General features: G+C 53.6%; 5 protein-coding genes across 9 annotated transcripts; 4 read left to right on the top strand and 1 right to left on the bottom strand.

Annotated features, from left to right (window-relative positions):
• The first annotated feature begins 4,756 nt into the window (after positions 1-4,756).
• On the top strand, positions 4,757-10,602 carry CDC34 (cell division cycle 34, ubiquitin conjugating enzyme). Of its 2 annotated transcripts, none has more exons than XM_080935628.1 (5): positions 4,757-5,162; positions 7,634-7,720; positions 7,811-7,908; positions 8,037-8,171; positions 10,099-10,276. In XM_080935628.1, exons 1-5 carry the CDS (start codon positions 4,986-4,988, stop codon positions 10,139-10,141), a joined length of 540 nt encoding a protein of 179 aa, XP_080791754.1. In that variant the 5' UTR covers positions 4,757-4,985; the 3' UTR covers positions 10,142-10,276. The 2 variants fall into 2 exon arrangements, with proteins under 2 accessions (XP_080791754.1, XP_080791753.1); XM_080935627.1 differs by having other exon boundaries at positions 4,759-5,162; positions 10,095-10,602.
• Positions 10,603-10,842: 240 nt separating this feature from the next.
• GZMM (granzyme M) lies at positions 10,843-16,325 on the top strand (the record flags this gene model as incomplete). 2 transcript variants are annotated; one of them, XM_080935158.1, is made up of 5 exons in its annotated part: positions 10,843-10,930; positions 14,383-14,539; positions 15,252-15,390; positions 15,500-15,766; positions 16,164-16,325. In XM_080935158.1, exons 2-5 carry the CDS (start codon positions 14,445-14,447, stop codon positions 16,323-16,325), a joined length of 663 nt encoding a protein of 220 aa, XP_080791284.1. In that variant the 5' UTR covers positions 10,843-10,930; positions 14,383-14,444. The 2 variants fall into 2 exon arrangements, with proteins under 2 accessions (XP_080791284.1, XP_080791283.1); XM_080935157.1 differs by lacking the exon at positions 10,843-10,930 and adding an exon at positions 10,952-11,643 and having other exon boundaries at positions 14,380-14,539.
• An 8,229-nt stretch (positions 16,326-24,554) lies between these two features.
• Positions 24,555-32,250, top strand: BSG (basigin (Ok blood group); the record flags this gene model as incomplete). Of its 2 annotated transcripts, XM_080935025.1 has the most annotated exons (8): positions 24,601-24,667; positions 29,014-29,361; positions 30,008-30,164; positions 30,395-30,477; positions 30,574-30,713; positions 30,965-31,247; positions 31,584-31,608; positions 31,800-32,250. In XM_080935025.1, 8 exons carry the CDS (start codon positions 24,601-24,603, stop codon positions 31,861-31,863), a joined length of 1,167 nt encoding a protein of 388 aa, XP_080791151.1. In that variant the 3' UTR covers positions 31,864-32,250. The 2 variants fall into 2 exon arrangements, with proteins under 2 accessions (XP_080791150.1, XP_080791151.1); XM_080935024.1 differs by lacking the exon at positions 29,014-29,361 and having other exon boundaries at positions 24,555-24,667.
• A 4,103-nt stretch (positions 32,251-36,353) lies between these two features.
• On the top strand, positions 36,354-54,060 carry HCN2 (hyperpolarization activated cyclic nucleotide gated potassium and sodium channel 2; the record flags this gene model as incomplete). Its single annotated transcript, XM_080934949.1, has 8 exons — positions 36,354-36,904; positions 43,936-44,359; positions 45,868-46,029; positions 47,957-48,175; positions 49,652-49,798; positions 51,855-52,095; positions 52,230-52,394; positions 52,935-54,060. 8 exons carry the CDS (start codon positions 36,354-36,356, stop codon positions 53,615-53,617), a joined length of 2,592 nt encoding a protein of 863 aa, XP_080791075.1. The 3' UTR covers positions 53,618-54,060.
• Positions 54,061-54,258: 198 nt separating this feature from the next.
• POLRMT (RNA polymerase mitochondrial) lies at positions 54,259-64,039 on the bottom strand. 2 transcript variants are annotated; one of them, XM_080935098.1, is made up of 21 exons: positions 63,946-64,039; positions 63,169-63,267; positions 60,964-61,514; positions 59,986-60,116; positions 59,693-59,879; positions 59,143-59,295; positions 58,865-59,029; positions 58,612-58,782; positions 58,183-58,404; positions 57,201-57,989; positions 56,757-56,879; positions 56,422-56,544; positions 56,117-56,296; positions 55,863-55,949; positions 55,662-55,775; positions 55,524-55,576; positions 55,328-55,426; positions 54,790-54,862; positions 54,598-54,689; positions 54,440-54,516; positions 54,259-54,360 (listed from the first exon to the last, which is right to left on the bottom strand). In XM_080935098.1, the coding sequence occupies exons 1-21, from the start codon at positions 64,031-64,033 to the stop codon at positions 54,311-54,313; spliced, it is 3,627 nt and encodes a 1,208-aa protein (XP_080791224.1). In that variant the 5' UTR covers positions 64,034-64,039; the 3' UTR covers positions 54,259-54,310. The 2 variants fall into 2 exon arrangements, with proteins under 2 accessions (XP_080791224.1, XP_080791225.1); XM_080935099.1 differs by having other exon boundaries at positions 59,143-59,292.
• Between the last annotated feature and the right edge of the window lie 3,570 nt (positions 64,040-67,609).

Here is a 67,609-nt window from a genome sequence, read left to right as displayed (position 1 = left end):
GAGCTTTCTACCAGCCTAAATGTAAATATTATTATCTGAGACTGCTTCCCTGTCCTAGCCCAATGTCAATTCTTACTGGAGCCTAATTTTCTGTCCTGATCCAATGTCAAATTTCTGCCAAGTTTCTAGAAGCAGAGCTCTAACCGTCCCGTGAGGGTGGGTTTTTAAAGTCAAAAGGCCTCAAACCTAGTATTGTCTCTTGGCTGAGAGATGGAGGTCAGCAGGCCACAGAGTCCACGTGGCCTCTCCCTTAAGGATGGATAAGGGCTGGAAGAGTCTGGGGATAATCATTCTGGGGAAATTGGGTGTGTGCTTCCACAGATAGCAAAAAGGTCACCAGGTCACTAACAAAATCCTCTCTGAGCATTCTGCCTGGAAACCCTTCTGTAGGTGTTTGACTCCCTCTCCTCTGCTGAGGCATCCCTGTGTGATTACCACTGCAGCCTCTCTTAGTGCTTCTCTGAACATCAGGCCCTCATGCCCCACCAGCTATCCAGAGAGTCACAACCCCAAGAAGTGTCTCCCATGGCCACAGTCAGCCCTCTGTGCTGTCCTGATCTCCTGTTCTCTCACCTTTGACATGCCTTTTTCTCACAAGATTAGTTACCACAGATGGTGTATTTATTACTTTATTATTTTTGCTTTTTGTTTGTTTGTTGAGACAGGGTTTCTCTTTGTAGTCCTAGCTATCTTAGAACCAGGCTGACTTAAACTCAGTGATATACCTGCCTCTGTCTCTGGAGTACTGGGCTTAAACACGTGCACCACCAGGCATATTTATTTTATCCATGGAGGCTGTTTCTCTGCTGCACTCCCTTTAGCCCCACATACAGGAATTGCAGGACGTATTTTTTCAAAACCTACTTTAATAAGAGTTCAATTTCTCTTCTAGCCCAACACCACCAGAGGCAATGGAAAAGAAAAGTTATTAGGATACAGAGAAGTAAACCTGTTTAGAAATAGTTCTGGGGGGGGGGGGTGTGGAAGAGATATTTCTCAGTGGATAAGAGCACTGACTGCTCTTCCAGAGGTCCTGAGTTCAATTCCCAGAAACCACATGGTGCCTCACAACCATTTGCAATTCCATTTCCAGGGAACCCAACACCCTCAAACAGCAATGCATTTAAAATAAAAATAAATTAATGTTTTTTAAAAAAGAAATAGTTCTTTGGGGCCATTCCAGTCTTCGTTGTGCCCAGTCCAGTCCACTCGACAGACACCACACATGAATCAACAGGGGCACTTCAATCCATAAGAAACAAGGCCAGTCAGCCCAAGTCCACAGAAACAGCAAGAAGCCACAGGAATCTCACAGAAGTCCTTTGGTGAGTTTCTGTGAAGTCACCACAAATGGAGCTCAGCAACACAATGTAAAGCAAACCAATACATGCATGCTGTCAGCAAAGAACAGGGAGGCAGAGCACACAAACCAGTTTCCACTCCCACTGTATGTGGGATCAGAGAGTTTCTAAACACACAGGTCCTCTCACCTGTGTCTGCTTCAGAAAAGCATCATAGGACAACAGAGTTTCCAAAGAAACCAGAACTTTTCACTTCATTAACCCAACCACAGCTGGTCCATCCCACATGTAAAGGGAGAGAAGTAGCCTTGCCCATGGCTCCTTTCCTCTACAGACACCATCTTCCTGACTCTCTGCCTTTCACCCTCCTGACCCACCTACCAACTTCGTCCAGCATGTCCGTGGAGGTGACAGGTCTACATGTTCTGGGAACCAGAGAGATTTATTAACAGACATTCTCCTTTGGGCAAAGCTGTCCATGCAAAGCAAGTAACCCTACAATGTCCCCTTTCCCTGATCCTCAAAGAGCCATAGCAGCAGGCTTAGCTACTGCCTCCAAACCCATCATGTGCGGTCCTGTGATACCACTGGGTGGCACATTTTCACACATTTGTTTACATCTCATGTAGCTGAGGGATGACTTGAACTCTGACTCTCTTGCTACCAACCCCCAAGGGCCAAGATGTCAAGTGTGAGCCACCATGTCTGATTTATGTGGTGCTGAGAATGAAATCCAGGACTTTATGCTTTCTGGGCCAGTTCTACTGTGTACAAGCTCTCTGCCCAGTCCCAACCCCAGCCTAGCCCAGCCCAGCCCAGCCGCACCACCCCCCCCATTCAGGCTCCGCCCAGCCCAAACTCACCCCAGCCTCAGATCCAACCCCAGCCCAGACCCAGCCTACCATCAGCTCCAGCTTCAAACCGAAGCCCCCGCCCAGCTCCTGCTCCAGCAAGAATTTTCAATAGCATTTCATCCTGTGTTTCTTATAGATGAGAAGCCTGGTTCTGGAGGGCTACATCCAAGGTCACCATGAACCTACACTTGAACATAAAGCTGTCCCTTGGCAGGTGACAAAAGGCCCAATTCAAATGATGCACACCTTTAGTCCCAACACTCGGGAGGCAGAGACAAGTGGAGCTCTAAGTTTGAGGCCAGTCTGATCTGCAGAGCTCTAGGAGTATAGCAAAACTGCTCAGAGAAACCCTGTCACACACACAAAAAAAAAAAAAAACTTCACAGTCTCCTATCTGGGGGAAGTCAGATGTGGATGAACACTAACAGAAATGGGGCCTGGGGCAGAAAGATCATAGGTTCTAAACTAATCTAGATACAGAAAGAGTTCAAGGCCAGCCTTGAGAGACCCTCTCAGAAGTAAATAAGTCTAATGGTGGTGGCACACACCTTTAATCTCAGCACAAACGAGCAGAGGCAGACAACTATAAATCTGACTACACACTCTGGTCTACACGGCAAGTTCCAGGCCATCCAGAGCTACATGATAAAGCCCCGTCTCAACCAGAAGAGCATTTCTCAACAACTTCTAACTCCTGGAAGGTCTCAGCTTTCCAGAATGTCATGGTTGTTCAGAGTCTTATAGGAAGAAACGATCCCATAATCCCTGCCCAGACCTCCTGGTCCTGTTTCTAGGATGTGCCCAGGATTAAAGTTTATCGTGAACCATTCCCTACAGCTTGGCGTGGAGGCAGCCAGAATGTTCTGGTTGGGTGACCCCTTGCTTTGAGGAGGCCTGGATTATACTCATCAGATGACCACCAGTCTCTGTGGCTAGGGACTTGGGTCATGACACCCATGTCCAAACATGCCAAGGTAGGTGACTTCAGTCAGCAGAAGCAAGGCCAACACCTTTTCCAGATGCTCAACACCCAGCATTCAGGATGTCTATGAAGCCCAGGTATAGGTTTACGTTATAGGGAGGAGTATGTTCCAATTGGAAGAAGGGGAAGCAAGCCTGTCCATCTTATACATCAAGGGCTTTCTAGGCTTAGGCTGTGGGAGTGGTCATCTCAGACACAGAAAAGCCTGGGCTATTTGCTATGTGCTGACAACTAGGTTACAGTCTAAGATGGGCAGCCAAGCACGGACAACAGAACCAGATAACCCTTGAAAAAAGGAGCATGGGGATTGCAGAGATGGCTCAGCGGTTAAGAGCACGGACTGCTCTTCCAGAGGTCCTGAGTTCAAATCCCAGCAACCACATGGTAGCTCACAACCATCTGTAATGAGATCTGATGCCCTCTTCTGGTGAGTCTGACGACAGCTACAGTGTACAGTATAATAAATAAATCTTAAAAAAAAAAAAAAAAAAAGGAGCATGACCAGAAAGCTTTCTAGCCCAAGGGCCAGAGCCCCCAGGGGAGGACAGGCAAGTAGTATTGGTCTTCCCTGGTCACATCAACCAACCCCGCCTTTGACACTGTTTCCCTGTCCCCCAAACAGGTCTACCTGCTATCCCCAGCCAGAACAGGATGTTGGAGCACCTGTGATGGGGAGCTGCCCTTTCCCAGCCCCAGTTGTTGATGCAGCTGTAGTCCTCCAGAACGCCCACAGTCAGTGACCAGCACAGCCTAGGGCCAGAACCACCCACCCCTAGAGGTCTTGGGAACACCACACACACCCTTCTACAAGGATTGAATATGCTGCCACCCCCACTACTCATGACCAAATGTCCGAGAAAGCAGTGTGGATTGTCTGTGCTGAACAACCTCAGGGACTTTACGTGTCCGTTCCAGCTCCTGTAAACTTTTCGAGATCCCTCACCACTGCTTTCTGGTCTATTTAAGCAGGACTAGGGAGTGGTCAAAGGTTAGCCAAACATGAGGGTCCTTCCAGGGAGGAGGTTCAGACTCCACCTCCTAAAAGCCAGGTCTGTAAACCCCAAGTCATATTCTGTGGGCCCTCCTTCTACCTGAGCCCAAAGAGACCAAATGGAGACATCCATAGCTACATGCTGGGAAACAAGGGCGGATCCTGCTCTGCTCCCGCGCAAGCCACACCCACAACCACGCCCCCTGGACGTCACAAAAAAGGCCCCCAAAATCGCAGCTGGCAGTCCTCAGCGCGCAGCCCAGCCCTGCCCGCCACTCCGCACACAGGCATCCGCGGAGCTCTTCGGGCCGGAGGCGACGGTGGCCTCCGGGGCTTCGAAAACGCAAGGCGCCTGCGCGGCAGGGCGGGGGAAGAAGACTACACTTCCCGGCGTGCCCCGCGGGCGGGCGCGCAGACACATTCCGGACCCGGCAGAGGCGTCGCACAGGCGCATTCTAGACCTGGCAGTGGCGCGCAGGTGCATTTCCGGCCCGGCAGCAGCGGCGCACAGCCGCATTCGAGACCCGGGTGTGGCACGCAGGCGCATTCGGGGCCCGAAGGAGGCACGCAGGCGCATCCGGGGCCGGGAGCCGGTGCGCAGGCGCATTCGAGGCCCGGCGGCTGCAGCGCGCAGGCGCGTTAGGCGCGGGCCGGGCCGGGCTGAAGCGAGCGCCGGGCGGGCAGCGGCGCCAGAGCGAGTGGAGCCTTCGGGGTCCACGGGTGGTGGCGGCGGCGGCGGCGCAGAGGAGGAAGGCGGCGGCTCTCCCTATTCCGGCGCGCGACCAGGTCCGTCCCGCGAGCTCGCGCCGGTCCCGCGGCCCGCCCCGGGCCCCTCCGCTGCCGCCGCCGCCACCGCCATGGCCCGGCCTCTGGTGCCCAGCTCGCAGAAGGCGCTGCTGCTGGAGCTGAAGGGGCTGCAGGAGGAGCCGGTGGAGGGCTTCCGGGTGACGCTGGTGGACGAGGGCGACCTGTACAACTGGGAGGTAGCCATCTTCGGGCCCCCCAACACCTACTATGAGGGCGGCTACTTCAAGGTGAGTCGAGCCTCAGTTTCCTCTTTGTGCCTGCTCCTTTCCCAGGCTGGCTCTGGCCTCTCGTGCAAGGGGCCCCTCCCTTTTTTGTTGGGCACGTGCTGACCTCACCCCGGGAACTGGGCTCCCTAGACTGTCCTCCAGCAGGCTACAGGACCAGGGACAGCAAATGTATGCCGCATCCGCGGGCAGGGCCCCCACCACAAGACGCAGGGGCCTCTAGAGCCTGCTGCTGGTCAGCTTGTCCCAGGCTGTCGTGCAATGGATTAAGCGTGCACCTGAGGAAGGATCTCTTCGTGTTGTCCCCACCCTTCCAGCATGCTTTTAGTGAAGTGTCTCCCCAGGGACAGTTGCTGGCCTTGTCCCCGGGTAGTTCTCACCACCACAGGACACAAGCCTCTGAAGCCCCCTGCTGGCAAGCGTGTTCCCAGGTTGTCCCTCACCCCACCAGCGTGTCTGAGACCTGAAAAGGTTCTCCTTAGGCTGTCTGTCTTAAAACATAAAGAACCACAGGCAAGCTGCTGGCTGATATTCCCAGGCCTGTATCCCCCACCCTGGAACACAGAACCAGGGCAGCCGCTGGCTGATGTGTCCCCAGGGAAGGGACGTGTAGCCTGGACAGCCACCTGCTCCAGTTCCAGTAGAGGCCCTGACAGGGCCTTGGCAGCCGTGCCTGCTTGGACAACAGCCACCGTTAGCCCTAGGCAGGCTTTATGTAATGCATTCCAGGGGGACCATTGGAGGCCCACCCTGTGTCTTGGAACCATACCCTGGGTTCCTGCCAAGGGCTGTGGACCCTAGAACACCGTTTACCCCACCCTGACAGCCTTTCTAGGGCTCCACACTGAACAGGTGGCTTCTTAGGGGCCTGGTTTTTCCTTCTAGGCAGTGTCGTCTGCCCTCTGGTGGCTTAAGGCTCAGTGCACAGATATTTTTTGTGGTTGGGAGCAAGGAGCCCTGGGCAGCCCCCAACACTGGGTATGTATGGCCAAGTATAGCTACCCACATCAGCACAGTTGAATCATCCTGCCTGCTGTGGGCTAGAACTAGCAGAGTCACAGAATCTCATGCTAGGGCCAAAAGGGACAAGGTGACCACCAGGTGGATGCACAAGTCCCATCCAATCTGAGCCCCAGGTTTAGGGCCTCAGCAGATATTTGTCCTGTGTCTTTGTGCTGATGTCCTCACCCTAACTGGGCAGTGCTGCAAGTCTTATTCGGGGTGATTTTTAAGTTAGGGTTACCAGGTACAACATGTAAAGAATAGGAGGGAGACACGTGTGGACACCCTTGCCTCCCACCTGGAAGTGGTCTGAACTGAGAAGCCTTCAGGATAACCATGTGCTATTAGTACTGTGTCTCCTGTGTTTGCTGGCAGGGGTGGTGGGAGCTGCCAGGTGGATGAGAGTTCTGCTTAGAGCAGGGTCACCTGAGCTGTTCCTTGCCTGTAAAGGATTGTGGATAGAGCCTCCTAGGTGTACATTATTCTTGAGATAGGTTAGGAGGAGGCTCTGCAAGATGTCAGTCAAGGGCTGGAGAGAGGGCTCAGTGGTTAAGAGCACTGACTACTCTTTCAGAGTTCAGTTCCCAGCAACCACATGGTTGCTCACAACCATCTGTAATGGGATCTGATGCTCTCTTCTGGTGTGTCTGAAGTCAGCACTGTAACAGTGTACTCACCTATATGAAATAAATAAATCTTAAAAAGCCAAAAAGATGTCAATCAAATCTGCCAGTGTGGAAGCCTCCTATATGGTGTGGGTGGCTGAGACATGTGGAAGCTCTGTAAGAGGGGAGCTGTGAGGATCTTTCTCTGGACAGCCCAGCCTGTCTCACTTTGGGGCTGTCCAGGAAGGGTTGGGAGCACCCTTCCTGTTACTGAGCCTCAATTTGCTCATTCTTAAAAAGCATCTGGAGCCACAGAAGTGTGGGGTGTTCCAGCAATGCCATTTTCCCCATCTGCTCTCCTGAGAAGATCAGGGGTTGAAACTCCACACTAGGTTTGTGTGTGCCAGGCAGGCGGGAACTACCAGGTAGATCCTGTAGCTTGAATTTCTAGCCAGCTTGAGGCCACAGGCCAGGGTCACTAGAAGCTGCCCTTGGAGAGCCCCAAGACTAGGGTAAACCTCAGGCCTTCTCTGCCTGTCTAAGTTCTGGTGGGTAGTGGGCAGGGTGAGCTTCAGTCACAAGCAACTGCTGTGGTTCCAACTTGTCTGGTGACTATTCTTGGCCTTGGCCCTGAGCTTGGGTGGAGGCCTGTGGCCGCGCAGGAGACCTGCTGACTCACTCCTCTAGCAGCCCATACTAGGTGATACTGCCTCACCTTTCCTAACCTGGATGTCAGGTCACACTGGGGTTGGCTTCAGGGCCGGAACACCAGAGGCAGCTACTGCTCTTTGTCCCCAATGGGCACAGCCCCATGATCCAGTGCTTAGGGGGCTGCCATTGAGCCACCCCATTTTCTGCCATTTGTAGGCTCGCCTCAAGTTCCCCATCGACTATCCATATTCCCCACCAGCCTTCCGGTTCCTCACCAAGATGTGGCACCCAAACATCTATGAGGTAAGTCTAGAGGCCTGCCTCGGGCCCACACATCTCCTGCCTCCTTTGCATATGTCCCACTCCCTCGTCTAACCCTAGTCGCTCTTGTAGACAGGGGACGTGTGCATCTCCATCCTCCACCCCCCAGTTGACGACCCACAGAGTGGGGAGCTGCCCTCAGAGCGGTGGAACCCCACGCAGAATGTCAGGTGAGAACTGCACATGGTGTTGTACTATGGGTACCCGCAGACACCCTGTACCCTTAATTCCCTCCTCCCCTCTCCAGTCTGGGGTCCCCAGAGTCTGGGGAGCTGAGCTTTCATCCACGGCCCTACAGAACCATCCTCCTGAGTGTGATCTCCCTGCTGAATGAGCCCAACACCTTCTCGCCTGCTAACGTGGACGCCTCTGTGATGTACAGAAAATGGAAGGAGAGCAAGGGGAAGGACCGCGAGTACACGGACATCATCCGGTGAGTGCCGCTCTCAACCTGGACAGTGCCCCTGGGTCTCTACTCTAGATGCTGCCTGCCGTGGAGTGATCTGTTTCCTGTATATGGTGGGGTGGGGACTATTGTATGTTTCTGTTCTTGCATCCCTAGCTGGATGTGTGGAGGGCTCTGTGGGCCCCAGAGCACCGAGTTGACTACCTTGTCATTCAGCATATCTCCATGAGTGACTGGGCACTCTAGGCCGCATACTCACTATCCACCTGAGCATCATTTGCATTTGTGCTTCTGAAACTTAAGAGTGTTTTTGCAAAGTGGGGAGGTCACTGAGCCCACTTCGAGCCTGTCCTCATCAGGACCCGGGCTGTGACCTGTTGCCATCTATGAGTGGCAGTGTCTGCGTCCCATTCTTCATCGGTTCTCAGAGGTCCTGGCCTGTGTGGGGTCAGGCAGTCTCCCTACACCCCTCACAGTGGGTGTGAGTTTGCACCTGAGGGATTCTAAGCATGTGACACCCTGCCTCTACGCATGCTGAGTAGCAGTCTTTGCTGCTCACCTGTGCTTTCTGAAACAGGCTTTCATAGAACTATCTCTTCATGTTCCCTCTGATGTCAAGATGGTAGTACACACTCCCTCTTAAGTGTTCCAGTGACCCAAACATGGGGCCTGTAGTGTTCCCAAGCCTGCCTTTGCAAAGTTGATGCAGGCTGCGACTTGATAGTGCTGACCCAGCACGTGCAACATGCTGGGGTTAGTCTCTGACCTTAGAACAAGAAGGATGTAGCCACCATGGTCCTACATGGAGGAATTAGTTAGGGAGGTCTGGGAGCTGTGCTATGGAGGTGTCACCTTCACAGTAGTCAGGTCAGCAAGGGTCCTTGGAAGTCCCTACAATCCTGTCCCCTTTGTTCAGGCTGGCCTGTGACTTTCTGTCCTCTTGCTCATCCCCAGCTGGGAAGAAGGCTGACTGCCCTGGTACTAAAGAGCTCTGGCTATCCTGAACCAGGAGACCTGGGTCTGGCCTTGTCACTGCAGTTCTCCAACTTCCTGGCAACCTTTGGCCCAGTTCTTCTGGCTGCTTCCTTGCTGTATCCCAGAGCAGGAGTCCCAGGCTATTTTTACCATTCTGACTCCAGGAGCCACTTACCGTGACCATGAGGCCTGTCCTACTCCTGGGACTCAACCTGAAAGCCAGTATCTAGCCATGTCCCTGCGTGAGCACAAGGACCTGGAGATGGGTCTAGGCTATTATGATGTGCTGTTGTCACAGGTGCTTCTCCAATATTGTCTTGTACCCCATACCCCCATTCTCTTTGGGAAGCTATGGCGAGTGTCTGCTCTGCTTGACTTTTGATTAGGGGTGTGCACTGAGACTCTGGCACCTGAGGCTTGTCCCAGGCCTGATTTCTTTAGTTAATTGCTGCCTGCCCTGTGTAAGGAAGTTCTTATGTGTTGCTTCACTCTTATCGCTGTCACTTCGCCCATGGCCTGTGGGACTTGGAACCTCAGGTCCTCCGGGACTGCCCTTCATCAGAGTGCCTCTCAGGTCAGGCTACAGTTTGGGGGCAGTGTGGTGTGTGGGTAGAGGTGTGTGCTGTCTGACTGGAATAGGAGAGTGGCCCCCGCAGTGCTGGGACTACAGCATGGGTCCTGTGCCCAGCTGTTCTGTGGTGCCAGGAGCTGACTGCACTGTCTCCACCCCTGTGGTCGCAAGACAGGTCCTGTTACAGCCAGGACCACCTGAAACTCTAAGCAGCCCTCCTGCCGCAGCCTCCAAGTGCTGGGTGACAGACCAGTTTCCACAGCTGGCTGTGATTACCTTGCTGCTAGAGCTGGTCACTGAGCCACCCTTTGTTGCCTGGCCCCCTGCTCCCTGCCCCCAATTGATTGTCTTCTTTTGGAATCCCATTGTCCTGGACTGTGTGCTCACCTACCCTGTCTCCCTAGGAAGCAGGTCCTGGGGACCAAGGTGGATGCAGAACGCGATGGCGTGAAGGTGCCCACTACGCTGGCCGAGTACTGCGTGAAGACCAAGGCGCCGGCGCCCGATGAGGGCTCGGACCTCTTCTATGACGACTACTATGAGGACGGCGAAGTGGAGGAGGCCGACAGCTGCTTTGGGGATGAGGAGGATGACTCTGGCACTGAGGAGTCCTGACCCACGTTCCTGAAATAAACTTACAAATTTTACCTCAGCAGGACCCGTGTGGGCCTCAGGCGACAGACTACCTCACCGAGGTTCCATGTGGGCTCCCATCCCATGATCCTTAGGTCCTCTTACCCCGTTCCCCATGGGTTTTCCTCGGCTTTGGAGAACAGCTGTGGTGCAGGGCAGACACCCCACTCAGCTTTCAGATGATGACAAGCCTGGGAGGCTGGGGACCGACTGCCTGGTGGGGAGCCAGAGACTCCAGCCCAGCCCAAGGAGGGCCAGCCCCACAGTCTCCTCTGCTTTTGGTGTGTGTGGAGTCCAAATAAAATAGCTTTCTGAGAAGCCGAGAGAAGCAGCCAGGATGCTGGTGGCTGTGGGTACTGAGGGCCACCTGGGTAGCCCTGCCAGGGCCGTGGGATGGGCAGGAAGAGGTATGGATGATGGCCTGCTGGGGCTGCATCCACCTCAAGCCTGCAGTCAGGAGGCCTGGGTCCTGAAGCATGCAGAGGATTGATATTCCCAGCAGTCCTTGTGTTCTGGGCACTTTCTCAGCCCTGGAAATGCCAGTGCCTGACTGAGGAGTCCCTCTGGGACGAGCTGCAGCCTGGTGACTCCCCACAAGATGGACAGGGTGAGTGAAGGCGCTGACCACATCATGCTGTGCAGGGTACCTACAGTCACCTGGTGCTGAGATAGCACATCTGCTCTGTCGCCTGCATGTCTACGGCTGCCATCTAAAAGGGAAAGAAAGTGTCACTTCCTGTTATGTGAGCCTGTTAAAAACAGAGTTTCAGTCTTCAGAACAAAGGCCATACTCTGCTGAACAGCACTTAATGGGACCCTTGCCAGTCATAACTGGTCAGAGAACAAGTTGTTGGGAAAGGATTAGTCCGGTCCGTACTCTGCCTGTACAATTTGCAGCCAGCTTGATCTACAGTTGCAAGGCCAGTAATAAGGCTCAGGGGGTGAAGGCCTGCACCAAGCCTAGCAGTTCTCAAGGAGAGAACTGACCTAATCATCTGTGGGAGTTGAAGTCAGTTGAGACAGGACCAGAGTTCACCTCAGTGCTAAAAGAAGCAGTGCACCAGGAAAATGGCGTCACTTGGCTGTAACTGTTGTCCCCAGATACAGAGCAGCTTTGAGGGCAGCACTGCCTTCTAAAACCACACAGCAGGGTGTGGAGGAGGAGCTGACACTTAGACAAGGTGGGTGGTACTTGGAAGGTCACCTGTCCCCACAGGATGAGAAAGTGGGGAGCTCCTTCCCCCAGGGACCTCATCTTTGCCAGGATGGAGGTCCGCTGGTCCCTGCTGCTCCTGCTGGCCGTGAAAACACTGTGGGCAGGTGAGTGTGAGGGAGAAACGGGCCTAGAGCCTGGTCTCCAGAGGGCTGTAGATGGAAAGGCTTTGTGTACAGGGAAATTGACCAGTTTCGGACCCCTGAGGAACAGCATCTACAAAGGGAGAATATGCCCTGAGTAAAAGAAAACAGCACAGTCTGGTGAAAGGCCTGTGAGCTCGGGATCTGAGGCAGGAGGATTGCCATGAGTTCAGTTCGAGTGAGACCCTATCTAAAGGAAAGTGGAGTTAAGTTGGTGGGGCATGTGCCTGGCATATACAAAGCCTGGGCACCATCCTGCATTAAACCAGGCATGGTGGAGCACACCTGTCATCCTAGCACTGAAGTAGAGACCAGAGGACCAGGAATCCAAAGCCTTCCTCAACAATACGGTGACTGAGGCCATCTGGGCTGCAGAGCCTCCTGAGTACTGACATTAAAGATGTGTGGGTACCACAGATCACTTTCCTTTTGTAAAGGTCTCACTGTAGCCCTGACTGGCCTAGAATTTATAAGTAACTACCTTCAGGCAATTAAAGGCATGTGCTACCATGCTGGGGGCACACTTGTTTTTTCCCCAAAGGAGAGTCTCCTGAGGCTCAGATGGCCTTAAACTCACTGAAGAGGTGTGTCTCATACCTTTAACCCCAGCTCTAGGGAAGGAGCCACAGGATCCAATCGATGGAGTTCCAGAAATTTGCTCCAGGTTCAGTGAGATGCCTTGTCTCAATTGGTCTCTGACCTCCGTATAGATACATCTGTATGCAGAAACGATTCTCTTTTTGAGGCGAGATCTCACTATTGTCCTGACTAACCTGGGACTCAGAATCTGCCTCTGCCTCCCGAGTCCTGGGGTTAGGTTATACACCACTTCCCGATTTTTGGTGCTCATATTAGCTTGTAATCTAGGACCTCTCCAAAGACCAAGGCTAGAGAGGGTAGGTTGGCTTTTGCAAGTATAACGTCCTATGAGCTATCTACTGGTCTCTCAAGATAACAGAAACTTTGTCTTGAGAGTCTGTGGAGACCCTGGCACAGTGTCAAACTCCTAGCAAGCCCATCTCAGCCTTCTCTACAGTGGGATTTAAAGAGCTGGGCCTGCACCTCTGTAGACAGAGCAAGCTCTTGTCTAACATCCGAGAGGTCCTGGGTTCCACCAGGCATAGTAGCACATACCTTTCTGGGGAGGTAGAAACAGAAGGATTGGGAGTCATCCTTGGCTACATTAGTTCCTGGGTAACCTGGGCTACATGAGACATTGTCTCAGAAGTTGTTTTGTCTTTTGAAGGAGAAAGAGAAAAGCACTTATGGGTGGGAGACTTCCTTGGGTTGGGTGGTGGAAAGCTATTCAGTTGTGGGTGGGTAGCTGCAGACAGGTTAGCCTGCCGGTGTGAACAGAGGACACTGACCCAGAGAAAACTCGGTTTCTCTTTAGACTCCATTTGAATTTCTTTTTTCTTCCTTTGCCTGCTCTCTTCTTTTAGCTTCAAAAATTGCTGGGCAGTGGTGGCCCACACCTTTAATCCCAGCACTCAGAAGGCAGAGACAGGTGGATCTCTGAGTTCTTGACCAGCCTGGTCTACAGAGGGAGTTCCAAGACAGCCAGAGAACTACATAGAGAAACCCTGTCTCTGAAGTAAAGCTTCAAGAATCATATAAAACAGAGAACTCTGCTCTGTTCTCTGGTAAAGAACCTGGGATGGGAACCAGACCCAACGAAATATTGTTGGGACCTTAAAAGCTGCCTCTCAATGTGGTTCAGAGCAAGGCAGGGTCTTAGTCTAAGGCATGATGGGAAATCAAGATTTTTTAGTTAGGTCACAAATTCTTACGAATATTTATTTTTTAAATGTTGTTTGGTTTTTATTTGATATGGTTTTCTCTGTGTAGCTCTGGCTGTTCTGGAACTCACTCTGTAGCCCAGGCTGGCCTCAGAACTCAGAGATCTGCCTGCCTCTGCCTCTGGACTGAGATTAAAGCCTGGCTTATTTAAAATTTTTAATTTGATCCTATATCTACCTGAGATGACGAGTGTGCACCACTAGACCTGGATTGTGTGGTTTGGGGGGACTTGGGACTCGAACCCAGGGCTTTGCGTATGACAGGCACAACCCTTACAGAAGTTTGCAGAAGAACAATTCACACAGTGCACAGCTCAGAAATCCAGAAGCCACACAAGAATGGAGGCACTGCTGCATCCCCCCCATGAACACTCACCCCCACACCCTAGTACCCACAAATCCACATCCTGTTACTTTCACACTGTGACTTTTTGTGACTGATTCTCCCACGATTACCATATTTTGTAGGCTCTGTCAAGATTCAGAACCCTACTCTTGTCTGTAGCTATTCCAGTGTGTGAGCAGAACATGAATCAGTTCCTCATACATACATGTATGTGTGTGTGTGTGTGTGTGTGTGTGTGTGTGTGTGTGTGTATGTGAGTGCAAAGCTCAAAGAGACATCCAATCCCTGGAATTTCTGGAGCTGGAGTCCAGGTAGCTGAGTTGCCTGGTGTAGGTGGTGGGAATTGAACTCAGATCCTCTGCGAGAGCAGCCAGTACTCTTATCCACTGAGCCATCTCTCCAGCTCCTCACAATCTGGCCTCTAACAGCTGGGTAGTGTCTGAGCAGCGGGGCTTACTGGACCTGGGACAGGGGTCAGTGGACAGCAGACCTGCCAGATTCAAGGCTCAGTGGAGGGTTGGGGTGCAGCACCTCCAAACAGCCCTCTCTTCTCAGCAGGCAGCAGATTTGAGACCCAGATCATTGGGGGTCGAGAGGCAGTCCCGCACTCCCGCCCATACATGGCATCTCTACAGAAAGCCAAGTCCCACGTGTGTGGGGGAGTCCTTGTGCATCGGAAGTGGGCACTGACTGCTGCTCACTGCCTGTCTGAGCCGTGAGTACCCCTCCATGTCCCACCGTGGTTTCAGGCTGTATAAGCTGTGGGTTCAGATTGGATGGGTCACATGGTACAGGAAAGGACACCCTCCAAGCCTTCCTGTGACATCTGGTAGTGTGTGAAAGCCAGCCTGCCAGTAAGACAGAGAACTGCCATCAAGAAACCACTAAATAGATCCTTCATGGTAGGGATGGTCGAGTGACTGCTCATGCCCGGTCTCATCCTCAACAATAAAGAGAACATGAGCCCAGAACAAAAGAATGCAGCTCTTGGGTGTGGCAGCTTTTGCCTTTAGTTCCAGCTCTTAGGGAGAGTGAGGCACAAGATCTCTGCCTGACATGCATAGCTCCAGGCTATACAGAAAGATCTTCTCTTAAAACCAAAAGGGTGACAATCCCATGGGTTTCAGAAGTCTAGGCTTCAGGTATGGCTCCATCCAGGTATTTGCCTAAGGCTCTCTCACACAGCTTGCAAGTGTGACATAGTCCTGTGGAGAGAGGTTATCTCTCTGTAGTCTGTCTGGATGAATGCGGGATATCAACACAGCCAGGTGGGAGCCAGAGCAGGAAGTCACCTTGGGAGAGGACTGAGAAGATGGGAGATGACCTGCCAAGAGTGGGCTGGGGAGGCTGCTATGGATGTGTGTAAAAGGGAGAATGGCAGCTCTCAGGCTGTGGGTAGCTGTGGTCAAGCAAGATTTGCTTTGCAGGTTACAGCAGCTGAAGCTGGTGCTCGGACTGCACAACCTCCATGATCCCCAAGATCCTGGCCTTACCTTCTACATCAGGGAAGCCATTAAACACCCTGGCTACAACCACAAATACGAGAACGACCTGGCACTGCTTAAGGTGCGGGACAGGGTGGGGTGACTGAGAGGGTGGGCATCTCAGGTGGATGGGATCCTGACATAGTAGCCTGGCTTCCATCAACCAGTCACTGGCCCTCCTGTCCCCACAGCTGGATGGGCGGGTGCAGCCCAGCAAGAAAATCAAACCACTGGCTCTGCCAAGAAAGCCCCAAGCCAAGCCGGCAGAAGGCACCCGGTGCAGCACAGCTGGTTGGGGTGTGACCCGCCAGGGTGGAAATCGGGCCAGGGCCCTGCAGGAGCTGGATCTGCGTGTGCTAGACACCCGAATGTGTAACAACAGCCGCTTTTGGAACGGTACCCTCGTGGGCAGCATGCTGTGCTTAAAGGCTGGGACCAAGAGCCAAGCCCCCTGCAAGGTGAAAGGGATGGCCTATAGTTCTCTGGCCTGGGCAGTAGCCAGAACCAGCCTCTAACACTCTGGGGAGTGGAAGGAGGGTGGGACTAACATACATTCACCTTATTTCTCAGGCATGGAAACCTAGGTCCTGGGAGGGTAGTGGGAAAAAAAAATCTAGGTTGGAAGTCAGGAAGCCAGAGAATTCTGGTTTGAACTCCAGTGCCACAGATTAGTCATCTGGGCCCAGAGCAAAGGCCCTGAGGTACAAAGGAGAGGAGAGAGAGGGGAAAGGAAGAGAGAAAGAGACAGGAAGGCAAGAATGCACATAAAAATTTCAAGAGGCCCCAGCACCTCCCAGGCCCGTGCTTCCTAGCTGCAGGCATGAAACTAACCTGTGTGTTCCTCACCTCTTGCAGGGTGACTCTGGAGGGCCCTTGATATGTGGCAAAGGCCAGGTCGATGGGATCCTGTCTTTCAGCTCTAAAAACTGCACAGACATCTTCAAGCCCCCTGTGGCCACCGCTGTGGCCCCCTACAGCACCTGGATCAGGAAGGTTATCAGTCGCTGGTCACCCTAGCCTCTGGCCTGCTGTCCCAGATGATCTGGGACACATTCTCGCAGGGAAGGCTGGGGCTGGGAAGGGACTAGGTGTGCCTCTGAGAACTAATAAATCCTGATGTATCTGTTGAGTCCACCCCTGTTTGCCTCTGGCCTCTGCAAACCTCCATTCCTATAATGCTGAGGGTGACCTTCCCCAATGGCTGTCAGGAGAGGCCTGGGACACATGCGTTGTCCTGCTGGGAGGCAAAGCAAGAGCAATTGCTACAGCTTGGCCAACAGGGGGTGCAAGCTATCCTGTGTCTGTCACATGAGGTGGGAGGAATTGGAAGGCTCCACAGGGAGCCTCCCCAACTTCTGTTTTACTGACACCTCAACGGAGGGCAGCTGAAGTGTCAGTGCAGTGGGTGTCAGTACATCCCCCGTCAGTTCCAACATTCCATCACTGTGTTTCTACCTCAGTCGAAGCCCACACCCCCCCGGACTCTTCCGCCTGTGTGCACTTTCACACTGCCTGGCCTTTGTGCCAAGGTCTACATTGATCTCCATGTCCCTGAGGTCCCTTCATACTGTGGTGGGTGTAGGACCCTCCCTCCTTTACCTAAATTAACTCAACCGAAAATGCACTGGCAGGAAAGAAACCATCACATTCTATTAGAGAAGTCAGTGCCAAGGGTGCCTGGAAAACATGGCACTTGGCCAGTCCTGTCAGCTCTGCAGCTGCAGGGCTGAGGTAGGAAGACTGCCTCCATTTCAAAACCAACCTGGGCTGGGAGACACCCTGTCTCAAGGTGGGGAGTACCTATCTCTACAGCCTCTTCCCAGAATATTCTTTTCTTCCTTTGAGAGAGTCCCATGCAGCCCAGGCTGGCCTCCAACACCATGTGTAATATAGCTGAGGATGACCTTAAAACCCCAGTGTACCTGCTTCTGCCTCTTAGATGGCACGTGTTCCACAAGCCCTCTTGAGCCCAGTGCCAGGGGAGCATGCTCCTTTGAGCTACCCCTCCCTTCTTTCACAAAAACAGCTTTGTGAGAACAGGAAGTCTGTAAAAGGCCAGCCAGAAGTCAGAGGGCGGAATTTACAGCAATGAAGCTTAAATGCCTTGGACGGCTTCTTTTCCAAGCTGTACTTTGCCCCAGAATTCTAAATTGGCTCAGCCTCCAGTTCTACCATGCCCCAGGGAGGATCCCACCCGCCTCACCCAGCTCTGGACTCTGGGTGGCCCTGGCTCAGTACAATAGTCTTCAAAAGTATCAGCGGATTAACTTTTATAGACAGAGAAGGGCAAGAAACAAACCTGGGAGTGGTGGGTCCATCTGGGGTCCTGGCACTCAGGAGGCCGGGGTGGGCAGGGCAAGAATTCCAGGCGAGCCTGGGCTACAGAACTGGACAGACTGCTCATCAGTTAGAAAACTGGCCGCTCCAATAAAGGACTCTGGTCTGATTCACACACGGCAGCTCAGGACCACTTCAAGGAGATCAGATACCTTCTTCTGGCCTCCAAGGCTACCTCCCACCCAATAGAAATAAGTCTTAAAGATGGAGTAAAAGCGTAAGACTCAGAAGTTCAAGGCCATCCTCTACTACTTAGGGATGTGAAGCTAGCCTGGGCTACATGAACCCATCATCCTGCCTCTGCTTTCCCGGTGACAGGCACATATCACATGCTTCTGCACTATGGAAGCCCACGTTAGGCTAGCACTCCTACCAATTAAGTACTAGGCTAGCCCTATCTTTTTCTTTTTGTTTTCTTATTCTTTGTTTTTTTTTTTTTTTTTTTTTTTTTTTTTTGAGACAGTGTCTCCGATTCCCAGGCTGTCCTGTAACTCCCCTATATAGACCAGGCTGGCCTCAAACTCACAGAAATCCTCCTGCCCCTGCCTCCCCAGTGCTGAGACTAAAGGCGTGTACCACCACACCTCCTTATTTTTCATTTTTGAAGTGAGGTCTTTCTCTAGGCCAGGCTGGTCTGGAAAATTCTTGGTTATCCTGTGCCCCCACCTTCAGAGGCAGGGGATTGGAAGTGTGAGTCACTTCATCCTTCATGACATCAGAGCTCTTTCCCTCTGGCCCCTCACAAACAGTCCCCAAAACCGAGGCTGTGTGTACAAGTTAACCTTGGGCATCAAGGAAAGGTGTTTTAATTTTCTTGTTTTGTTTTGTTTAATTGTTCCAAGACAGGGTTTTTCTGTGTAGCCCTGGCTGTCCTGGAACTTACTCTGTAGACCAGGCTGTCCTAGAATTTAGAGATCCATCTGCCTCTGCCTCCAGAGTGCTGGGATTAAAGACCTGTGCCATCCGATCCTGCTGGGTCTTTTTGGGACAGGGTCTCTTGCCAACTTCTCCCTTACTGATTTTTCAAACATTCCCCACCGCCCCAGGCTTTCTCTGCAGAACTGAACTTAGACCCTCAAGTCTGTGCAGCAGACGCTAACAATTCCGGTCTCCTCAACAGTTAACATCCTTGAGGCTGAGCGAGGAGTTAGTGGCATACTCTGTGAGTTTGAGGCCACCCTGGTCTACAGAGCAAGCTCCAGGACAACAGGGCTACAAATAGAAACCCTGTCTGAAATAATTAATTGATTAATAGTTGAGGTTTATCCATAAACCCTCAAACACTCATCCATGGTCCCTTCTCAGCTTATACAGAGGTGTGGTGGCCTCTGTCTCTGACTAGTTCTCTAGCAAGATTGGTTAAAGCCTAAGGTGAAGAAGGGAGTGGCCAGTTGGGCCTCAGCCACTAAGCCTGGGTCCACACGGCCACTGGACTTCCTCTCAGCTCAGTTCCCCATGGTTCTGGGGCCGTTCCAACTGGACACAGATCAGAGGTGCTGGGTCTGTGAGGCAGGCAAGTTGTTTTGCTGCTGCTATCCAAGCCTCCTCAGCTGTCACTTCCGTCTAGAAGCCATCCCACCCATCCGATGAGGAGTAGGAGTCCAAAGTCAGGAGCCAAACAGGAGCTAAGGAACTACCTTAGCAAATAAGCAGCAATATGGAGTCTGGAGCTCCTGCCCCACCTGCAATGTCTGCCCTTGAGCTCGCAGTGATCCCCCTGCTTCAGCTTCCTGAGTGTCAGGATAGCAGACATGTATCAGCATACCTGTTTCTCCCCACGACAGCACCGATTAGCCCCTCAAGCTAATCCCATACCCCAGGATAGTAACAACCAGGTTGAGTGCCTTAGGAGGCTGAGGCCAGGGCCTGGGAGGTAGGACAGGGCTCCAGAAACATCTCACTGTGAGACCACCATGGAGCCATGGTCAGTGAACAGTGAACACCACACACAGGACACAGGAAGCCTGGACCTCAGGATTCAGAGTTCATAAGCAGCTGATGGTGTACATGTGGGCTGTGTTGCTACTTTTCTGTTGCTGGGATAAAACACCAAGACCAAGGCAACTTATAGAAGAAAAGGTTTATTTGGGCTTATAGTGTCAGAGGGTTAGAGTCCATCATGGTGGGTCAACATGGTGATAGGTGCCAAGTATGGCCAACAGGTACAAATCTGAGAGCTCACAAAGCTGAGAGAGCAACTGAACCTCCACACCCGCCCATGGTCACGTACCTCCACCAGTAAGGTCATATCCCCTAAACCTCCCAACCATGCCCACCAACCAAGGACCAAGCTCTCAGCTGCAGGAGACTACAGTTGACAGCTCATTCAAAGCACTGCTTGCTCACCCTGCATTTGAGAGGGTGAGACAGGAGGAGTCCAGGTTTTAGGCCAGCATGAAGACAGAAACCCGGAGCCAAAGGAAAAGAAGAGAAAAGAGAAGAGAAGAGAAGAGAAGAGAAGAGAAGAAAAGAAAGGGAGCTAGAGAAGTAGCTCGTGGTCAAGAGCACTTGCTCTCACAGAGGAACCAAATTCCATTTCCAGCACAAGGTGGCTCACAACCTTCTGTAACTCTAGTTCCAGCGCCCTCTTCTGGCCTTCCTGGGAATTCACTCACATGGGGCACACACACACACACACATACACACACACACACACACACATACACACACGCATGTAGGCAAACACATAGACACATAAAATAAAATTAAATAAAACTCATTTATACATGAATATACACACTAGTAGAATTTTTAAATTTAAAATAAAGTTAAACATTTTTATAAAAGTTAAGAATACAAAACTGGGCAGTGACTGCGTACACTTTTAATGCCAGCACTCGGAGAGGCAGGTGGAGAGCTGAGTTCGAGGCCAGCCTGATCTACAGAGTGAGTTCCACGACAGCCAGGATGACACAAAGAACCTAGTCTTGAAAAAAAATAAATAAATAAAGATGAAAATAAACAAAAAGTAAAATAAAATAAAAACAGCACAAACAATACATGTATTTTTTACAGCTATATCTCAGTAGAGCAAGGGAAGGCTGGTCTTGGGAGAGCCAGAGAGAGAGCTGCCACCCCACCCGGAGCACATGCAGGTGGAAAGCCTTCCTCTGGGCTTTCCTTCCGTAGGATCCTTCCCATCCGCTCCTCAAAAGAGCCCTCACCAGGTGGGCAAGTTAAAAGTCCACACAAAGCTTCACACAAAAAGATGTGCTCTCTCATCTGCAGCCAGAGGTCCAGACCCTGATCTGCATAGGTGGAGCCCGGCAGGGCCTGCCCTCCCCCTCCTAGAGCCAGGGATTCTGGCTCTCCAGGGCTTGAGGCCTGGCCGCTCTAGCCTGTCTTTACTTGGATTCTGTCTGTCTCTTTGTCACTTGTAGAAACCTAATCAGGGGCTGGGAAACAAGTGGCTGGGGGTGGGTGGGCAGAGCTTCCTAGAATTTCCCCAGAGAAGGGTCTGGAGCATGGCTCAGTGGCAGGGCTCTTTATAGGCACATGAATCTACGGAGTCCATGTCCAACACAGCAAAAACACGAACAAAAATTAAATTAAAAATCCCAAATTTTAATCTGGTAGTGGTGGTACACCTATTTAATCTCAGCACTGGGGAGCCAGAGGCAGATGGATCTCAGAGTTCCAGGCCAGCCTTGTCTACAGAGTGAGTTCCAGGACAGCCAGGGCTATGAGGAGAAACAAACCCTGTGTTGGGAAAAAAACAAAAGAAAACAAATCAAAAACAAAGCAATAACCACAAACAATCCTGAATTTCAAGATACAGCAGCTGATTCTCAATATATCTGTATCTATGTTGCAAACACTGGTGGAAAAGCCCTAAAAATTGAATCTTAAGTTTTAAAACTATGACACTCAAATTTTATGGGTTGATTTGTGTATTTAGTTTTCTTCTCTTCTTTCTTCTTTTATTTCTTTCTTTTTGTTGTTGTTGGATTATGTTTGTTTGTTCTGGTTTTTTTTTTTTTTTCTTTCTTTTCTTTTTTTGAGACAGGGTTTTTCTGTGAGTTCCTGGCTGGCCTGGAACTCACGCTGTATAGTAGGAGGCTGGCCTCAGAGATCCACCTGCCTCTGCCTCCCAAGTGCTGGAATTAAAGGTGTGCACTGCCACCTGGCTAGTTGTTTTCTTTTAAAATTTAATTTCACTTTATATGTGTTGGGTTTCAGACCCTGGGAGAAGGTGCATATTTTACATACCAAAGTGGACCTGGCCTCCAGGTTCTCCCAGCATCCCTCAGTCCCTGCCTGGTACAGGGCATGGTTAGCATACCTCACCCCCCACCCCCCCACCCCGTTCTCCCTGGTGATATTCTGCAAGATCTTTCCCTCTCTTCCTCTTTCTCCCCCCCTCGCTCCCCCTCCCCCTCTCCTTCCCTCTCTCATTCTCTCCCTCTCTCTTCCCCTCTCCCCCCTTTCTTCCCCCCTCTTGCTTGCTGTGCCTGGTGTCCTCTGAGGAGACCAGAAACAAGCATCAGATTCCCCTGGAACTGTAGTTACAGATGTCTGTAGGCTGCCTTGTGGGTGCTGGAGATAAACTTGGCTGTCCTGGAAGAGCAGTCAGTGCTCTTCAACAGCTGAACCATCTCTCCAGCCTCCTTTCTCTTTTCTTCAGTATGTGTTTTTGGTTTAGTTTGGTTTTGACAGGGTCTCCTGTAGCTCAGGGTGGCCTCAAACTGACTTTTGGCCAAAGGACAGCTGCCGAGTTCTGGAATGCCTGGCATGCACCACCATTCCAGACTTTCCACATCTTCATCTGCTACTCCCGCTAGTCACAGGACGTCAGGTGGCTGAGATGAAGTAGGAGGAAAGGGCTTCAGAAGGCTGCGGGCCATATAGGGTCAGGGTCTAGAAAGCCAGGCCTGGCAGGGGGTGGGCCTTCACTGTGTAAATACAGGGCAGGGCTTCCTGGCCAACCTGAAATTTCCCAGAGGCCCAAACATGCAGGGGGTTAGGAATTCTAATCAGCACAGCATTGTTTGTTTTGACCCTTCGGGCCTTTGATGCCAGCTGGCAGCTCCTCTTCCCTAACCCTCCTTCTGCACGTAGCTTGGAAAGGCCTCTCCCTTGGAGGCTTTAGGACTCTGGGTACTTAGATCTGAGGCCCGTAGCCTGAGAGGCAGCTGCTGCTGTGTAAGTGGGTCATCAGGCTCACAGTAACTTACTACCAAGTCCTGGCCCCTCTGACACCAGGCTTTGTCCGGCTCCTGGATTTACCTCACTCCTGCCCATGGCTGTGTTTTGTGAGACATTCCTGAAGTCCCTGGTACAGCATGCGCCCCTTCAAAGGAGCTGCTGACCCCTGAAGCTGCTGCCAAACCCCTGCTTGCTCCCACCTCCCACTTTTATTTTTATTTATTTGGATATTCGAGATTAAGGTTTTTCCGTGTACCCCTGGCTGTCCTGGAACTCGATAGGCTGGCCTCGAACTAAGAGATCTGCCTGCCTCTGCCTCCCAAACATTGAGATTAAGGTCTTTAATTTCAGCAAAGGAGCCAGAGGCTAGCCCGGTCTACAAAATAAACTCCAAGCCAGCCAAGTCTACACAATGAGCACCTTTCTCAAGCAAACAAAACCCCAAAATTGTGATAAAATGTCCATGCCACAAAATAAGGTTAAAGCAACAACAAAAAGGAAAAAATAAAAATTTAAATTTAAAAAAGGCAAACTGCGTATGGGGAGATGGTTCAGTTCTTAAGAGTGCTTGCTGCTTCGCCAGAGGACATTTCCATTCTCAGCACCCACATCACACCCATAATACCAACTCCAGGGGATCATGATGTGCCCACCTCTGGTGTCCGTGGCACCTGCATTCATGCAGTACACACACGGAGAGACATACTTACACATATACAAATGAAAAAAGTACTTTTTTGAGATAGGGCCTTACTACTTAGTCCAGGCTAGCCTAGCACTAACTACTGGCTATGTAGACCAAGCTGGCCTCAAAACTCAGATATCTATCTGCCTGCCTTTCCCTCCTGAGTGCTGGGGTTAGAAGCCTGAGCTACCACAAGACTCTCAAATATAATTTGGTTTTGTTTGGCTTGATTTGTTTTTCTTTTAAACATTTATTATATATATATATGAGTACACTGTAGCTTCAGACACACCAGAAGAGGGCATTGGATCCCATTGCAGATGGTTGTGAGCCACCATGTGGTTGCTGGGAATTGAACTCAGGGGCAGTCAGTGCTCTTAACCACTGGGGCCCTAGTTTTGGCTTTTGGAGACAGGGTTTCTCTGTGTAACTGACTTTCCTGGTACACACTCTATAGAACAGGCTGGCCTGGAACAAAGTCCACCTGCCTGTCTCCCGAGTGTGGGATATAAAAGGCATGTGCCACCACCAACCGGCTCAAGTAAAAGTTTTGTTTTGCTTTTTAAGGCAAAGGAGAGCTGAGCATTGTAGGGAGCATTTATCCCAGCACTCTGGAGGCAGAAGCAAGTGAATCTTTGAGTTCGAGACCAGCCTGGTCTACAGAGTTTAAGTTTCAAGACAGCCAGGGCTACACAAAGAAACCCTGTCTCAAAAAGAGACAGGCGTGTGGGGGGACGGGAAAGTGGAGAGAAAGAGAGAGGAGTGGGGGAGAGAGAGGAGGGAGAGAGAGAGGAGGGAGAGGGGGAGGGAAGGAGGGGAAGGAGTGGAGAGAAGGAGAGAGGGAGGGAGAGGGAGAAAGGGCAAATGAAGCAAGAGCGCGCGCGAGCACAGGGCAGCCCAGGCCCCACCCCTTTGAGGGTGTGGTCTGTACGGGTCACGTGCCAACGCTCCTCCACCCGCTCCGCTTCTGTAGCGTGAGCCTGAGCTGCAGACACTGGGTACGTGCCTACGCGGGGTGCTCCTGGAGCCCCGCCCCGCGACGCTGCGTGCGTACGTGCGTGTCTGCGTGCGCGCGCCCCGCCCTTCTTATAGAGCCGCAGTAGGGCAGCTCTTGGACGAGGCGACATGGCGGCGGCGCTGCTCCTGGCCCTGAGCTTCACGCTCTTGAGCGGCCAAGGCGCCTGCGCGGCGGGTAAGAGCGGGGTTCTGGGACCGGGCTGGGGACACAGGCCTAAGGTGAGCCGCAGATTTCGGGGACTTGGTGGTGTAGGAAACCACAGGTTTGGTTCTCTACTCGGGCTGGGGGCTGGAGATTTGTGGAGGAGTAACAGTGCCTGTGGGTGACCCTCGAGTTGACCCCAGATCTCGACTGAGCGACGAGGTGGAGGGGGGTGATCTTAGAGATGAGGCCCTGGAGAGACAAATCAAAGTCTAGGACTCGGGGGGAGATATCCTAAGGTTGTGTGAACCGGGGGTGAAAGGAGCCGCCACCTTGCGTTAGTCCCCTCCTGGATTTGGGCTGGAAGGTAATCTAGAGGATTTGGAGTACAGAAGTGAGTGGAAATAACTCCAGATTTTGGGCACCTGGAGATGAAGGGAGCCGCTGCCTTAACTGTCTCAAATCCCGGAATAAGGCTGGGAGGTGACCCGGGAGGTTTGGGGGTACAACAATGACTATAATTGGCCTAGGTTTGGGGTAGTTAGGGAAGGTGTGGGAGGCGGTGACCCTGAGGCTGGAAGACAGGAACGCTCTGGGGCAACATCTGCAAGGGTGAGTGGGGCCGCCCAGGGTTGTAGAGCTCTTGACTTGACCATCCCGGTGTCTCCACCTGAGTAACAGGGCTGGGACTTAACCCTGGAGAGTGACCTCCTCCAGGTGTTGGGGCCTGGGAGCGTGAGGATAAAAGGAGCCACCATGTTGATAGTTCCCCACCTGAGAGGCAGGGCCGGAAAAGAATCATGAGCAGGAGGGAATTGCAGGACATCGAGGAGAGGTTTGTGGGACCTGGGGTGGGGGATATAGCAGTGTTGCAGGTGGCTTCCTCCAAGTTTGGAGAGATCTGGGGGCTGAGGAAACTGCCACCTTGGGGAGATCCCAAATTTGGAAGACCTGGGCGTATGCAGTCTTGGTGTCCCCACTCAGGGAACAGGGTGGGAGTCACAGTCCCTAATTTAGGAGGGCATGGAGTTAGAGAGATCTGCCACTTTAGTATTGCCACCTGTGCTCCTGAAGGGGCTTTCTCCAAGGTGTGGGGCAACTGGGGCAGTAGAGTGGGAGGAGCTACCATTTCAGTGTGTCCATACTTGGGGCACTGTGCAGGAAAGTGATTTAAAAGTGGGATACAGAAGTGTTTGGGGAAGATCCTTGACATTTGGTGATGTGAAGGGTGATGGAGAAAGGATTGGGAGACAACCTTGCGAGGTCTTGGGGTGGAGGAAGCTTTGCTGTTTGTACTTAGTGGAGGAACACAGCACTATTTGGGGAATCTAAAAGATTGGGTTGGTAGGGATAGCATTACCTGTAAGTAATGTCTTCAGATCTTGGAGGATGTGGGTTGGAAAGGGCATGAGAGGTGACTTTATGGCTTCTTAGGGTACAGAGCTGCCTGGGGATGATGTATCCTAGACTTGGAGGACTGCGGGTGAGGAGAATTGCCCTGGAGTCACATGTGGAGGTTGGATGAGTTCCTGAGTGGCAGTTCCCATCCCTAGGTTTGGAGGAATCCCAATCAGATGTCCTCAGCTATCCCTGCCCTCCTTGGGGTGAGCTTGCAGGCTCTCCATAGTCCACAAGACCTGTACCAGTCAGCCCTGGCAATGGACATGTGTGCTTGCCCCTAGGAAAGGAAGGAGATGGAGGTCCCCTCTGGCCTGGAGCCAGAGCTTCAGGCTGGTACTGTGCTCATCTGACTAGGAAGTCAGGGACTTCCAGGGAGTGAGTGCCTGTGGCCCTGGACCACAGGCCCAGGGATTTAGTGGATTATCATTCTTGATGGGATTTCCGGTGGCCAGGGCCTGTCACACTGGGCTTGCTGCCACCCTGGAGTTTGGCCCATTCTGGCCTTCGGTCCTTACCAGATTGAGGCTCAAAAGAGCAGCAGGCCCAGGTGGGGAAGGTAGGTATTGAAGGTCATGGCAAGGTTGAATATGGAAAGGCAGTATGGTAGGTCTGGAGCACGTGGGCTGCTCTCCTCCTTACTCCAGACAACTAAGCATAACCAGAGCTCCACTGGAGCAGTGGGCACGACTGCTGTCCCCATCAGCAGGAGGTACAGAGAGGTTGTGCCTGCCAGCAGTGCCCAGGGTTAATCCTGACCCACTTTTTCCAGGCCCTCTTCCTCACCATCAAAACATTTTGAGGTGCTCCCGTGAGGCTGGCTCTTGGGTGCAGATGGCTGTCCCCTGACAAGATGGTTGCAGCTGGTTTATTCTGTCCTGGGTGGGGAGCCTGGCTGGGCATAGGCCCAGTGGCATTCTGCCTGGGGTTAAGCAGACCTTTGCAATGCCCGGGAGCCAAGCACAGAGAGTAGCTTACAAGCAGGTCCTAGACCTTCCTGGGCAGACTCACAGCCTACAGCCTGGGCAGGGTCCAGGTCAACTTGTAGTGTGTCATTTTTGCACTGTGCAGTGGGGGGAAAGGGCTCTCTGTGCTCAGAGGGCAGCCCTGTGGCATGGGCACTTAAGGGTTCCTGCTTTCACGAGGCTGGAATTTGATACTAGGGTCTCTTACACACTGGTCTAAGCACTCCACACCCCAGTTTCACATGCTTTCTCTGAGTGACCAGGTTGGACTCCCTGGCCATGCCCACTTCAGGGTGTCACCCCGGTGGTTACCCAGATCTGATTTAATCCTAATTCCTCAGGTGTCTGAATGACATGGTGGGAGAGGTAACCAGCCAACAGCCTGGTCTACACTAGATAACAGAAGACTGGGTGTTGGCTGCCCTCCAGAACAACGCCCCCTCCCTGCAGCACCCTGTGGTGCTGGCTTGTTTACCCAGTGCCTCAGGCTGGTCCTGCTCTCACCCTGCTTCAAGTAGTCAGGAAAGAGGATGCTGTTTTTAGAGGCTGGAGGCTGTGGGCTACCAGTCACGTGGCCAGACTCTCAGCTTGACTCTCTCTTTTTCTTTCTTTCTTTCTTTCTTTCTTTTTTTTTTTAGATTTATTTTATGTATGTTAATGCACTGTAGCTGTCTTCAGACACACCAGAAGAGGGCATCAGATCCCATTACAGATGGTTGTGAGCCACCATGTGGTTGCTGGGAATTGAATTCAAGACCTCTGGAAGAGCAGTAGTGCCCTTAACCACTGAGCCATCTCTCCAGTCCCCAGCTTGACTTCTTGAAGACCCTGTTGGAGGTTCTTGAGGTTGGGATCACAGTTAATGGTCACCCCTAAACAGTGCTAGCTAGGCAGTGTGTGGGAAGGTCGGCAACAGATGCCAGGGAGTGCCACAAGGCACCCTGCATTTCTGAGACTAGATCATGGGTCACCAAGTTGGTCCTGACATCCTGGCATGTGGCCATTAGGCTGTGGTCCTTGGAACATAGCAGCCATGTCCCAGACAGATGACAGTCATAGTACAGTGTCTCTTCAGAAACCCAGCTAAAGCTGGGGTCTTTGGGGCACCTGTTTTTCCTGACAGACAGCCCTAGATGAAGTGGTGTTGGTACAGACATCTGGAGCAGTAGACAAGGAAAGGGTGCGGCTGTGGCCTCCTGACTCAGCATACCCACTTGCTGGGAGCTGCAGGTTGGGCAGTCTGGAAGACCTCAGCTCTGGAATGTAGGTTACCAGGAAACCATCCTCTGCCAAAGCTGCTGTGTCTTTCTTACCTCAGGGGTCTTGGGGCCACCTCGGTGGTAGGTGTCACTCTTGGTCCTAGAGCTTTGGGGCAGGTGCTTATCTTGGCCCCCAGCCCCAGTACAGGGCCCGGGGCCCTAAACTTTTATGCTTGTACCTTCAGACAACAACCACACCTGTGTAAGCATTCAAAGACCTACCTTCCCCTGGGACATGTGTTTGGGGCTAGCATACAGGTCTGAGTGTCCCAGGTCTCTATGTGATGCTGTAAAGACTTATTTAATTTATGTGTGTGAGTACACTGTAGCTGTCTTCAGACACACCAGAAGAGGGCATCAGATCCCACTACAGATGGTTGTAAGCCACCATGTTGCTGTTGGGAATTGAACTCAGGACCTCTGGAAGAGCAGTCAGTGCTCTTAACCACTGAAACCGTTTCTCCAGCCCTCGTGTGTGTGCGTGTGCGTGCGTGTGTGTGTGTGTGTGTGTGTGTGTGTGTGTGTGTGCTAATGTGTGCGTGCGTACATGTACACATTAGTTGCGCATGGGTCTTTCACCACCTGGGTCTTGGGGTTGAACTGACTTGGTAGTCAACACTCTTACCCAGCCCTTTGTTTTGTTTTCTACCTAATTTCATACTTCTCCCTGCAAGCAGAAAAGAAATGGGGTTTGTTGTGTTGGCTCCTGTGGCAGGCCCTGGTGGCTGTAATAACGGGTGCTAACCCTTTCCCATAGCTGGCTTCCTGGAGGCGCCACTGTCCCAGGAGCGGTGGGCGGGGGGCATCGTGGTCCTGCACTGTGAGGCTGTGGGCAGCCCCATGCCTGAGATCCAGTGGTGGTTTGAAGGGAATGATCCAAACAGCAGCTGCTCCCAGCTCTGGGATGGCGCCCGTCTGGACCGCGTTCACATCCATACCACCTACCACCAGCATGCAGCCAGCACGCTGTCTGTTGATGGGCTCACCGCAGAGGACACAGGCACCTATGAGTGCCGGGCCAGCAGTGACCCTGACCGCAACCACCTGACCCGGCCACCCAGGGTCAAGTGGGTCCGTGCCCAGGCGAGCGTGGTGGTTCTTGAACGTGAGTGGCCAGGGCACCTGTCTGTTTACCTCTTGTGCCACCCAACCCTGGCTCCCATTTTGTAGAACCAGATGCTGCTGTGCCCTACTATCGATTGAGGCTTACCTGGGGACATGGGTGGGCTGGACACTCATTGTCATCTTGTTGGGTGCAGGCTGGCCCTGCCCTCTTCCAGGTGGTTCCTCAGCTTGAACCCCGGCCTTTGGTCTGCTGTTTTGTTCTTTTTTCCTGACCTTCCATCTTGTTCTGCTCTGTGCACCCGCTCTCCTAGCTCACAGCCTCTCCTGTGTGTTTGTCTGGTAGGGGTGGGGTCTGCTGCCCAAGTGTCGCTCTGACTGTCTACTGCAAATCTGAAAATTTCAGCCAGCCTCCCCAAAGCCTTCTGAGGGTTTCAGTTCCAGTTCTGAGTGATGGTCAGATATCAGTGAAGTTCTGTGAGACATTCATGTAATTTTGCTATGTGGGGAATGGTGCCCCTGAATCACATAGCTATGGGAGCAGCAGACGGGGCTTGGGCAGCTGCGTCTCTTGCCTTAGAAGACTGGGACTGTAGACTGTCAGCCACTGTGATTCCAAAAGCAGACCTCATCTTGGGTGTGGGCCAGACTGTTGGGCTAAGCTGACTCTTTTCTCCCTGTGGCCTCAGCGGGCACCATCCTAACCTCTGTCCAGGAAGTCAACTCCAAGACACAGCTTACCTGCTCTTTGAACAGCAGTGGCATTGACATCGTTGGCCACCGCTGGATGAGAGGTGGCAAGGTACTGCAGGAGGACACACTGCCCGACCTGCAGACGCACTACATGTGAGTCTGGTGCTTGGAGGACCTTGTCATGATGCTGTCTCACAAAGTACAGCCTATGGGGAACTTGGGACTCTTGTCTGGAGCGCCTCTATCCTGACATGTAGCTGCTACGATCCTCCCATTTCTGGATTGGCTGCTTGGCCTCCCTGTATAGGGGGAGAGCCTGGGTGGGGAGGTGGCCGCCACCCATGCCTTGTGAATTCCTCATCTCTCCACTCTGTCCCCTGCAGCGTGGACGCAGATGACCGCTCTGGGGAATATTCCTGCATCTTCCTTCCCGAGCCTTTGGGCAGAGCCGACATCAATGTCGAGGGTAATCTGGGGTGGGGGCAGGAGGTGGCTTTGGTGAAGGCTGGTGTTGGGGCTGAGAGTGGCCTATGTGCTTGGGCATCCGGTTTCTCGTCCTCAGGGCCTCCCAGAATCAAGGTTGGAAAGAAATCAGAGCATTCCAGTGAGGGAGAGTTTGTGAAACTGGTCTGCAAGTCTGAGGCGTCTCATCCCCCCATTGATGAGTGGCTCTGGTTTAAGGCCTCTGACACTGGGGACCAGGTAAGGCCTAAGGACATGGAGCTTGGGTGGTACCAAGGGCCAGGGCAATGGAACAGTGGGGGCTGCAGTGGAAACATGGGACTCGGGACACAGGGAGGGCAGCAGAAAGGGCACAGGGTTCCAGGAATAGTGAGGGAGTGGGGCTTGAGTGTAGAGGACTGTGAGGGGATATGAGGTGGCAGGGAATGTTTGGGGCTTCTGGGACAGTGAAGGAGAGGCTCTGGCAGGACATGACAAACCCCTCTCCCCAGCGTATCACCAATGGCACTGAAGCCAATAGCAAGTATGTCGTGGTATCTACACCTGAGAGGACAGAGCTGACCATCAGCAACCTGGACATAAATATTGACCCTGGAACCTACATGTGCAACGCCACCAACTCCCAAGGCAGTGTTCAGGAGACCATCTCACTGCGTGTACGCAGCCGCCTGGCAGCCCTCTGGCCTTTCCTGGGCATTGTGGCTGAGGTCCTGGTATTGGTTACCATCATCTTTATCTATGAGAAGAGGCGGAAGCCAGACCAGACCCTGGACGGTGAGCAGCCCTGGGTCTGAGTGGGTGGGTGGTTTCAACCTGGAGGAGGGAGGAAAGAAGGTAAGCCTCGAGAAGATGGCTTTCCTCCCTCACTTGCCACAAGCTGCTGTCCTCTGTAGTGCTTCCCCTTGTAGCTCAGGCAGCCACGAGGGCTTGGGGCTGTGGGTGCGCAGCTGTAGACTGCAGCTGGAGGGTTTGGGGTGTGTTGGCCTCACTGTGTTGGTCACCCAGTGCATGACACCTATGAAGCACCACGGGGGTGGCATTGTGCGGCAAGGTTCACACAAGGCTCTGACACATGTCCTTTCTCCTTCATGTTGCTGCTCCTGGTTGCAGACGATGATCCTGGTGCTGCTCCACTGTAAGTCCAGCTGCCTTGAGCTCTGGGGAAATGGGGGGAGGCTCCAAGACTCTGTGTGTGTCCATCTTTCATGGGCCTCAGTGGGTTCAGGGAAGTTGGGTATCTACTGTTGAAGAAGATGGCCAGATTTCGAGTGGTCAAGACCAGCCCTGTACCTGTCAGGAGTGATAAGCCCTTTTCTGTATCCCCAGGAAGGGCAGTGGAACTCACATGAACGACAAGGACAAGAATGTACGACAGAGGAACGCCACCTGAGTGCTGGGAAGGCGGGGGAGGGGAGGTGCCGGGGCGCCTGACCCCAACCCAGCGTCTACCTTTACTCCTGTGTCCCATCCTGTCCCAACCTGAGCCTGCCCAGCCTGACATCCCATCCCAAGCCGAGTGAATTCAGCCTTACGTTACAGAAAGCCCACCTGGAAGAAGGAAGCCACTGCAGCTCCCGTTTCTAGTTTAAACTAAATGAGGTTTCTATGCAGACAATCCACTCCTTAGGGTTATGTTTTTATTTTTCCTTCCCTTCTGAAGTGTGTCACTATAGCCCTGTGGAGTAGGGTCATGAGGAAAGGGCCAGGGCACGCTCTGACTTACTGTTGGAGGGGACTGGGCCTGCTGGGACCCCACAAATAAAGACCTACCCCACCATGTGTGTGTCAGTGCTTGAGACTCCAAGACCCCATCTGAAATAGAGAATGGATTAGATCACATAGGGGTGGGGGTGGTTTGCAGGGCCTAGGGTGCAGACAGAGAAGTGTGTGGTCTCTAACTCAGTGGTTCTCAACTTTCCTAATGCTGTGATCCTTTGATACCTGATGTGATCCCTTTGAAAAGCTGCGTTCATGAGGACATTGTTGACCAGCAGTGATGTCCTGTGCTGGCCTAATGCTGATCCAGCTGTTGGACACCCACCTAGGAAATGTGAGTGATTGTGGGAAATGGACAGGGCCTAGGAACTTGCTGGCTGGTTTTATCAGAACAGGTGTATTTGGCAGGTGTTACTGCATAGTCTGGCTCTAGAGAGATGGGACCCCGAAGAGCCAGGTTTGATCCCAGCAAAGTTTGATCCCAGAGTGGTGGTGGGGCCTCTGGGGGACTGCCAAGCCTTTCTGAACCACTGCTTCAGGCCAAGGAAAAGCTGGTGGTTCCTCAGACACCTCCCTGTCCTTCCAGCCACTAGGGGGTGCTGTACTTTGGTCCACTGAGGAAACCTATGCCCTGGACCCAGCCAAATAAATGGCTGGCTTCTCTTTCGTACACACATGCAACTGCATATACCTGTACCTCAACCATATTGTGGAGCTCTTAGAACACTAGAACCTGCTTAAGGCTCAGAGTCAGCCCTGACTACACAAATGTCCAGATGGGCCTGTGTAGAGAGAAGCCTGGGACATTCACTCCCAACACTGGCTACCTCTGGTGTATCTGGAGTTCTATTAGAGACACCCCACAACTGCAGGTGCAACCCCAGTCCTCATGCTCTTACCCTGGGGTCTCAAGGGAGGCACTGTGGGTCTTACCTCCAGAAGACAGCACAGTGGAGTTGAGGGAGTGGTTCTATGTAGGCCTTTCCTCCAGAGCAGTACTCCCCACCTTAAGAAATCTACATCATTCATGTGGTTGTCCATACAACCAAAGCATAATGAGTATTGGCCGCATGCCCCTCAGAACCCAGAATGGCACAGAAGCAAGTGTTCACCCCTATCCCTAAAGGCTTTTCGGTTCCTTAGACGAGATGGGTACAAGATCAGCTTTACCATAAACAGAACAGGCTGGAAACAGCCTCTGGGAAGCATGAGGTCTTTTGAGACAAAGCCCAGGCAGGACCTTTGTAAAACAAAGACTCATTGATGAGGCAGGACCTCACATGAGCTCAGCAACTTGCTGGTCACTTCTGCTCCAAACCCTCTCCAGCCCTTTTTCTCCCTCTTCTGTGCAATCCTAGTCCATAAGGCAGAAAGCAGGAGGGCCAGAAAGAATTGCACACGGGCTTGTAAAGACCACTGAGGTCTATCAGATGGGGGCTCACTATGAGGTAGCTTTGCACCCCAGATGGGGTCTGGGGTAGAAGCACATTGGCAAACCTTAAGTAACGACTGCCTGGTGAGGTGATACCCCACAAAGAGTCAGAAGGATCAGTTCAAGGTCACCCTCAGCACATACTATTACAGCCTGTCACATGAGCCGTTGTCTCCAAAAGACAAAAGAAAAAAATACAGCCACCCTCCCTGGATGTGCATATGTCAGGGAAATTGAGACCCCAGGGAGATGTTCAGTAGACACCCAGGCTGTGTGTGTGGATCAGAGCATGAGAAACCCCTTTTCCACCGGCCAGGAAATACATAGCCAAGGAGTTTAACTTTGGCTTGCTGAATGGTGCTAGGGCAGCTTCCCTAACTGGTCTATCCCTTCTCTGACCTGGTTCTGACTCCATTCAAAATACTCCAGAATCTTTAATAGAAAATGACTGTTTAGCGTTGGGAGGGCAGGGAGTCTAAAGGAGCCCCTTGAAGCAAATGATTTGATCCCTAGGGTTATTGGGTTGTTGGTTTGTTGGCTTGTTTTTCCAAAGGTCATGATGAGGTTGTGAATCTGTGCATTTTGAGGCAGCTAGAGGAAAGCTGTAGGGTGTGAATGGCCATTATTTGGTTGGCAGGGTCTCATCAAGTAGCACTAGTTAGTCTGCAATTCACTATGAAGATCAGGCTGGCCTCAAACTTAGATCTACCTGCCTCTTAAGGCTGGGATTGAAACTAGATAGTGGAGAAGCCTCAGCGTTTAAGAACATTTATGGCTCTTGCAGGGGACCTGGGTTTCCTTCCCAGAATCTGCACGGTGGCAAACAATCATAAATAGCTCCAAATAGCTTCAGCTCCAGGAGATCGAACACCATCTCTGGCTTTGTTAAGGACCGTGCTTGCACATGGTGTACATACATACAAATAAAAGGAGACAAATACATCTAAAAGACAAAAAAGAGTAGCCCAAATGGGTAAATAAGAAAAGCTCCTGAGGAATGACACCTAAGGTTGACCTCTGACTTCTGTGCATGCGCACACTCACTCACTCGAGACAGCAGCCCTGAGCCAGTCACTTATTGAATATGGCGGGACCCCTCTGGGGCAGGTGTCAGCATGGGTATGGTCAGTTCCAACTCATTGAAAACGCCTGGCTCACAGTAGTAAATCAACAAGATCCACAAGTGCAGACATAGGCCAAGACCCCTGAGTCCTAGCATCCTCTGTGACCTCTGGGCTAGCACAGCGGTCTCTTCTGGCATGACAGATCCTCTGACAGCCAGTAGCCATGCTACCTCCTCCCCTGCACTCAATCACAAGTCCTGGGGCTCTGGCGACCTGCCCGGCTGACATCTTCCCAGGGTGAACATAAAAGATCCCCCTTCATCTGGAACAGGCATGTGCCCTGGGGCGGAACACAGTCTGGCACTGTCAACTGTGATGTTCAAAAGTGGAGACCAGAGGGGTGCCAGGGGCAGCTCCGGAGTCCCCGGGGTCAGGGCAGCCCATCTGTGTCAGATGAGGACATGCAGCTGGCATTGCATATCTGACACCACAGAGCACCTACTGTGAGCAGGCAGAAGTCATAGCCCCAGTCGTGCAACCCTTAATCAATTTGGTATAGTTCATTCAACATAAGGTCAGGCCAGAAACAGAGAAGAAGGCTGTAGGGACCTTGACAACCCATAAAGGGCCGGAAGTGTCCAAGAGAAGCTAAGAGGGACTAGGAAGATCTAAAGGGGTCTAGAGGCGATCCAGAAGCATCCAGGAGAGTATGTAAGAGGTCAGAAGGATTTAAGGGTGAACTTGGGTGGGAATCTAGAGGCAGATATAGTGCCACCGGGCTCTGGTCTTACCACATAGCCTCAGACCACAGTCTTAGAACCTCCAAGAAGAGCCAATGCCTCCCCGGAACTGGGGTGAAGTGTGGAATGGAGATGATTCCTGAGTCGGGGGGCAGGGAGTGTGGGGAGCAGGTATGTATACAGAGGAAGAAGTTGAGTCAGGGTCCCCTGGACACCTCTAAGGACTACCAAACCTGGTATCCTCACTATGCTGAAGGGCACCTTTTGGGGGGAAAGTCGCCAGAAGCCACAGGAGGTTTATTTACTGGTTTTTGTTGTTGTTGTTGTTGTTGTTGTTGCCTGGGCCTCAGTTTCCCCACAAGTGGCACTTAGAGATGGGCTGAGCTTAGAACCCAGAATGATCTCAGCCCTTCCCACAAATATTTGTAGGTTTCTGCCTTGAAGGATCTGATGGCCTCCAGGAACACACTTTTATTATAGAATCTGCCACCTTGAACCGAGAAAGGTGTTGGCACCCGCGGGGTGAGCGTCAGCAGCTGCCCCGCCCGCGGAGTCCTCGAGACCGCGGAGGAACCCCAGAGCAGACCAGGATCTGGTCCGCATAGTGCGCCAAGGCAGGGGACCGCCGGCTGGGCTCTGTGACCTTGGGTTCGTCCTTGGCCTCAGTTTCCCCTGGGGAACCAAGCCTGAGCGTCACTCGAAGTTATCAAGGGGCTGCCTGACCTTGAGCTTGCCTACTAGCCAGAGCCTCAGTTTCCCTCATCCATCCCTGTGTGGGGTGGGGGTGGCTCAGGTGGAGGCGGGGCTCCCGCCCCCGCCCCTCCCCCGCGAGCAGAGGCTCCACCCCCGGCTCCGCCCTCCCTCGGGTTCGGCCGGCGGCGGCGGCGGCCGCTCCGCTCCGCTCCGCACTGCCCGGCGCCGCCTCGCCATGGATACGCGCGGGGGCGGCGGGCGGCCGGGCGATAGTCCGGGCGCGACCCCTGCGCCTGGGCCGCCGCCACCGCCGCCACCGCCCGCGCCCCCTCAGCCTCAGCCACCACCCGCGCCACCCCCGAACCCCACGACCCCCTCGCACCCGGAGTCGGCGGACGAGCCCGGCCCGCGCGCCCGGCTCTGCAGCCGCGACAGCTCCTGCACCCCTGGCGCGGCCAAGGGCGGCGCGAATGGCGAGTGCGGGCGCGGGGAGCCGCAGTGCAGCCCCGAGGGCCCTGCGCGCGGCCCCAAGGTTTCGTTCTCATGTCGCGGGGCGGCCTCGGGGCCCGCGGCGGCCGAGGAGGCGGGCAGCGAGGAGGCGGGCCCGGCGGGTGAGCCGCGCGGCAGCCAGGCCAGCTTCCTGCAGCGCCAATTCGGGGCGCTTCTGCAGCCCGGCGTCAACAAGTTCTCCCTGCGGATGTTCGGCAGCCAGAAGGCCGTGGAGCGCGAGCAGGAACGCGTGAAGTCGGCGGGGGCCTGGATCATCCATCCCTACAGCGACTTCAGGTGCCGCCTCCGGGAGGGGCCCGTCCTTGGCGCGCCCGGGAGAGGGCGGGGCGCCACGTCCCGGATGGTGACCTCGGGGTGGTGGCAGTTCGAGGGACCCGGCCGAGGATGGGGGTAGTCCCCTCACAGTGACCTCGGGCGCGTCCCGGACCCGCCCCTGAGGGACCCTGGTGTGCAGAGGCTCCGCCCTTTTGGAGGCCTGGAGTGAGGGGGGGGTCCCTGGCGCTCCCCCCTCCTGCGCGCCCTGGTTGCAGTGGGCGAGAGCCGCGGCCTCAGGGACAGGGTCTGGGCGCATAGGGGTGGAGAGGACGAATAGAGGGGAACGTGGGCGCCCATAGGCCGCGGAGTAGAAATGAGCGTGGAAGGATAGATAGAAGGGATAAAGGAAGTAAAAGGAGGAGGAAGGAAAAGAAGAAGAGAAGGAAGAAGGAAGGGCGCATGGGAAAGGACGCGCCCGGGAGGCCTCAGAGAGGGGGTTATTAAGCTGGCGTCGCGCGTTCCCACGGTCTCCGCTTGCGCCCGGGGCAGGCGCGTTCCGAGTATCCACATATCCCGGGTGTGTGGATACGGACGTAGCCTGAGTTGGCTGTTGCGTGCAACGATAGGCGCTGGCGTAGGGCCATGACCCGAGTGTTTGCGTCTGTTTCTCCTTTCCGGGCGAGTTTCTGGGCGAGAGGGTCCTGGGGAGGCGTGTCCCTAGGGTTGTGGCTGGTGGGTCTCTAGAAGTACTTTTTGGGATGCTGGTTGTGCGCGCGCGCGCGTATGTCCCGGGTGGGTGTACAGCGGCGGGCCGTAGGGAGAGCTGAGTGCAGGAGATGCGTGCTAATGTCCCTATCTGCGGTGACAGGGTGCAGATTTGAAGTCAGGATGCTTCCCTATCCCGGAAAACTGTAGCTTGAAGTTTCAGGACCACGGACAGCTCCGGGACCTGTGGCAACCTGCTCCTCCCTTCTCCAGTGCTTGATAACTGAGCAATAGGGTCTCACGAACAACCTCTCTGAGACCAGAATGCTATTTTTTACCAGGAACCTAGGTGTGGGGAAGATGTCCATAAGTTCAGGCCAATAGGAGTTGTTCTCCCATACCCTAGCCTGAGTGCCAGGCCCAGCGCTACTCCACAGACTTCCAGGCTTGGAACTGGACCCTGGGGGTTTCCTCTGCTCCCACCTGTGAAATGACATAAGAAGAGAGGCGTACTTGCCAAGACCTCCTAGACAACCAGCGTGAAGGGAGCCAGGTGCCAGCCGACCAGAGAAAGGCATCTGGGATAGGGGCACACTGTGGGAGCTACTCACTACCCTCCTACCCAGGTGGGGGACTTAGGCTTGGGTTTTTGCCTGCAGTGGTGATGTGCAGCTGGTTTGGGGGTACATGGGAATGGAAGGCTTTGAGTAGAAATTGAGCCTTGGGGCCTTGTGCATGCAGATGCCTGGGGGACCTCATGCATGCTGTGGCTGCCATAAGCTCTGAACTATAGAGAGTTCACAAGCCAAGAGTCTTGCCTGGGAAACCAGAGCAAACAGAGGGGGAGCGAGTGTGTAACTGGGCTGGAGCGGTGTGGTCATCAAATTTCAAAGCTAGCACATAGGCCATGCACCTTTCACATCTGGGGACTTTCTGGTGAAATGATGACCAAGATGGGCTCCAGAGCTTCTGGAGGCTGTTGGAAACACCAAGTGTGTTAAGTGTTGACTGAGACATTGATTGATTGGCTTTGGCTATCCTGGATGAAGCCCAGGCCAGCGCTCCACTGATGAACCCCAAGCACCCTCAGCTCTCTTTCTACTTTTTGTCCTGAGACAGGATTTCACTAAGTTGCTCAGTGGCCTTGAACTGAACATCCTCCTGCCTCAGTTTCCTGAGTAGCTGGGATAACAGGTGTGCACCACTAAGCCCAGCAGTATTAATTGAATGTTTAAAAAGAAAAGAGAAAAAGATCCTACTCTGGGGATAGGAAAAGGCATTTAGACATTATTATGCCTCAGGTGGGCAGTATACACATATAATATGTCTATCTTTAAATTCTTTATGCAGAGTAGTGAGCAAGGACCTCCTGTCCCTATTCGGGGGCTGAGTAGCTCCCTCTGTTGGCTTTGACTTGGTTCCCCAGTGGCTCAGTCCTGTGACTTGGCTGGCATGCTTGACATCTGTATGGGACTTTGCTGGCTCTCCCTGCCTAGGCAGGAGGGAGAGGAGGAGTCATTGAAGGCACCAAAGGAGGCAAGGCTGTGGGATGTCAGGGCCCTTAGGTATCGGTTGCCTGCAGCGTGCAGTCCACAGGGACCTAGAGGAGCCAGGCTCTTAGCAGAATTCTGTTCTGGAGTCCCCTAGGACTCAGGGTGTCTGGGGAATCACTTTAAGCCTCTCTGCCTCAACTTCTCTGGATTTGAGGAGGTTGTGGTGTGGGGGAAGGAGACAGGTGTCTGGTGTGTCTAGAAGGTTCCTCTACCCTCTTACTTGATTGCCATTAGTATTCCAGTCTTCATTCTGTTTGCACATTGTGTGTGGGGGCAGAGGACAGGATGTAGAGTCTGTTCTCTCTTACTTCGTGGGTCCTGGATTCAATTAGTTTGTCAGGTTTGGTGGTAGGCACAGTGCTCCCAGGCTTTTCCTTAAAAAGGGGGGTGATACTGTAGCAGGCTCTCCCGCAGCTCAGACTTATCTTAAACTCACTGTAATGGAGGCTGGCCTTGAACTCATCATCCTCCTGAGTCCTGGGCACAGGATTGGTCCACCAAGCTCAGTTTCTGTGTTGCTGGAATTGTGACCCGGGCTTTGCACGTGTTAGGAGAGTGTGCTTCCCACTGACTTCCCAATTTGACATCTCATTCTGTGGCCCAGGCTGACAGCCCACTTATGGGAATCCCCCTGCTTCATCCTCCCAAGTGCTAGATCACAGACAATCACCACCTCACTCAGTTGCCCATTTCTTCTGAGCATCATCAGCCCTGGCCCTGACGAAGTTCTATAAGCTTTCATGGAGAAGCAAGTTTGAGGGTTCTTGGGGGAAAATGTTCCAGACCTGGATGACCACGCTCAGGCTGGAAACCAGACCAGTGGTGATACCTGGGTAGGAAAGAGGAGAGAGACAAACAGCCTCGGAAGCCTGTGACCCAACCCAGACCTGTGGATGCTGGTTCTGAGCCTGCCACATCCTCCTCCACCCCCACTAGATGGCCAGGGGTCAGTGTGAGGTCAGGATATTGGGTTCTGCATGTAAATCCCTGGAAATGAGCCCACTATCAAGGCTCTAGAATAAATCGCATTATCAGGGAGGATGTGGGGTTTGGGCATGCACCTGCCTCCCAGATGGGAGTATGGGGACCTGAAACTCTCAGTGCTATGAAAGAAGTCTTTGGGAAGGGGTTGAGACCAGAATGGGCAAGGCCCCTCTTCCTAGGATTGTGCCCTAAGGCTATCACTTCAGGGTTTCCTGCGGGACCCCTTTCCTTACCCTGGCCTCCAACATACACTCAAGTACAGTATCAGATGCCCGCATCCCCCCTTAGACACTCTGACGTCAATCATGTCACGGGTCACAGTCTACTTACCCAGGCCTGTATCTCCCATCCCTCCACCTCCACCTGGGAAGCCCCACCCACGGGGAGCAGCCTCAGGGCCTGTGTACCAGATATTCTAACTGCCTGAGCATCATCAGCCCTTGAATGGTGCCTCCTCCAAGCAGCCTCCTTGAACATTGTCCCCAGGCCCATCTCCCACACCCTGGCATCCAGCACAAGTCCCATTTGATGGACATCTTCTCCTCAACCAACCCCTATAGGAGCCAGGCATTGGGGAGCAATATGTGTGTGGCACCTACATTTCCTGGTCACTTCATGTCCCCGGGGCTTAGTGCTCAGGGAACCTTTAACCACGTCTGCCCCGGGACTGCAGCTGTGTTCGCACCACGTTTACCAGCCGGAGTGAGCGCTGACATCTGCACTGGGGACTCAGTGGGCTCAGCCCCGACTCTCTGTCCGAGCCTGGCCTGAAATCCATCCAGGTTTGCTTGGATCTGTGATCCCAGAGGGCTTCTGGCCACATCTCGCATCTGCCTGGAGAGGTGTGGCTGTCATTGTTGGTCTGTCGAGGCCTTACCATGGCTTTAAGGGTTCAACTACCGGCTCCTTGGATCTCAGCTGTTCCAAGTAGGGGTTGCGACCCAACCCAGAAGAGTCCAGCAAAGAATGGCAGGGTCTTTCCTATGTCATCTGTGGGTCTCAGAGCTGAGAACATCTGCACAGCTGAGGGGGAGTGAGGTTTGGTGAGAGCTATCCAGAATTCACCTATGGGTGGGAGAGGGCTCAGGCTGAGAGCCAGCAAGGGAGACTTCTCTTGTCTCCCCATGAGTCTACCCTCTGCCCTCTGAGCTGGGTCCACAGCATGGCACTAAGAGCCCTCACAGAATTAGACAGTCATTAGGACTCACCGTTGTTTATTGGGGAATTTATTTTATCTTGTTTGAGATGATCTCATGTGCCCTATGCTGGCCTCAAACTCACTATGTAGCTAAGGATGGCTTTGAACTCTTGATTCTCTTGCCTCAACTTCCAGAGGGTTGAGATGATTGGCATACACATTTCAGAGGACTGATCTGTGCCCAGATGTCCCTGAAGTCTCTGCTTGGGGCAGGGCAGATAAGGCCTGGAGTCTCAGAGAAGGTGGCACTCTACACAAGGATGCACAGCTGTGTAGAGTGTAGACAGGATCCACCATCCCAGGCCCTGTCTCCCCAAGTTTGATGTCTGTCTCAGGGCTTGGGGCTGGGGAGGTGAGGGTAGGGACCCCTGCAGAATCCTGGGGCTCCAGATGTGCCGGGCTTGTTTTCCCTTGCTGTGGGACTTCTGACCCCTCCCTTTCTATATCTTAGTGACCAGGCCAGAGACACTTGTGTTCAAGCAGGCAGGCCCCACCCCACTACCCGTCCCGTCCCGTCCCCTCTCCTCAGGCCCTGGGGGAAAGCAGGGCATTTCACGTGAGCTGGAGATGCAGTTGTGGAGAGAGGTTTCTGAACAGAAGGGCTGGAGGTAGAGAACAGGCCAGTCTGAGTCCTGAGACCCACTTCCCTCTGGGCAAGCCCTGGGCCTCAGTGGAAAGTTTGCCTGGCCCTGACTACCCCAGAAAGGGAAGAAAAACTTGGGGGCAGCTGCAGCCTAGAAACAGAGACCTGCTGTAGATCTTCAGATCGATTCTAGGTTTCTCTGATCGTTTCTAAGCCTCCTTCTCATCACCATTGAAAGCCCCCACCCCAGTGGTTTCTAGGTCCCCTTGGTGGTTTCTAGGTCCACCCTTAGATGTTCCCAGCTTCCCACCACCACAGGTGGTTGATCTGTCCACCAATGGTGGTTTCTAGTCTCTGTTGACCTTTGGTTGCTCTTTCTCCAAAGAGAAGGCATCCTCGGTCCAGAGAAGAGGTTGGCCCAGACTATATGGTGGATTCTGGGGACACCAGGACCTCTCGTCATAGTCTGAGCCACCCATGCTGTCTAGATCTATGCCCAGATTGGAAGTGTTTATGTATGGCTGAGAGATACCTGGGACGCTCTTGGGGTTTGCTTCCTCTTCAGTGTGTGGGCTCACAACCTCCTGTAACTCCAGCTCCTGGGGAGTCAGACATCCTCTTCTGGCTCCTTGCACATGCGCAGGACCTCCCAACCCAGACATATAACACACACATATAATTTAAAAAGAAAAACCTCTAACTCTGGTATTTGACTTTGCTCCTGAGGTTTGATGAACACCTCCCCACCACCAGGTGACGTTATCCTGAGCTCTGGAGGCCTTGTCTTCATCAAGAGTGGTTGTGAGGGGCATTACACATCGACAGAATCCCAAAATCCTCCCCCAAAAGGGCTTCACCCTATATGGGCTGAAGGTGGAAGAGCTTGTCCAAGGTCACTCGTGCATGGCAGGTGCCAGCACAAAGCTGTGCTGAGGGACGTTGGATGTTGCCAGCCGTTGGCTCTCACAGTCCAAGCTGCTGTGGATGCCCCAGTACAAATCACTTTTTAAGTTTTTTTCTCTCTTTTTTGGACTGTTTCCTTGAGCTCAGTTCTCTGAAGTGCTGGTCGCCCGCTGGGCATGATGTTTATAACTGTGCCATGAAGTGCAGGCCAGCAGAAGGAGCCAGCTCCCAGGAAAGCTCTGAGACATCGGCTCCAGATACTACACCCCTGCCGCTCCTTTGAGCTGATTCTGGCCACTGCCCTAGCATTCATGCTCTAGAAACAGTGGGCTCTGTGCCTCCGGGAAGCCCCAAATTCCAGGAGGTGGTGACAGACCTCAGGGGACATAAGGGGCTGATACCGTCTAGGTATGCAGAGACACCACTCCATGTTTGTTTGGTTTGAGACGGGGTCTCACCATGTCTCCCTGGCTGTCCTGGAACTTGCTCTGAACTCACAGAGATCCTCCTGCCTCCTCCTCTCCAGTGCTGGAATGACATCTGTCTCCACTGTACTTAGTTCTCCAAAGTGTTTCTTGAGGTGACCAGCTGTGCTCTACAAGAGCTGTGGCCTCACCATGATATGAGCCCGGTAGCTCTTGGTGGAACAGACCGTGGCCAGCGGAAGCCCCGACCCTGTACCCGCACCTGGCTCTCAGCCTCCCACATGCCTGGCACTGTGCTGTCTACCAGCTCCCAGACACTCCTATTCTTTCTGAGAGCCAGACTTGTGCCAGGCACACCGTCCCTCTTTGGTCATGTGAAGTGTTTGGTCTATTTTGAGCCTTCTCTGCGGTCTGGTCTGGAGGTACCTTCAAGGCAAGGTCAGAGTGGGTCAGAGAGACCGACCCTGGCTGCCCGGGGTCAGGAGACTTCCTTGAGGAAGTCCAGTCCTTGTCATGCAGCAGGATCTGGATTCCTGGAAGCTGCTTTATGATCTGGGGTACCAGAGATAGACCCCTTAGGATTGGGGCCCCAGAAAGAGATCCCCGTAGGTTGGAGTCCCAGAGGGAGAGTGCCCTGGGGTGAGGAAAAGGGCGCTGCTGATGCCAAGGCCAAGAAGTGTGAGCATCCTGCCTCTCCGCAGGTTCTACTGGGACTTCACCATGCTGTTGTTCATGGTGGGAAATCTCATCATTATCCCCGTGGGCATCACTTTCTTCAAGGACGAGACCACCGCACCCTGGATCGTCTTCAACGTGGTCTCGGACACTTTCTTCCTCATGGACTTGGTGCTGAACTTCCGCACCGGTATTGTTATTGAGGACAACACGGAGATCATCCTGGACCCCGAAAAGATAAAGAAAAAGTACCTCCGTACGTGGTTCGTGGTAGACTTCGTGTCATCGATCCCAGTGGACTACATCTTCCTCATCGTGGAGAAGGGAATTGACTCCGAGGTCTACAAGACGGCGCGTGCACTGCGTATCGTGCGCTTCACCAAGATCCTCAGCCTGCTGCGGTTGCTGCGGCTGTCACGGCTCATCCGATATATCCACCAATGGGAGGAGGTGAGGGGCGGGGAGATGACCAAGCGTGGGCAGAACCCCAGCAACGTGCTCTTGGGTTCCTCACATCTGGGCAGAATCAGAACTATAATTGAAGACAGGGCCACCAGAGGATGCTGGGCCTGGGGTGTTGGTGGGGCCTTGACTGTGGACAAGGCAAAGACCAGAGCATGGTCACGAGATGTCGAAGACTAAGTCTAGACTTTGGAGATGAGGCCTTAAATGTCGGGTCTTGGGAAGTGTTAGGCCTTGGGAGTGGGGATGAAACCTCATGGTTGGGTGGGACCAAAGTGTATTCTGTGGGGGGAGCCAATGAACTGAGGGTGGGACCTTGGTGTGGGTGTGGCCGTGGCCATGGATTTAGGATCAGAGTTTTGACTTGGAGTGCGGATGAAAGACATGTACACCGTGCTGTGGGTGTGGGCTCTGGTCACAAGACACAGAGCGGAGCTGTAGGAATAGGGCTTTGGGGTGTAGCTGGGTCAGAACTACAGGGGGAGCCTCACCCTGGGGCCTACACGGATGCCAATCCTGTCAAGGCGGGGCTTTGGGCTGTGGGTGTGGCCAATGCGATGAACCATGAGAGGGACCATGGCTAAGGCCTCTATCAGGAACCAAGATGAGTTTCTTTTTTAAGATTTATTTATTTTATTTATATGAGCACACCATTGCTGTCTTAAGACGTGCCAGAAGAGAGCATCAGATCCCATTAGAGATGGTTGAGAACCACCACGTGGTTGCTGGGAATTGAACTCAGGACCTTTGAGCCCGAGCCATCTCTCCAGCCTCCCCACAAGTGGTTTCTTAGGGTAGAGTCAAACCTGTAGAGTGGAGCTTTGAGAGTCACTGGTGGGGGAGGGAGGCTGTAAGAGAAGCTGGCGAGGGATTTACTATTAGAACCTTAAGGGAAGTGGGGGAGGGGTGCCCAGGTATGTCTGGGATAGAGGCCCAAAATGAGATCCCAAGGAAATGGGCAAGGTCTGTAACAGGGGCTGGGGGGTAGATGGGGGAATGCTCATTATTAGATAGGGGATGAGGGACAGGGTGGGGGGGACATCTCACATGTGGTTATAGGCAGAAGCAAGGCTGGAAGACAGAATCATGGGGTCCCCATGGAACCCCTCCTACCCTATGGATTCATAGAGCTAGGACCTTCAGGATACTCAGATTTGGGGAGACAACCTCACCAAGTGTTACCATGCTCTTTGCTATGCCCTAAAAAATGTGGGGGGAAGACTCAGACTTCCTTAGTTACCTACTCCCGAATTCAAGACCTCAGTCCTGCATCTGTCCCATTCCTGCGCTGGCCGGTGGGGACAGGACTTGGGCAGGATGAGGAAGGTCATTTGGATGAGGCAGGCTGGGTGGAGTTCAGAACAGAGGTATCTGGGAAAGGGTACAGAGACTTTCACTAACCTTGGACAGAGGGGTACAGGATTCAGCAGGCAGCGGGCGGGACCTGGGATGGAAGTTGGGGACCCAGGGACACTCATGGCCACACCCCCTCTCAGATTTTCCACATGACCTACGACCTGGCCAGTGCGGTGATGCGCATCTGTAACCTGATCAGTATGATGCTCCTGCTCTGCCACTGGGACGGCTGCCTGCAGTTCCTGGTTCCCATGCTGCAGGACTTCCCCAGCGACTGCTGGGTGTCCATCAACAACATGGTGGTGAGTGCTCCCTGGCAGAGCCCAGGCTCGCAGGCGCCCCCTGGCGCTGCAGGGACAGCTGGTGCCCACTAGCGCCCCCTAGTGACCCGCAGAGGCAGTAGGCCCTGTGAGCACTTGCCCCTTGGGATTCTTCAGCCTTGGTATCTGATACCTACCAGCATACCGGGGCCTCCTGAGGTAGCTCAGCCGGCATACCCGGGAGGCAGCTCCGCAGCTGTTTTTCCATGTCACACAGATAAAATACTCAGCAATCATCTTACTATAAAAAATGTTTTACTTTATAATTTTTTTTATTTATTTCAAAGCTGGGCATGGTAGTATAAGCCTTTAATCCCAGGACTCGGCAGGCAAAGGCAGGCGGATCTGTGCGTTTTAGACCAGCCTGGTCTACAGAGCGAGTTCCAGGGCAGCCAGGGCTCCACAGAGAAATCCTGTTTTGAAAAACCAAACCAAAAGAAGGAGGGGGAGGAGGAAGAAGTAAGAAAAAAGTTTTATTTTAGACTTATGTTGTTTTTTTGCATGTGTTTATATGTGCACCTGTGGTGGTCAGAAGAGGGTATCCAATCCCCTGGAATTAGAGTTATGGTTGTGGGTGCTGAGAGCTAAATTGGGGTCTTCTTCAAGAGCAACAACTACTCTTAACAGCTGAGCTTTCTCTCCATCTCACCTTGCTTAAAATACTTCATATTAGGTTTATTTATTGTTATTTTTAAATTGTGTGTGTGTGTGTGTGTGTGTGTGCACGTGAGTGCATTGCCCTCAGAGACCAGCAGAGGGCATCAGATCCCCCGGTAGCTGGAGTTCCAGGCGGCTGTGAACTACCTAGTGAGTTCTAGGAACCCGACTCACATCCTCTGAAAGAACAGCCAGTGTCCTACCTGCCAGTCACTTTTCCGTTTGTCGTCACCTCACATGCCCGGGCGGCTGAGGATGATCTTGACCTCCAGAGTGCTGGGATGACAGAGTGCACCTTCACACCTGCGTCCCTGTGTGTCTTTATGCAAATGCATTTAAGATAAAAACAACCTTCGAACCTCAGAGTTGTTTCCACGTGCCTGAAGCAGCAACAACTCCAAGTACCTGTTGTCCCCATGTCTGTACCACAGGCGTATAAAGAGGCCACAGAGCTCAGGTAGGAGCTTCCGCCAGCTCCTGAGAGACACGGATGCAGGATGACAGCAAGTTCAAGGATAGCGCGGACAAAGTAGCAAGCCCGTCTCAAAACAGGAAGTAAAGAGAGGGCTGAGGGCCAGTGCAGGCCCTCGAGGGTCTGGGGGCGTGGTCAGGAGGTGGAGCCCCGCCTAGAATCCCCCAATAGGGGTAGAAGACATGGCTCAGAAACCAGCACCTGCTTAGCATCCCTGAGGCCAGAACTCTGAAAGCATGGGGGGGGGGGGCAGTCTTCGGGGAGGGTTACAGCCTAGGCAGGGACAAACTGAAGCTTGGTGTGTGTCAGTCAGGACAGCAGGCAGGCATCAATGGAGTCAGAAGCAGGGTAGGGAGAACCCGCAAACGCCCTTCCCAGGAGCCTGGCACAGCTGCCTCGGCTGAGGAACCCATTGTCCAGCCACGGCCTGCACAAGCGGTTCCACTTCCTGCATGGGTCCAGTTCCCCCCCTTCTGACTGGGTCAACTGAGGACGTTCAGGGATGGGCCTCTCCCCTCTCTGCCCTTGGGTATTATTCCAGTGTCTCAGGACCCTGGGACTGAATCTGCTTTGGCCAGAATGCTGCCCCTTTGGGGCTTAGTTTCCCCAAAAGCGAAGTGGTCCGTTGTGTCAGGCTTGTCCCTGATGTAGCCTCACTGAGACATCTGAGTGCGCGTGTTCTTCGCCTGAGACTGCATTGGGTACTTCTGACCCTCCCCAGTGCTCAGGAGGGCGGGGCAGGTTCGAGGGACTCCCCAAGCATCTCTGCTGGCTTTGCAGAACCACTCATGGAGCGAGCTCTACTCCTTCGCGCTCTTCAAGGCCATGAGCCACATGCTGTGCATCGGTTACGGGCGGCAGGCGCCGGAGAGCATGACGGACATCTGGCTCACCATGCTCAGCATGATCGTGGGCGCCACCTGCTACGCCATGTTCATCGGCCACGCCACTGCGCTCATCCAGTCCCTGGACTCATCACGGCGCCAGTACCAGGAGAAGGTCAGAAGAGAGACAATGTCTTTGGTCTGAGTGGGAGGTGGCTGAGTCTGGGGTGGGGGGAGCGAGCCCTAGTGCTAAGGGCTCCTGTGAAGTGAGGGGTCAGGAGCCCGTGGGGTTCAGAACCAACTAGACCAGTCCCTGGGATCCAGTTCTGTGTGTCCTCGGGTGTCAGTGACATGGGGGTGGTTGGGAAGCAAGTGACCCTCTGGAGATAGTAGAGCTGCCAACCACCTCCGCCTGTCTTCTGCACAAGGAGTGCGTCCCCAGGACTGGGGACAGGCAGCTGCTTTGTGCCACATGGCAGCCGAAAGGACAGGAACTTTGGCTTCAGCCACCTGCACCCTTGCTCTCTGCAATGGGTCTCAGTTCCCCACCCCCATCAGTGCCAGCCCGGTCAGCCGGGCTCTGTGCCAGGTACCCGAGTCCGGAAGCCTCCGTCTCACACCCAAACATGAGCTGGTGCTGCCACCCACCCGCCGTCACGGGGTCCGCTGAGATAAGGGCAGCTGTGGCTTGGGCAGAAATGGGGCTGGGGCAGCCCTGGGGTACTGTGCTGGGGACAGCCTGGCACCCACACCCCAGCCCTGGTAGGGAGGGGCTGGCTCTGTGTTGGTCCCCAGGACCCAGGGACAGGACTGCAGATGAAAGTGAACACGGACACTGATCCTGGCACTATATATAGCCAAGCCTCAGAAAGATGAGCTGGACTCCTAAGGCGCTCACAGAATACACTCTTTTTTTTGCCAAGACAGGGTTTCTCTGTGTATCCCTGACCATCCTGGAACTCACTTTATACACCAGGCTGTCTTTGAACTTAGAAAGATCCACCTGCCTCTGCCTCCTGAGTGCTGGGATTAAGGGCGTGGCCACCGCAGCCTGACTCATAATACACATTTTGATAGACGTGGTATCACATAGCTTAGAATGGCCTTAAACTCATTACACAACAGAGGGTGGCCTTCAATTCTTGACCCTCCTGCTTAGTGATGCACCTGAACCTCATCTCGACTCAGGTTTAAACATAAATCTGTTAGCCAGGCTTGGTGTGTCAGACTCACCAGTGCCTAGAAAGCTGAGTTCAAATTCCAGGCCAGCCTGGGTCACAGAGTGAGACCCCATCACACACAATAAAACAACTAAAGCAACGCATGAGGCCCGGGGAGGGGACTGAGTGACTGCTGTTCTGGCCTAGCATCCATGAAGACCTGGGTTCCACTCCTGCACGATAAATCTTCTGTGGTGGTATATGCCAGTCATCCCAGCGCCTGAGGTAAAGGCAAGATCAGAAATGTAAGGTTATCCTTGGCTAGTTTGGAGCCAGCCTGGGCTACGTGAAACCCTGTCTCAAAACAAAGCATATCATTTGTCTTTGGTGTTGTTGGGTTTGGCATCTCCTTGGGCCAGGCTGCGTAAAGAGGTGTGTCCCCAGGCTGGGTGGCATTGGGCTGGACGCTGATCCGTCTCTTCTCTCTTCAGTACAAGCAAGTAGAGCAATACATGTCCTTCCACAAACTGCCCGCCGACTTCCGCCAGAAGATCCATGATTACTACGAACACCGGTACCAGGGGAAGATGTTTGACGAGGACAGCATCCTCGGGGAACTCAATGGGCCACTGCGTGAGGTGAGGTGCCCACAGACGGCCACAGGACTGGGGAGTCTCAGCCACACCCCAGCATGTCACACATGCAACTGTGCCCAGGGTCCTTCCTGCCTCTTCTATTATCTGGGGCCCTGGCTTACTTCATGTGTGTGGGTGCACCGTGTATGAATGTGGCACTTGTAGAAGCCAGAAGAGAATATTGGATCCCTGAAGCTGGAGTTACTGTCAGTTGTGAACCCGTGTGGGTGCTGGGAACCAAACCTAGGTCCTCTGAAAAGAACAGCCAAAGCTCTACTGAACAGTCCAGGCCCCTGTCTCTTAAGATTTTACTTGATGCGCATGGCAGCCTCCTCCTGTAATTCTGTCCTGGGGGCTTCTGCCCTGGCCCTGCCCTCCCCCTGGGACCTGGACATCATGCCCTTGCTTCAGCCCCTCCCCCATGTCTCACACTCAGCCCTGAGCACTACACCATTGTCCCCCAACCACTGGCCACACCTCCCTGGCCAACAGCAAGACTGAGGCTAAGCTCTTGAGCCCCAGAACCTGTGAATGGAACTGTGTTTGGAAATGAGGAGTTATACAGATGAAGTCAAGGTTTCGGGGCACTTTGTGAGCCATGTAAGCATCCTCAAGACATGTTAAAAGGCCGAGGATACCAGTGCATCCTGGTCTTGAAAGGCAGAGACAGGATCCCTGGGGTGTGGTGACTAACCTGCCGAGGTGAATGTCTGAGCTGCAGACAGCAGACACTGTCTTAACAAAGGTGGACAGTGCAAACCTCAAGGTTGTCCTCTGGTTCAATGCTCATGTGCACCTGGACACATGCATGTGTGCATTTCAACACAGGGCTGGATTGGCTGCTTAGTGGCTAACGGTGTTTGCTGTTCAATCATGAGGACCAGGGTTTGGATTCAGCAGCCATGTCTGATAGCTCATAGCGTATATGACTCCAGCTCTAGTGGAGCAGACGCCCTCTTCTAGCCTCCAATTCTATAACTTTATCACCAGCCCCAAAGAAACATTTCTTTTTAAAACATTTTTTTTCCATTTTGCATATATCGACTGTTTTGCCTGTTTTGTCAGTGTCCCATGTGCATGCAGTACCAGAAGTAGCCAGAAGAGGGCATCAGGTTCCCTGGGATTGGAGTTACGGACTCCAGTAGTAATAAACCAACCATGTGGCTGCTGCGAATTGAGAAACTGTGTCCTCTGGAAAAGTGACCATCTTCCCAGCCATTCCTTTCCAGTTTTGAGACCTTTCACTCTACAGCACAGGGTGACCTCAGATTCATGGCAATTCTCCTGCCTCAGCCTCCCAGTGCGGTGGCTACCTGGCCGTCTTGGGTGGTCACTTTTTAGTGTGTCCCTCTGACTCCCTCCTCCTTGGTAGGGCCCTAGCTCACAGCCCTGTAGTGAGCCAAGGAGGCTGGTCTCATTGTCTATGGGTTTCTTGTTGGGTTATCATACACTCTTGACAGCGACCTTGACCAGATTCAGCTGTTTAAAACCAGGAGAATGATGTGTCCTGGCTGAGAATGACATTGGGTAAATGTAGCAAAAAGAGAAAGGATACCCTGACTAAGAGGCCTGAGGAAGCATGCACAGTGGCCTTCTTTCTCTGTACAGGTGTTTTGTTATGACAGGAGCTCATGGAGCTCAGGATGTCCTACAATGTCACTGTATATAGGTGGTGAGGGTGACCTTGAACTCCTGATCCTCCTGCCTCCACCTCCAGAGCACTGTGATGACAGGCTTGCATGACCTGGTTTATGCCATGCTGGGGATGGAACTCAGGGCATGCCAGCAAAGAGCTCTACCCACTTAAAAAGCCTTCTGGGTGTTTTTTGTAGTCCTGCCACTTTCTCTTTAGCTATAATGCTTTCCCAGTCCAGTGTCTTGGACTGGTGGTATATGGTGGTATAGGGACTCGGGACTTTTTCCTGGATGCCTTAAGCTCAGCTCCTGGCCCTGCCTCCAGTGTCTGCCTCGGAAGTCAGATAGGGGCTGAGGGGCCACCAAGTAGCCCAAAGGAAAGTGAGGGTCTGAGTTACCAAGCCACCCTCCCTCCCACCCACAGGAGATCGTGAACTTCAACTGCCGGAAGCTGGTGGCTTCCATGCCGCTGTTTGCCAACGCAGACCCCAACTTTGTCACGGCCATGCTAACAAAGCTCAAATTCGAGGTCTTCCAGCCTGGAGATTACATCATCCGAGAGGGGACCATCGGGAAGAAGATGTACTTCATCCAGCATGGGGTGGTGAGCGTGCTTACCAAGGGCAACAAGGAGATGAAGCTGTCAGATGGCTCCTATTTTGGCGGTGAGCATCCTGCGGCAAGGCTGAGATCTTGATGGGGCGGGACTGTGCAAAGCTCAGACCCAGGGAGGTCCCTGGTGGGGTGACCCTCAGTCGGTGAGCTGAGCAGGCTGCTGAGGCACTGCCCTTGTTTTCAGAGATCTGCCTGCTCACGAGGGGCCGGCGCACAGCCAGCGTGCGGGCTGACACCTACTGCCGCCTCTACTCACTGAGTGTGGACAATTTCAATGAGGTGCTGGAGGAGTACCCCATGATGCGGCGTGCCTTTGAGACGGTGGCCATTGACCGCCTGGACCGCATAGGTGAGCTGCCGCCAGGCTAAGAGGGGGTGGGGAAGAAGGGGCGTGGCATAGAGTGTGCTCAGGAGTGTCTAGAGGACACGGGAAAGGTGTCTTCCTGGAGTGAGCATAGCAGGCAAAGAAAGCCTGGGGTGAAAATGACGGTTGGGGGGCAGAGGCAAGAAGGGCCAGAATCACAGGGCTGGGAGCAACAGCTAAGGCTAATGAACCGGGCACATTAGGGGTGTGGAATATTCTAGGTTTGTGGGGTAACATCTGTAGGATGGGTCAGAGGGCATGTGCCTGCACAGGACAGGCACTACAGAATGTGCTAGATCCACTTACATATGCTGGGTATACAGCCGACATTTAAGATGCACTTGCCCCAGAACAAGCACTCAGTACTTGGAATTTATAGGTCCCACACAACTGCATACATTTAGTGCTGGGAACATGCCTGCTGTGTGCAGTGTGAGCTGTACACAGTAGATGCTGCCCCCAGGCTTACTGGGCATACAGTAGCTCAGGTCAGCACTGACAGTCTCCCTAACCCCCTAACCACAGGCAAGAAGAACTCCATCTTGCTGCACAAGGTTCAGCATGATCTCAGCTCCGGTGTGTTCAACAACCAGGAGAATGCCATCATCCAGGAGATTGTCAAATATGACCGGGAGATGGTGCAGCAGGCAGAGCTGGGCCAACGTGTGGGGCTCTTCCCACCACCGCCACCGCCGCAGGTCACATCGGCCATCGCCACGCTGCAGCAGGCTGTGGCCATGAGCTTCTGCCCACAGGTGGCCCGCCCGCTCGTGGGGCCCCTGGCGCTAGGCTCCCCACGCCTTGTGCGCCGGGCGCCCCCAGGGCCTCTGCCTCCTGCAGCCTCGCCAGGGCCACCGGCAGCGAGCCCTCCAGCTGCACCCTCAAGCCCTCGGGCACAGCGGACCTCACCCTACGGTGTGCCTGGCTCTCCGGCAACGCGTGTGGGGCCCGCGTTGCCCGCACGCCGCCTGAGCCGCGCCTCGCGCCCATTGTCCGCCTCGCAGCCCTCGCTGCCCCATGGTGCGCCCGCGCCCAGCCCCGCGGCCTCTGCGCGCCCGGCCAGCAGTTCCACCCCGCGCCTGGGACCTGCACCCACCACCCGGACCGCCGCACCCAGTCCGGACCGCAGGGACTCAGCCTCGCCGGGCGCTGCCAGTGGCCTCGACCCACTGGACTCTGCGCGCTCGCGCCTTTCTTCCAACTTGTGACCCTTGCGCGCCGCCCCGCGGGCCGGGCGGGGCCGTCATCCACACCAAAGCCATGCCTCGCGCCGCCCGCCCGTGCCCGTGCAGAAGCCATAGAGGGACGTAGGTAGCTTAGGAGGCGGGCGGCCCTGCGCCCGGCTGTCCCCCCATCGCCCTGCGCCCACCCCCATCGCCCCTGCCCCAGCGGCGGCCGCACGGGAGAGAGAGGGGTGCGATCACCTCGGTGCCTCAGCCCCAACCTGGGACGGGAACGGGGCGGCCCTGGCCGAGGACCTGGCTGTGCCCCGCATGTGCGGTGGCCTCCGAGGAAGAATATGGATCAAGTGCAATACTCGGCCCGCCGGCTTCCCGCTGCCCCCCGGCAAGCTCACGCAATAACCAGCCCGCCCCTGCCCACGCGTCCGTGGTGACCTCCCTCGGGCATCCAGGGGCGGGCTTCACGGCCAAGCCGGCGTGGGGGTGAGGCTGGGTCCCCGCCGTCGCCATGAATGTACTGACGAGCCGAGGCAGCAGTGGCCCCCACGCCCCATTAACCCACAACCCCATTCCGCGCAATAAACGACAGCATTGGCGCCCAGCGCAGCGTCTCCTTGCTTTGGTGGTTTTGCGTGTTGCCAGAAAGTGGCGGCTGGCAAAGGTAGATACAGACTTCCATTTATTTACATTATGCACAGGTTTAGAGACAGCACGCGTGGGTCAGCTGAAGAAGTAGGTGGATCTTCTCACCTGCCCGAGATCGAAGGTACCTGTAAAGCCAAGGGTGCAGAGCTAATCTTAGGCCACTGACTAGTGCTCAAGGGCCAATGTCCCCTTTAAAACCCTTACCTGTCTCTGGCAAGGACTGTAGCGTCTCCTGTAGCTTGGTGACCAGGGCGAGCTCTGAGGGCTTTAGGGACTTGGTGCTGCAAACAGGTTAGGATAGACATCAGTGGGGCAGCAGGTGGCAGGCAGGGCACCAGGTCACAAGAAGAGGGGCTGCTCACCTGGAGACGGAGCAGAAACGCTTCTCCAGAAACTTAGCCAGGTCTTCTAGGATGGGCTGGCTGTGCAGGCGCACAAACTGTTCGCGGCATACCTGAGGGGTTGCAGGCTCTGAGTCAGCCATGGTACAAATTCCTGGAATCTAGGCCCCATCTTCTACTTGTGGGGCCACTGGGGGCGGGGACTGGACACACCTCGTTCATCATGGGGATGTCAGCGGCATGCGTCCAGAAGCAGTCGTGCACAGAGACGAAAGTCAGGCCCTTCCTGGGCAGGGAGATCCCAAGTGAGGTGACTGCTTGCCCACCTACTGCCCCGAACCTTGTTCTGATAGACACCCTGTCTGCCCCACCACTGGGCACTCTGCTAGGGTTCCCTGGACACCTTTGCTCAGGAAGATCGCTGACATTCCCTCAAACAGCTGCCGGGCCCTGGAGCAGTAGAGTGAAGACCCTGTCCGAATCACAGCTCAGACCATTGGCAAGTCTGAGCCGAGGACCTCCGCACCTTCACAGAGGCACCTCCATCCTGCCCTTGTGGAAAGTGTCCACCAGATAAATTTAACCTACCATGTCCATGTGCCCAGAAAGCAAAACAAGGCTGGCATGCCCAAGGCAGCTAAATACCACATACTGGGTGCCCACAAAGCCTAGACCCTTCATGTACCCCATGGTTCACCTGTAGCAAGTACCTGCCTGCCCCTCTGGGTCCCCACCACATTCTGGGACCCACCTGTAGCAGTGTAGGGCAGTCAGCATCATGTGGGAGGAGTCCAGGGAATGAATAAAGTTGGGCGGGAAGCCATTTTTCTGCTTCAGAGTATTGGGCTTCCTGTGGACCCAGAAGTTCTATGCTGGCACCCTCTTAGCCCAGAGCCCTTCCTGCCCACCCTGCCATTCTCTTCCCCTCCCCGCAGTACAGGACTCACTGGCTGTCATCCACCGAGCTGGTTAAGGTGATGCTCTGGATACCACCTTTTACCTGCAGACCGGGGTTAGGGATAGGTGAGTCCAGCCCTGAGCAGGGAGGAGGGGAGATGAGGGAGAGAAGGGCAAGTCCCAAGTACCTGGACCTTGGAGTCGCGGTGATAGGGCTGGATGATGGGGATGCCCAGGGGTGTGACCCACTCCACAGGCCAGCCGGCGTGAGAGATGAGGTTGGCACTCTCAGTCAGCCAGTGCTGTGGGTGTGACAGGGCATCTGGTTGGATGGGTGAACCGTGGGGTGGAGGCCCCCCCCAGATGTGAGAGGGCTGGCGGGGACGCACCTGAATGGCCCGGGTGCTGGAGAACATTTCCTGTAGACCTCTGAAGACCTGGCGCACGAGGTAGTGGGAGGCTTCCCAAACAAACTCCTGTGGGGACAGCGGTAGATATGAACAGGTAGGCAGGGCCAGAAAGTTGCCCCACTCCTTGCCTCACAGCCAAAACCCAGGCTTTATAGGACGAGAGCTGTTCAGAAGAACCAGACTCAGGTCCCTGTGGGAGCCACACTCGGGTGAGGATCGGGCAGGCTGCACACCTGGGGGAAGTCGCTGAGTTCGCGCAGGCGCTTCTCTATCTGCAGGCGCCCGCCATAGCGCGTGACCCCATACACCACTGTCATCACCGTCTGCTTCACCACCTTTCGGCTGATGAAGCCCTCCAGCACCTGAGCCACCTGTAGACCCTCCTTGGCATCCTGCTGGCGGAACTCCTCCACCTGGATGGGATTAGGGGGCAGGGAAGCGGTCACATCACATCACCTCCCCTCCCCATTAGGGACCCCATCTAGGCACTTGTAGAAAAGCAACCCCCGAGTGAGGACAAGGGTTCCCTGGCACCCACCTGTGCTGCCACCTCCCTGTACACATCTTGGGGCAGGTCTGAAGGCGTTAGGTTGACTGAGGCGGCACCAACACTGTCTCGGCCCAGTGCAGCGTAATGCTGCAAGCCATTGCAGGAACCATCCTGACCACAAGGGGCGCCCATGAGCTGAGGCCAAAGGACTCACCACCGGGTGCAATGAGTCCCGGGACCAGCCTCCCCCAAAAAGCAAAGCCACTGCATCGAGAGGCTAGTCCCACAGGGAAATTCCAGTTTAAGATATGACTCCACTGCAAATGCCAGTTCCTAAGACACCTCGGGCTCAGTCCCCACGGGCAATCCACTTGCATGCCCACCTGGTGAACCGGCAGGTGGGAAATGTAGGCAGCGGGGTCTGGGGACCGGACTGCTTGTGCCACCTCCATGCAGCAGGCCAGGGTCTGCCAGGGCTCGTCAGCTTCCATCCACCACTTCTGGCCCTTTGGAGGGTAGGATCCATAGGGCTGAGTCGGCACAAGCCAATCTGGGCAGCTCAGGTGACATGGGGATATAGGGACATTGGGCGAGCATTTGTGATGTAGGGGGATGAGGGCCGCTCAGGTGGCAGCTGGGCTAGGGAGCCACTAGTAGCATTAAGAGGAGAACACAGCGGGAAGGAAGGGTGGGGACAGCTGTGGTAAGGGGCTGAAAGCATATGAGGGAGGTGGCCCAAGCCTGAGTAAACGACAGGCTGGCAGGGACAGAGAAAGACAGGAGGCAGAGATCGGGGCTGCTATTGAGAGGAGCTCGTGACTCTGTACCGTCAAGGGGTTGTCTGCAGAGTCCAAGATCTCCTCCATGACCTCGTCTGCAAAGGCTAGGCGCATGCGCAGCGAGTCGCGCTTCTTGAGGCCAGTCAGGTTGATCAGGTGGATCTTGAGCCAGTCCAGGCCATGTGGCCCCAGTGGCCGGCCCTCAGCAAACTCCAACAGCGAACGCGCTAGGTCACTGCCCAAGTGGTTGAAGTGCGGTGGGCAGGGGTAAGTGCGGCCACGGAAGTCCATGTTGTGCGGCAACCAGAAGACACGGTGGCGCAGGTGCTGTGCCAGAGACAGGCGATACAGGGCCTCGCTGCGCAGACTGTGCATCTCTCGAGCCGCCTTCAGGCAGCGCGCCAGCTCCTTCCGCAGTTCAGACTTGTGCACCGGTGTGGAGCCGGGTGGCAGCTGCTGCCGGGCTGGCCGTGGTGCTTCTGAGCGGGGAGGAGGCACGCCCAGGCGCATACAGCCCTTGTCCCTGAAGATCTGCAGCACCAAGTCCAGCAGGCGCCCATTGACACGCCAGGCGCAGTTCCCCAGCTGAGTGAGCGCATCCAGGGCGCCGTGCAGCTGGGCAGGAGGGCAGCGCTCCAGCAGACGCTGGTGCTGCGTGGTGCTCTCCGTGGCACGCATTAGTTTGGTGGAGCTCAGCAAGTAGGCGCCAGAGTGCAGCGATGTCCAGGGTAATGGCGGGCACAGCATAGGCACCGATGTGGTCTCGAAGGTCAGGGTGGGCTCTGCGGCTGTCTCTAGTAGGTGCGTGAAGGCGGGGTGAGGCTTGAGGATGCCCACCTGGGAAAGGAAGCGGACACAAAAGGTATGCACAAGAGGCTGAGTGCAGTGCCTCGGGGCCCATGCAAGGAGAGCAGGCCCCTGGACGAAAGTGCCCAAAATGGTCAGAGACCCAGAGCGGCACAGGCACGCTGCCCTGTGTCCTTAAACCCCACACTAGTCCTCATCGGAGGCCCCGGCCCTGGAGTCTCACCTGCCGGTAGCTTCGGAAGGAGTAGACATGGTAAAGCACTGGGATAAAGTGCTGAGCACCCCGCCGGGCCGCCAGGCTGCGTGGCATCTGCACTGCCTCCACCAGCAACTCGGCCAGCTGCTTGCCCAGCTGTAGCAGCACTGGCACGGACCAGGGCTGTTGCGCTGGCGCCTCCAGTGGGCCCAGCGATTCCCAGTACTCCCGAGGAAGGCAGGGTGTCACCTGTAAGGAGAACTGGTCAAGAGAGCTGTGGGGCTGCCCATTTTCCAGAGGAGAAAACTGAGGATCAGATGGACTGATGTGGCTGCGGGGGTGTGTGGTTCCTGGGGAGTGCAATGGGAAGGGACCTGGGTGGAACCTGTACCGAGTGTGAACAGGGAGGGCTGTCTCCAAGGGAGCTGCCAGGTCAGCAAGGCCACCCCGTGTTACCTGGGTGTCGGAAGCCAGCAGCCGGAGGTACTGTGAGTACCGCTGCCCCAGCTTCTGCACGTGGTTGGTGACCTGCTTCTGCTTCACCAAATGCCGATTTAGCACTCGGAGGCCCAGGTTTTGGGCTAACTGGATAAGGGGCTCACCCTGCGCAGGCAGTACCTGCAGAGCCTGCGAGGCAAGAGGAGGCCACGCTGTGACTGCCTGAGCACGGCCATCTGCCCTCTGCCCGGGAGCCTCCGACCCGGCTCACCTGCATCAGTATGCTCACAAACTCCCCTTCGCTGAGCAGGCACAGGAACGGGTAGAGGGTGGGCTGGCCTTCGTAGGCCTGGCAGCCCATCGTGGCCTTTGTCTTCCGCAGCACACGCAGCAGCTCCACTTCCCACTGTGCCCGCAGCGCCTTCAGGGTCTTCCGCTGCGGGACAGCAGCTGTCACCATCCTGAGTTTAAAGCTCCTCTGCCAAGACCTCCCAGGGCCCCAACCCCTCCGGCTGGACGGGTGCGGCAGCCTCAGGGTGAGCCCCTTACCGCCTCAATGACCTCCTTGGTCATTGTGGGCGCCGTCTCCACTGACTGGACACAGACACTGGGGCTCAGCTCCACCTGCAGCTGCTGGTAGAAAAGGTCCTGCAGGGTGTCCAGGGGCAGGTGCAGCTTTGGGTAGGACACGGGGCCCTCCTGCTGGGCACAGAAGACAGACCATCACACCCAGTCAAGAAGCCCCCTGCCAAACGGGTGTCCACTCCAAGTAAAAACCCAGAGCACTAAGAGTTGAGATTTGTAGACACAGACACCTGATCGTCAATAATCAGTACAAAGAGCCCCATGCCCTTGGACAGATGACACACAAGAGGCCCCACCTACACACTGCAATGAACAGCAGTGAGCCTCCAAAACACACCACAGCATAAAGGGACCTTGAGGACACAGTAATCCATGAGCCAGATACAAAAGGCAACAGGAAATGCCCAGAACAGGAGAATGCAGAGGAAGTGAACTTGTGGGTGTTCATCTGTGGGGTACCCACCTACCTACCCTGTGCCTGGCCTGCAGGTCAGCCTTCTGGCCTGGGGCTCACCTTGCTATAGATGTCCTTGAGCAGCACGGATGCACTGACGGGGTCTGGGGCCTGTGGCGGTGGACGGAAGGCGGGCTCAGCCTTCACCACTGCTCTCAGGAGCGCTGCCCGGTCCTCCTCTTCCAGGACCAGGTCGGTGAACAGCAGCTGGGGCTGGAAGCCATCTTCCTTCATCTGCTTCAGACACCTGAGGTAGTGGTGGGAGGTGGAGAGGCATGAATTCAGCACTAGGGGAGGGGAGGCCCAAAATGGGGCCCTAAGGGGGCAGGGGCCCCAGCACATTCCCGACCCACCTCTGGATGGTGTGGACGTCCTGGTCCCTGCATCCCATGCACTGGAGTGCAGCTGCATAGGAGCCCAGGTCTGGGGAGAGGCCAGCATCCTTCAGCATGATGAACACATAGACCAGTTCTCTGAAGGAGCCCTGGGGACAAGGCAGGATGTGGATGAGAGTCAAGAACAATACCTAAAAACATCAGTGACTAGGGAGGGGACCTGCCAGTAGGTGGGACAACAAGGTGTCTTTCTGAGGAACACTGTGTCACTGGGGATGGAACTAGGTTCTCCTGCAGGCCAGGCACAGGCTCTGCCACCAAGGTGCAGCTTCAGGACTTCTGTTGTTCTTTGTTGAGACAGTGTCTCACTGTATAGCCCTGGCTAGCCTGAAACTCACTAAGTAGGTCAGGCTGGCCTTGAACTCACAGACCTGCCTCCTCTCTGCCACTCCATTCTTTTCTCCTTTTTATTATACTTTGTTTCTCTCTCTTTGAACTCCCAGACTGACATTCTCCTACCCTAGGATGCTAGGGAAGAAACTGAAGACACACACCTCTCATAGCACCCCTAGTCCATGGGATACAAATTATTATCCAAAGGGATACAAATTAAAAAAACAAGCTCCTCCACCCTGGAGCAGGAAATGTGTCCCATAAGATTCAGCAGCCTCTGGAACAGCAGGGACAGCAGGGACAGCCCCTGCTCAGGAGACTCAGAGGTCCTGTACAGAAGTACACACTCAGGCCCTCCCAATCTCTTCCTTAATTTTAGGAGGTAGCGGGGTTTTAATGTGTTGACCAGGCCGGCCTCTAAGTCAGAGATTCACCAGCCTCTGCTTCCCCAGTGCTGGGATTAAAGGCGTGTACCGTTATGCCTGGATCTTTTTATTGTTTTTGTTTTGTTTTCCGTGTTTGTTTTTAAGGAAAGAGTGTTTTCTATCTGAAAAACCTAAAGAAATTTATGCGGTGGGAAGCAGCACCTGCACCGGGTCTTACCTTCCGGGCCCAGCCAAGCATCACTGTGTTATACATGTCCAGTGTGAGCACGTGCTGCTTGTCGAGGTTGTTGTGCTGAGTGACCAGCACGTGGTGAGCGAGGGGCAGTTGGCCAGTATAAATGCAGCACTCAAAGAAAGCCAGAAACTTCTGCTGGAGGACCAGGAGCTGCGCCTCCACCGCCCTGGCTTTCGTCCTGGCCAGGGTTCCTGCCTCACGGGAACTGAGCTTCGCCAGGGCAGCCTGAAGGACCCTGGCCAGCTGCTCTTCCTCTGAGCTCTTGGGTGTCCCCTTCTTGCTCTGCTGCAGGTAGCCAGCCAGCTTCTTGCTCCAGATCTGGGGCTCCTTGCGGAGGGTCCGGGAGTCCAGTGTGTGCGCTTGTTTCTGCTGGTCAGCCTCCTGCTGGCGCCTCTGCTTCACCTTTCTCTCAGCCTCCAGCTTCTGCGCCCAGCGGCTGCTGTGGCCCTGTGGAGGCCGGTCCACCTGCACCTTCTTCACCCTCATCTCCGGTGCGCCCTCTGCCTGGAGCTGCCTCACCCGAGCCTCCAGCACTGCAGAGTACAGGAGGCTATGAGCCTGCCCCAGGGTCATCCCAAACACCTCTCTTGCCTGTCATCATGCCCTTGGCTCTGCCTGCCAACTCTCTCATCACCTCCTGCCCGCTGTCACCTGCTTCTCCTTCCTTCACTCTGACAACCGTAAGGGCTCCAATCTCAGGGTTTTGGCATACGCAGGCCCTGGCCAGTATATAGTAACCTGCTGTTTGATACAGGTACATACTTAATACAACTCAGTATGAACATAGCAAACATGCCTGGCTCAGTACCCTAAATACCAAAAGGCAAATCAGTGGCACCAGACAGGGTGGCCCCTGCTATATAGCTTTCGGAAGTAATTAAGCTCACACATGTAAAGGGCAAAGCCTGGCCAGGATCGTGGCATGCAAACAGCAAGGGCAGAAACATGGCAGGCTGACCCACAACACTACAACTCAGGTGTCACCAAGACCAGCTGTTTGTCTTCCCCCCCAAGAACTCTAATCCCTGGCTCATGGCCAAAGGTTAGTGTGAGGCAGGGGCCTGGCTCACATTTGTACAAAAAGAAAGTTGGGAGGAGTGAGGTGGATGCAAGAGGATCAAAATTCTGAGGGAGATCCTGCCTCAGCTAACATCTTGTGGCACTCAGGGTACATCAGAGGCAGAGGACACATCTGTGTGGGGGCCACCTGCAAAGTAAACGGGTGGCAGGTGGGGGGGCACTGACTTCCTGAAGGGACCCAAGAGACAAGAGGGTGCAAAGGTCCTGGGACAGAACCGATTGGTCTGTCAGGAGTAGAAGAGTCACACAGCTGCTGTAAGCTCTATGGTCCACAAAGTACTTGTCTTCTGTTAGGGACAGAAAGAAGCCTTATAAGAGAGACCAAGTCTGTAGTACCCTCTTCTGTCCAAATGACAGACTCCAGCTTAAGATAGCCTTGAGCATGAATCAGGAATCTGCTGCTGAGGGTACAGAGAAGCCACACCGTCTTTACCTCTCTGCCCATCTCCACTTTCTGCAACTGCCATGCAGACATGGGATTGGAAGGGAAACCTGGATGGTGACCGTGACCTGGGACAACCTGTTCACTAGACTTGGTGGCATAACACTTAAAACTGGATTCCAAAGTCAGCGATCACGAATGCCTTTAATCCCAGCACTCCAGGGGCAGAGGCAGGCAGACCTGAGTTCAAGGCCAGCCTGGTCTACAAAGCAGCCAGGACCACCTACATAGAGAAACCCTGTCTTGAAAAACCAAGAAAGAAAAGGAGAGAAAGGGAAGGAAGAAAGGAAGGAAGGAAGAAAGGAAGGAAAAAAGGAAGGAAGGAAGGAAGGAAGGGCAGACAGGCAGGCAGGCTGAATTCCAACTGCACTTCGACTCTGCAGGACTAAAACTAGAGGGTCTCCCACCTCAGCGGAGACCATGCAGCTTGGGTATTTGTTCAGGTGTAATTTGGGTCCTCAACTGTCTTCTTGGAAGTGAGAGTCCCAGATGGGAATCCAGAACTCCGGGGATGGAATTACAGTAGCTCCCAGAACCAACACGGCACACAGGAGGTCCCACCGGACCACAAACAACACTGCCTACTCAGTGGACTCAGTCAGGTACAGCGCAGAGCCCACTCTGAAAGGCCTCACTGAATAGAAGGGCTTAGGACACCAACTTACCTTCCAGCAGTTCGGCATGGCCCCACTCTCTCTGGACAGCTCGCTCTCGGGGACTGGCAGCAGAGCTCCTTCTTGAGCTGCAGAGGCCACAGAAAGTCCCTGGGAAGAGACATGAATAATGAAGACTAAGAATATAGAATCAAGTGGGCATGATGGCACGCACATTTATTATCCCATGGCTCTGGAGGCTGGGTCTCCAGCTGAATTTCAGCCTGGGCTACAAGGAGAGTTCCAGGTTAAGCTAGTATGAGATCCTGCCTCAAACTTACCTCATGCCCAGAAAGAAATGGCATCAAAAGACAAGGACAGCCAGGCATGGTAGTACAGGCATGTGATCCCAGCTCTCCGGAGGTTGGAGCAGTAGAGCATGAGTTCAAATTCAGCATCCATGAGCCACATGGAAACACCATGACTCAAAAACTTAACACGCCCCCCTCCCCCTAAGTCAAGACTCAGAAAAAGTCTAAGTTCAAGGGCAGAGCAGACAAAAGCTACAAGAGTCGGGGTGCAGGATCCAGCAAGAAGAACTCCCAACTAAAAGTAGCCAAAGGTCAATGTCAAAATCCGTAAGTCCCCAACAGTGGGTCAGAAAGCTGCAAAAGCGAGCAAGAGTCAAAAGTCAAACTGCCCTGAGGATTACACTCGAAAGACCGTGCCAACTAGTGCCCAGCTAAGTGGGTTCCCAGAAACTCCTCCAAAGGTCAAAGAACAAAGGTTGGAGGTGACTGGGATTCCAAGGAAGGGAAGATTACAGTGCTGGGTCCGACACTCCTTTACCTTCCTCCGAAGCCGGGCGGTGGGGTCCAGGGGAGCGCAGAACCCGGCCCAGCCCCGCTGCGCCTCGGGTCCACCGGAGCGCCGACATGCCGCCTGCTGCTCGCAGTGCGCACGCGCACGCGATGCCTGCAGGGAGTTGTAGTTCTGCGACTGCCGGAAAAAGCGGAAAGGGTCGGCCCCATGAGAGGAGCCAAAGGAGAACTACAACTCCCAAGAGAAAGTGGGCAAGAGTGGCAGCAAGAGAGCATGCGCAGAAATACTCTCTTCTGATTCGTTCTTTTCATATCCAAGTTTCCTCTTTGGTTTTTATAGTTTTTTTTTTTGTTTGTTTTTTTTTGTTTGTTTGTTTTTTTTAAGATTTATTTACTTATTTTATGTGAGTACACTGTTTTCAGATAGACAAGAAGAGGTCATCCCATTACAGATGTTGCTGGGAATTGGACTCAGAAACTTTGGAAGAGCAATCAAGTGATCTTAACCAGTGAGCCATCTCTCCAGCCCTAATATTTTTGTTCTTTGGTTGACTGGTTTCTGCTTTATTTTATTTGTTCATATATATATACATAATATATACATATCATATATGCATAATATATACATATGCGTATATATACATATTATATGCACATTTTTTGGCACAAAGTATCACTATGTAATCATGATTGTGCTGGAATTCTCTAGAATAGGATGACCTCAAACTGAAAAAATATCTTCCTGCTGTGCAACCCAGTGCTGGGAAAATAGGTGTGCACTACCACGCTCTTGTTTCTTCTTCTTCCCGATCCTCCTCCTCCTCCTCCTCCTCTTCTTCTTCTTCTTTTTCTTCTCCTCCTCTTCCTCCTTCTACTTCTCTCTCTGTCTCTCTGTCTCTCTTTTAGTGTGTGTGTGTATCTGTATGTATATGTGTTTGTGCAAATGGAATCTGGTACCTTAAAGAGATGGAAAAGAAGTGTAAATAGTACCACATCCGAATTCGTATTTCATCCGTCTGTCCATCCATCCACCCACCCATCATCCACTCACCTACCAACCCCTCCACCTATCCGTCCGTCCATCCATTCATCCATCCATCCATCCATCCATCCATACATCCATCCACAGAGTTCCATGTAACTCAGTTTGACTTCCAATTTACATGTATGAGAACTAATCTTGAAATCCTGACCTTCGGGCTGGAGAGATGGCTCAGTGGTTAAGAGCACTGACTGCCCTTCCAGAGGTCCTGAGTTCAAATCCCCAGCAACCACATGGTGGCTCACAACCATCTGTAATGAGATCTGATGCCCTCTTCTGGAGTGTCTGGAGACAGCCACAGTGTACTCATATATAATAAATAAATAGGACCTACCTACACTACCAGTAATGCCTGGTCTATCTGGTGCTAGTGGAAGCACTCCTTCCACTGAGCTACAACCACCCCACCACACCCAATCAATTACCCCTTAACACATGATTCGCACCTCCACCAGAGAGAAAGTCTCAGGTAGCCCAGGTTGGTTTCAAACTTTTTTTTTTTTTTAATTTATTCATAAGTACACTGTGGCTGTCTTGAGACACACCAGAAGAGGGTAGCAGATCCCATTACAGATGGTTGTGAGCCACCATGTGGTTGCTGGGAATTGAACTCAGGACCTCTGGAAGGGAAGTCAGTGCTCTTAACTACTGAGCCATCTCCCCAGCCCCGGTTTCAAACTTCTTATGCAGTCAAAGATGACAGTGAGTTCCTGACCCTCCTGCCTCTTAGCTCAGGAGCTGCTGGGATGCCTGGTGCACTCTCAAGTCCCAGAGTTTTATATTTGAGACAGAGTCTCACTAAATTTTCAGACTAATTCTGTTACCCGGACAGTACCCTCCTAAGATGACTTGACCTGGGCCATCAAAATGGCTCATTTTCTCAGTACTGGGGTTTCTACTGTCCAGAGAGCTGTGGGTTTATAATCCTAACCTCTGGAGGTGAAAGCCAGAGGATTAAAATTCAAACACATAAAATGTACATAAAACCTTATCTCAATTAGATAGACAGACAGACTCACACACACACACACATACACACACACACACACACATACACACTCAGAGCTGGGTATGGTGGCACACCTTTAATTTAATCTCAGCATTTGGGAGGTGGGGCAGGTAGAGCTCTGAGTTCAAGGCCATCCTGGTCTACAGAGCAAGGTCCAGGACAGCCAGGGAGAAAAACTAAAATAAATAAATAAATATCTAAAGCCTCTTTGGAGCTGGAGAGATGGCTAGTTGGTTTAAAGCACTGACTGCTCTTCAGAGACCTACTCAATTTCCACACGGCAGCTCAGACTGCAACTCCAGTTCTAGGGTCTCCAACACCCTCACACAAACATATATGCAGACAAATTACCTATGCACATAAAATAAAAATAAATAGGGGGCTGGGGAGATGGCTCAGTGGTTAGAGCACTGACTACTCTTCCAGATGTCCTGAGTTCAATTCCCAGCAACTACATAACTCACAACCATCTGTAATGGGATTCGATGCCCTCTTCTGGTGTGTTTGAAGACAGCTACAGTGTACTCACATATATAAAATAAATAAATAAATGAAAAAATAAAAATAAATACATTATTAAGAAAGATGGAGAGGGAGAAAGGAGGAGGAGGGGAGGGGAATGAGGAGATGGGGACAGGGAGACAGAGGGGGAAGGGAGACGGGGAGCAGGGCAAGCAATGTGGTCAAATTATCTCCTCAGTGTTTACACTTCAACTCTGAGGGTTCAGAGAGCTCCAACAAGTGACCCAAATGCACAAGGCATGTTAGAAAGATGTGTGGGAAAGCCCATGTCTCCTTAAACTTCAACGGAAAATTCAAGCTACCGTTCATGTTTCCACTCATCCTGGCCTCCACAGGACAGGCAGATAGGAACAGAGTAAAAAGGGTGAGTCAGATGTCAGGTGATCTGCTTAGGTGTAGACATTTAGATCCTGCCCACGTAGGCTCAGGGATGACAACCCCGGGGACTCCAGCCAGTTGTTATGGGAAAGCCTAGTGTGACAACAGGGACAGAGGTAGGGAGAATAGCAGCCAGTGCAAAGGCCCTGAGGCATGAGAAGAGTTGCTCAGCTGCTGGAGAAGCCTCCCGGGCAGGACTCATGGGACTCTGATTAAACTTAAGCTGCCAACTGCTCTCAAGGTAAGGACCAGAGCTGTGGCCCCTCCATTACACAATTCAAGCTGCCCAAGCAAGCGGGGCCTTGCTGATGTCACTGCCGGGGAATGATTTCAGCACCGGGCACTGCCCTCTGTAACTCGCTCAGTTCATTCCTCAGGGTGTCTGAGGCAGTGTGACCTCAATCCTGACTTCCTATTAGGGTCACCTTCCTAGTCCCCAGGGATGGAGCAGCAGGACCTGTAACTCCAAGACATAGACAGCTCACATTTCTGTGGACCCGAAGAACCGGGGACGAAAGTTCTTGCCTTGTCCCATATTATTCAAATTCCTCTGTGATTTGGAGCACCAGACTTTCCACATCAAGAGTTTACACTTTGCTGAGTCTCAGTCTAAAGATCCTAGACAAGGATGTTTTCCCTGAGCCACACCCCAGCTCCTCACTGGAGGATTCTAGGCAGGGGTTCCACCCCTGAGTCACAGCCACAGCCCATGTGTGTTTACCTCAACTCCCTAGGTGCCGT

Source organism: Micromys minutus (genome assembly GCF_963924665.1).
Source record: "Micromys minutus genome assembly, chromosome: 22".
Lineage (NCBI taxonomy): Eukaryota > Metazoa > Chordata > Mammalia > Rodentia > Muridae > Micromys > Micromys minutus.
This window is presented reverse-complemented; position numbering and strand designations above follow the sequence as displayed.

Bases quoted from the DNA above. Each gene is read 5' to 3' on its own strand.
- CDC34 (XM_080935627.1), top strand. From the start codon at position 4,986: ATGGCCCGGCCTCTGGTGCCCAGCTCGCAGAAGGCGCTGCTGCTGGAG. The intron at 7,909-8,036 runs GTGAGAACTGCA...ACGGCCCTACAG, and splicing joins AACCCCACGCAGAATGTCAG to AACCATCCTCCTGAGTGTGA. The intron at 8,172-10,094 runs GTGAGTGCCGCT...CTGTCTCCCTAG, and splicing joins GAGTACACGGACATCATCCG to GAAGCAGGTCCTGGGGACCA.
- POLRMT (XM_080935098.1), bottom strand. From the start codon at position 64,033: ATGTCGGCGCTCCGGTGGACCCGAGGCGCAGCGGGGCTGGGCCGGGTT. The intron at 59,296-59,692 runs GTGAGCCCCAGG...TTCTGTGCCCAG, and splicing joins TCAAGGACATCTATAGCAAG to CAGGAGGGCCCCGTGTCCTA. The intron at 55,577-55,661 runs GTACTTGGGACT...CCCGGTCTGCAG, and splicing joins ACCGCGACTCCAAGGTCCAG to GTAAAAGGTGGTATCCAGAG.